This window comes from Peromyscus eremicus, chromosome 3, assembly GCF_949786415.1.
Source record: "Peromyscus eremicus chromosome 3, PerEre_H2_v1, whole genome shotgun sequence".
Taxonomy (NCBI): Eukaryota; Metazoa; Chordata; class Mammalia; order Rodentia; family Cricetidae; genus Peromyscus; species Peromyscus eremicus.
The window spans coordinates 129,350,638-129,421,818 of record NC_081418.1 but is presented as its reverse complement, the minus strand read 5'-3'; the positions used below and the strand labels follow the sequence as shown (position 1 = coordinate 129,421,818).

The 71,181-nt window shown below is 48.9% G+C and overlaps 1 protein-coding gene across 2 annotated transcripts; it reads left to right on the top strand.

The window, feature by feature from the left end:
* The first annotated feature begins 11,053 nt into the window (after nucleotides 1-11,053).
* On the top strand, nucleotides 11,054-55,294 carry Ret (ret proto-oncogene). 2 transcript variants are annotated; one of them, XM_059258459.1, is made up of 20 exons: nucleotides 11,054-11,309; nucleotides 24,927-25,190; nucleotides 26,926-27,213; nucleotides 28,787-29,028; nucleotides 29,731-29,926; nucleotides 30,558-30,757; nucleotides 32,490-32,748; nucleotides 33,092-33,217; nucleotides 33,847-33,960; nucleotides 34,813-34,932; nucleotides 35,510-35,766; nucleotides 38,220-38,367; nucleotides 40,085-40,192; nucleotides 41,126-41,340; nucleotides 41,446-41,568; nucleotides 43,205-43,275; nucleotides 44,427-44,564; nucleotides 46,542-46,641; nucleotides 52,041-52,188; nucleotides 53,511-55,294. In XM_059258459.1, exons 1-20 carry the CDS (start codon nucleotides 11,237-11,239, stop codon nucleotides 53,666-53,668), a joined length of 3,348 nt encoding a protein of 1,115 aa, XP_059114442.1. In that variant the 5' UTR covers nucleotides 11,054-11,236; the 3' UTR covers nucleotides 53,669-55,294. The 2 variants fall into 2 exon arrangements, with proteins under 2 accessions (XP_059114442.1, XP_059114443.1); XM_059258460.1 differs by lacking the exon at nucleotides 53,511-55,294 and having other exon boundaries at nucleotides 11,055-11,309; nucleotides 52,041-52,882.
* Nucleotides 55,295-71,181: the final 15,887 nt, after the last annotated feature.

Genomic DNA, 71,181 nt, shown 5'->3' with positions numbered 1-71,181 from the left:
CAAGGCCCGCAGAGAAAGAATGCCTGCTACTATGATTTGGATTTTAAGTGGTCCCCGTGAGCTCATGTGTTGAAAGTGTGGGCCCCTCACTGTGAGGGTCTGGTAGAAACTTTAGGAGGTAGGTCACTGGGGATGTGCCTTTGAAGGTGATACTGGGGCACCCACAGAGGTGAGCAGGCTCCTCTGTCACATGCCTGCTGCTATGATGTTCTTCCACACTATAGGTCTCAAAGCAGCTGGGCCAACCACCGACTGAAGCTTTGGGAACTGTGAACCCAAGTAAAACTTTTGTCCTTTCAGCTATTTCGGGTATTTGGCAGTAGCAGAGAAAACGACTAACACACCCAAGCGTGTGCCTCATCGACCTCACCCATCAAACAGAGATCCCGTCCCCATCTGGAGGTGCTGCCTCCCCACCGAGTCAGAGGCTCCGTACACTTTGTATGTACTCACCTCCCAGGCTGCTGCCTCTCCTAGAGGACATGACTCCCAAAGATTTACCTCTCAGAATGAGCTCACTTGACTCATCCAAAGTCAGGCATGTGTAATTAGACCCTGAGCCTTTAGGGTTTGGAGCATGTTGATAAATAACAAAAGTGAACAAGTAAGCAGACCACACTCCCTCCCCGAGGTTGTGTATCAGCTCCAGCACACCAATCTCTTCTCTCAATTCACACACGATGCCCGAAGGTCCAGAATATCCATGCATCCTTTGGGGGGCTGCTTCTTAACTTGTTGGAAACTGCTTCCAAGATACAACAGGGGTGGAGGTGTTGCTGTGAGTAGTGTCTGAAGAACCAGCTGCATCCATGGGTCTGAATCCTGCAAGGACGTCTATGATGAGGTGGAGTCAGTGAGGAAAGAGGCAGACCTGAGCATAGGGAGAGACAGGTCTGGTTCAGTTCCAGGCCTTCGGCATCCACTGCCTCATTGACTGCCCCAGAAAGCCAGATGGTGGGCCACACATGATCTCATTGATGAACAATCTCTGGACATCCTCAATGAGGAGGCGAAGACTGGGGCATAGTGAGGAACCTGAGGTAGCCTTAACTTAAGGGCTAGGCTGGGGATGGGGGTGGGGGACAGCAAAATATCCATAGAAATGGAAACCCTAAGACAGATTTTCTCAGTTCCAGCTTCTGGAGATGCTAAAAACATGGCTTCGGGTCTAACAGAACACACTTGACCAGGAGGTAAGCTTCGGGTCTAACAGAACACACTTGACCACGAGGTAAGCTTCGAGTCTGACAGAACACACTTGACCAGGAGGTAAGCTCCGTGAGGCTCCTCACTACCATCAACATGGAGCCCTCCTCCAGCCCCTAGGAAGGTGTCCCAGGAAATAGTAGAGAAACATTTTGCCTTCTCCCCTGATTCTCACCAATGACCTACTAAGAGCCCCCTTCCCCCACTCCCAACATATCCCTGGGCTTCCTCTCCTCTCCCATTCCTGTCTGTATGTTCTCTGCCAGCGAGATCCTGGGGCCATGGTGCCCCACCTCCTCCTGGACTCCATATGTATTCACTGTGTTGCAAAGACAAGCTTCTTAGGATCCTACCCTGGAAAGGGGCTATAGCACAAGCCACCTGGTGCATACTTCTTTGGTGCTTGATAAAAAACAATTTTGGATGCAACTCAAAAAGAGCACCTACCCCCTCATACATGGCCCCTGTCAGAGAGGGGGATTCAGAGGGCAGAGCAACTTGGGAAGGTATACTCAGCTCCACACATGTCTCACCTAAGCGGGGCAGAAGGCAGCTCAGGCCCTGACAGAGCCCAGGATGGGCAGGTAGAGGCCCATGTCTAAGCACAAGAGCAACTTCCAGACATGATTGCATCTGACCTTCTCCTTGAGTTTCCGGTCTCTGGCGCAGGGCCCATGGTGAGCTCAGCTCCTTCATACTTCTGGGCTTTGCTATAGAGAATTTTGTAAGGCGTCCAATCTACAGAAAATTGCCAACTTCTGGAATCATCGGGAGTACCCACATCCTCTGCCCAGAGCCCTTTTCATCCCTGATGCACTTGTCCAGCCTCCTCTCTGGGGATGCAGTAGACTGGGGAGGGGAGCCTCCTTGAGCCAGCAGGATACTTCCAGCCTTCTAACTCAGGTTTCCCAGAGACCTCCCAGCCTAGCCCTGCTGGCTTGAAGCACTGAGGCCTCCAGAACCTTCCTGAACATTCCTCAGTTGAGCAATCACAGCCCAAGCCAAATCCCAAAGGAACCTGGAGAGGGTAGGCCCCACCCCTCTCTGAGGTGGCTCGGAAAGTTTAAAGGGCCAAGGGAAAAGCATTCCTGAGCGTTTTAGAGTCTCCACAAAACACTTCCTGATGTTTGCCTGACACTAAAAACCTATTAAAGTCGTAAACTTCTCCTGCAGAACGCTTCTCAAAACTGTATTTATCTAAAGGGCATCTGTGTTTGGTCTCTAACACAAATGCTCCAAATGTCGGGCCCCAGGTGATTTATTTGGGGCGCTTTGCTCTCTCCCTGCTCAAGCCCTTTCAGCTTCAGACCCTGGTTGCTCTCCTTTGCTCCTTCTGCAGATGTTTATGGATGGCTCCAATCTACTCTGAGGGGAAGCGCAGAAGGAGAGGGGTACAGGGGAGCGTGTGAACTGCAGAGGGCGGGACAGGAGTTGCTGCTCCAGCGGATGCTCACAGAGCCTACCTGCCAGCATGGCCACATTCCCCCATGCCCCGACCTTGGCTAGCCTCTCTATCTAGAATGCCAGACATACTCAGATGTGGAACCATTAGCCATGAGTCCTTACTAGGTCCCCAACTACGTGAGATGCTGGACATTGGCCATCAACAAGCTACAGTCCCCACAACAGGCAAATATAGATAGGGGAGTGTGTACAGTAATTAATAATTGTGGCACATAAAACATTAAGAAGAGGCGCCCATGGTCATTCCAAGACTGCCGCCTGGGACTGTGGGTCAGCCCAGCACATTCAGACGAGGCTGCTCATGGGGTCTCATGCAGTCTCCACAGGGCATCTGAGCAGGGCCTGAGTGCTGAACAATGAACGGTTGGGTGTAGAGGGGTCCAAGAATAGACAAATGGGGGGGTCAGTGCTGGGGAGCCCCAGAAAGTCTATCCAATGGGAAGATAGGGGGCTTTCCTCAGAGGGGAGAAGTGCTAAGATCCCAGCTTTGGTGAGCAGGCCCTTAGGCCTCGGGCTGTAGCAGAGTCCCCTGACAATCCTTCATTACAGCATCTTAATATGCACGAACTCATCAGCTCCTTTGCAAAGAGGCCCTGGAGAGCAGGCCCTGCTGGGGCTGCTCTATGTTTGCTGGCAGTGGGAGAGATTTCAGAAGGCCGGGGAGGCTGAGGACTCTGTCTGGAGGAGAATATAGGTCTCCACGGGTGGGTGGATGCCCAGAGCGTACTCCCACAATGCTCTCCTTCTCTCTGGGGCCTTGGCATCTTTGAGCCTTCAGAAAGTGAATCCACGGAGCGGGAGCTGCTGGGGCAGTCTGTTGGAGACTTCACAGCACTCCCGGCACCATCCTGCTTCTCTGCCACTCCACGGGCAGAGATTAGGCCAGAAGCCGATCCTCCCCTCCAAGAATCTTAGGGGATAGGCTGAGAAGGTGTTTAGGGGGTTTTGTTTTGTTTTAGAGCCACACTGCCTGATAAATACACTAGCCACATGTGGCTATTTAACTTTATATTATTTTCAATTCTACACAATTAAGGATTCAGTTCTCCTTCCTCACCGCTACATTCCAAATGTTCAGAAAGCACAGAATGGAACATAACCAGCATGGCAGTGCCATGTTTCATTGGACAATGTTCTTTCAGGCTATGTGACAGGCTGGCCACTTCTGGTGATCAGGCAAGGGCAAGCAGCATCTGGTCTATGGGAGGAATCGGGGGCATGGCCAGAAGCCCAGAGCAGACCTCCCTGCAGAGGTGGAGCTGGTGCTGAGAGGAAAGCAGTGAACGGGAGCTCCCGAGCTGAGTGCAGAGGAACCTAGGGGTTCCTCAAGACAGCCGCTGGTCCTGCTTACACAGAGGGCTAAGAGTCACAGGGGGCATGAACAGCTTGGACTGTGCCCCCTTGCTGGGCACCTCTGACCAACCTGTAGCACTGCTGCCCCCAGCTCACGGCTGCTACCATGTGTGCAGTAAGCAGGCAGTGAGCATGTCCGTGTCTACAGACCTGAGCTGACCGTGGACAGCATGTCCCACACCTAGAACTGCAGCCCACAGAGATCCTGGGCGAGGGCAGCCTGAAGAGGCCATTACAGGGCATTAAGTCAATGGACTTCCTATTTGTCAGTGTGCCAAAAACAAAGCAGGTATTTTTGACTCTGAAGGCAGAAACTCTCTCAGAGGCCAAAAAGAATGCTGGAGACTCCAGAGAGTGGGGACAAAGGCTTCAGAGGGGAGGATTCAAGTGGCCGTGTCCTTTCCAGACGGTGTGGGAATTCCAAGCCATTGGTGTCACACTTCCCTGGTGTCTACAGGCAAACACTGTGAGCCCAGTTCCAGCCTCTTTGCCCAAAGTCAGCTAGCCCAGGTCCCCAGGCCTGACTGCCACCTTCTTGTGTCCATTCTTAGGTTACATGCCAATGAACACGTGTCTGCCAGCTCAGGGAATGTCCATGAGAAAGAGCATAAAGGGAGAATCTTCGTTTTCTTCACCATAGAGTCTCCATTTCTGGAAAATGGCACCTCAAATATTGTAAGCACCCAATAAATCAATGCATTTTTAAGGTGAAGTGGAATATACAGTCTCGCTATGTTGCACAGGCTGGAGTGCAGTGGCTATTCACAGGCGCGATTCCGCTACTGATCAGCACGGGAGTTTTGACCTGTTCCGTTTCCGACCTGGGCCGGTTCACCCCTCCTTAGGCAACCTGGTGGTCCCTCGCTCCTGGGAGGTCACCATATTGATGCCGAACTTAGTGCGCACACCCGATCGGCATAGCGCACTACAGCCCAGAACTCCTGGACTCAAGCAATCCTCCTGTCTCCCTTTTTTTTTTTAAAGATTTATTTATTTATTACGTATACAGTGTTCTATCTGCATGTATACCTGCAGACCAGAAGAGGGCAACAGAGCTCATTACAGGTAGTCATGAGCCACCATGTGGTTGCTGGGAATTGAACTCAGGACCTCTGGAAGAACAAGCCCCCTGGACCCCCACTGTGAGTGGCTGCCACCTTGCTTGCCGACCTTGACCAGATGTCCTCCCTATTCAGATTCCCTGCCGGTTTCCTTCTCACCTAACGATCAACCGGAGGTTCTTTGTTCCTGTATCCTACATGTGGTGTAAACAATTTAGATACAAAAAAATGTAGCGAACTTCTGCCCTCTGGGGATCCGCCATTGTGCTGTAAGTCTGTATTTAAGGTTTCTTCCCTCTTTCAATAAACGACATTTGGCATTCAGCCGTAGCGAATGACTTGCTGTCTTTGTCTCTATTTTTTAATCCGCAGCCCTCGCTCGGACATGGTGAACTGGTATCGGTAACGCAGGCGTTTACCGCTACAATACAGATTGGGTAAAATGTAGGTCCACACTGCCTGTGGGACGAACTGAGAGACCCCTGGCCCTGTCTACTTTGAGAGACCTAGCCAGTGTTTCCAGGTCTGAGCTATGCTCCTGGACTCGTGACCCCTGAAGACCTTGACGGTCAGGTTCCTGCTCCTGCACTGAGCTTTCTTGACATCTCAAGATGCTCCCACAACATCGTCTCAGAGCATCCCATAATACCAAGTCTCTTCTTTATCCCCAGTTTACCACTGCAGGGTCCATGATAGGATAAGGCAACAGTGAAGACATTAGCAACCGGGATGGAACAATAGGGTCACTGAATCCTAGTGAACAGCCTCTTCTTCTGCCTCAGCCTCCTGCCATAGAGTGAGCATCTCCGGGTCCCCTAGATGTCTTTGCCATCCTGCAAAACACTACTAGCCCCCCTTCTTCTCCCCCCTCCTCTTCTCCTCCTCCTTCTCCTCCTCCTCCTCCTCCTCCTCCTTCTCTCTCTCTCTCTCTCTCTCTCTCTCTCTCTCTCACACACACACACACACACACACACACACACACACACACACACACACATTGCCACTGCACTATAGACCAAATCTAGGAGCATCATCCATCCTACCTGAAGGTTTAGCTATTTTAGCCTGAAACTTGAGAAGTTGGAGATAGATTTTGTGATGAGAAAGGTAAGCTTAATTTTTCATTTCCCTCTAGCTAATAACGGACTGAAAATAGGCCCTCTTTTGCTTCCAGAAGCCAAGGGAAAGGAAAATGCTTCCTGGTGACAGGATAATTTGTCAGAAGTTATGAGTGAGTTCAGCAGAGCTGTATAGGAAGTGTATATTGAACAATATGACACACTGGCTTCTAATTGCTTCTGCCTTTCTGATCAATAATACATGTTTTCAAAAAGCCTTCTGTTTGCATTTACACAATGGACAGTAACTACTGCAAAGGATCCATTAAGACCTATTTTAAAAAGTGCATTCTTAAAAAAGTTGTCTAAATCTGCATTACAAGGCAGATTATGAAACTGCCTTGGGAGACGTTTTTCTAAAAGGCATCCAGGCCGTTTCTGCCGGACTTGCCAACTGTGCTCACTGCCCTCTCCATGGCTTGCCTGTGAGCCAGAAAGCTTTCTCTGCAGCTTCAGATGATACACTGAGACACAGTCAAGCCTGGGGCCTCCATAGCGGCCGGCTATGTCCTCCACCAGGACACAGAATGAGCAAACGCCCCAGGAGTCCAGGTAGGTGCAGTCATGAAACCACCTACCATTCTTGAAACTCAGCTGGAGTCTGAAGTGGCAAGGAGTGGGCTCCGGGGTTCTGGGGCTCTTTCCTTCCAACACACTGTGGGGCGGAAGGCCCGCAGCCAATGACCAAGGCAGGAGGGTGGGGGACAGGAGTTAGCTCAGGCAGGCAAGGCTTGCATTGGACACCATGGGTTCTTACCCTGGCAGGTGGGGAACCTGGAGCAGAGGGAAGTAGGCAGTTTGGAGGAGGGACCACCAGGCTTCATATGCTACCTTAGGAATAGCCTCTGATATCTGTGGCTTTCTACTTCTACAGCTGATGGGAACACTCATAATAACAAGGGTTACTCATCGGGACTGTGGTGGGCTGTGACTGAGGGCTCTCCCTCAGGCAACCTGGGGAGAAGGGACTGCTTCATGTGAGGCCCCAGACTTGAGACAGAGAAAAGCCTTAAAGATGGAGAAAAGCACCGCTGTCCACTGAACCCATCCATACACCATTGCTTAAGCTCAAAATAACACTGGTAGGCAGTTGTCTTGTTAGACCGGTGCTGAAGAACTCTGGATGATGCTGAGCGATGCAGTCAACCTGATTCTTATACTGGGTGAAAAGAATGGAATGGAATTCCTCCAGGGAAATGGAGAGGGGCTGAGGGAAGATGGGAGAGGCCGAGGGGAAAGGAAGAAACTTGAAAGACCCAGCAGGAGGAACATATGGAATGCTGGGGACAAGTAATGTGGAGGTAGACTCTATCCAGTCCCCAAGGGCCTCAGCTAGGCCCTGTTGCTTGAGGTAAGGGCTCAGGCCTCAAGTGTCTAGTCTGGCTCCAAGAAGGTATAAGAGGAATGTCTTCTCACAGACAGACTGAAGCCCCATCTATGAGTGTCTTCGGTGGGCACCAAGGCAGGCAGCCAGGCAGGATCTCCAGGGGCCAAAGTACACCTCTGGCTGTGCTATGCCAGCCAAGCCAGCTACCCTGTGACTATGTTGATGATACAGCATATCTGATGAGGTGCACCTACCTGCCTCCACTGTGGTGCCCTCAGAGTAGCTGTTGGGCATGCCTTTCTTCCTCAGCTTCCTGGAGGGCAGCCAACAGCAGGCAGGGAGGTAAACTATGGAGAAGCAATAGGCCCACCCCCACCCACCTCGACACCCCGCTGAGGTAGCAGAGTACCCTGGTAGGCAGGTGGAGAAAAGATGCTAAGTAGTCCCCCCAACAGGGTCACAGAATCAGAGCTGCCAACTCGTATGTCACACAGCCCGCAGGGGAAGTGTCCACATCCACTCTGAGGGACCTAGCCTGCCAGCCCGGGCTGTACTTGTGGACTTGTGACCCTGAGGGCCATATTCCTGTCCCTGCCTTGAGCTTTCTTGATAGTTCTGGATCCTACGCCATCCTACACCCCATACCTCCATATTCCTAAAGCACCCTTGCCCATTCTCCCATCCAAGAAGTAGCTCTTTTTGACTGGAGCGATCCCTGGGTCAGCTAGGATCTCTGTCCATGCTAAACCTGGCCTCCACCCTCTTGTCGTTGGGTTGTGTTTTAGGGACAGATTAAGGGGCTCCGAGTGGGCCTCACATACTCAGAAGCCATGTATGAACCTTACATTGCCAGTTTCTGCAAGGACACCAAGAGAGCTGCCTACCCATCCATTCCTCAGGGCCGTCAGTCAGCTCCCGCTGGGCAGATGACACAATGGACTCAGAGGGGCAGAGCTGCAGAAGAGCCAAGAGCCAAACTCAAATTAAATCACTCCAAAGCAGCAGCCTGCACTACAACCTCTGAGGAGACTTCACTTTAGAGTGTGGATGAGGAGTGGCTCAGCGGTAGAGCACTTGCCTAGCATACTTGAGGCTCTGGGTTCAATCCCCAGTATCTTTTTGTTTAGGAAGGAAGGAAGGAAGGAAGGAAGGAAGGAAGGAAGGAAGGAAGGAAGGAAAGAAAGAAAAGTGTTTCTGTGGGTAAAGTTTAGCACCTACCAAGCCATGCCCAATTCTAGCTCCTAGAGCACTGTGACCTTCCGTGGGGGAAGGGCAATGCCAAGGCCAGGTTCTAGGGGAACCTAGGCAAGACAACAGTTATGATTTGATGAGCATGTACTCAGTGTTGACACTGAGTTCCACCCACATACGTACTTCCTTTTTAAAACAGTAAGTCCTTTCTCTGAGAGGAAAATGTTTACAGTTGGGGAAACTGAGGCTCAGAGTAAACAGATTAGGAAGAGTTGAAAAAAAGGAAAGTAGAGCCTCCTGCAAACCCTCCCTTTCCCCAAAAGTCACAGGAAGGGAGCAAGGGGTGGGGTTCCTAGGTGAAATACAGGCGGTTCCCTTCTTCTGCGCTCAGATTCTCAATACTGAGTTAATGTCTTGAACCCAGATAGAGCTAAGTTGCACCTTCCATGTGGCTCTCAATGCCAGAAGGTCCAGGACTTCCCTCTGATCTAGATGCTGTTGCCTCCGGTGCTCAGCTTCCTGGTCATGCACACGGGAGGGTAAGATACACATTCAAGCATGTAGGTGTCCATATAGCCAAACACATTTACATACATGCATGCATTTGTGTGTTTGGAGTTCACACAAGATCTTCTGAGAAGGAATGTCCCCACCATGGTATCTGGACACTCAAGGATGCCAAGGCTTGAGGAACAGGCAGGAATGTATTCTTACACGGGTCCTTAAAATGGCCAGAGTTCATCCCAGTGTCAGTGAAGGAGGTATGAGGATGAGGCTGGTTGGAAGAATGGACCAGACCTCCCTTTTTTCTCTACATTCTATTGGAAAACAGTCACAGGAACCTGTTTATAGTCGAAAGGTACCTCTCTCCCACCCTCCTATTCAGGTACCTTCCTTAGGCTCAGGCCCAAGTGATAATTCCAGAGATCAGGTGTATTGGCACCCTGTGACTAACACCAGCTCCTTAAACCCAAGGGCCAGGGATCTCAGGGTACCTCTCCTGGGCTAGAAGGCTGGTGCTCTGGTCACCCACCCTCGAGCACACAAGCTCTGAATAACATCTCAGCTGGCCTGGTCCCAAGTCAGCCTATGTCTTGGCAGCTTCTGCTCCTGCCTGTGAGGGTGACTTCACTTTGACTTCATATCTGCAGAGTGATGTAGAGATTGCTTATTCACCCCTGAGCTCAGCCCGGCAGGAGGGTGGGGCTCTGTATACTGCAGGAGAGGAGCAGCTGAGCCCCCTCCCCAGGCTCAGGTTCTGGGGACCTGCTTGCTCACTCCCAAGATCCCACAGGAATCTGTTCTCCTTTCCTTCCACTACTAGGTTCAAGCCAGGCTTCAAAAAGCAGCTGGGAGTTGGGAGAGCCGGGCCTTCCCCACAGAGGTCTAGAGCCCATATCTCCACCTTCCATCTCCTGTCTAGAAAGCGCCCCTATCAAGGGTAAATACATTTAGGCATCATTTCTTTGTGTGTGGGGAGGGGAGAATAGATTCTTCTGGCAAACTTCTGTTTTCATCCTCCCAACACGCACCCCTGTACCAGCTGCCACAGTCTGTCAGATCATATCCTAAGAGCTCTTCCTTCTATTTGGTGGGGTAAGAGCATACAATTCCAAGCACTGCCTTAGACTACAGCAGCCGGTCTCTTTGAAAGGTGTGCTGTTAGCCAGTTTCTTGATCCTATTGGTTGTACTGGTCCGGGGAATCACAAACACCCCCAACAGGACCCCCACCCTCTCCACCACAGGATATATTGACCACTGGAAGCCGGCTCTCTGGTCCTCTTTCTCTTGGTCAAGGCTCCTCCCCTCTTCCCGCCTCTAGCCCCAGAAGAGGCTGCAGACTCCAAATGCACTTCCCACTCCCGCCCCCCTGATAAATGGCGGAGGATGCTCTCTGAGTCCAGAGACTGGAGGGACATCCGTCTAGTGTCTGGGTCTCTTTGAGAGTATAGGTAACCAGTCGGCCCAGACTCTGAATCTTCTGTGATGCTCTTTCTGGGAGGCGGGAAAGGACAAACGCAGAAACAGCAAGCAGGCGCACAGGGTGAGAAAGTGGCTGTGCCAGCAGATGATCATGGATCCAGGCTACCTTTAGTCGACCTGCAGCAGCACCACAACCCAAATGCACCCAGTTCCAACTGGCCTTCCGCTAGAAAGGAAATCGCAGTTCCCGCAGCAGTCGGGTGCCGCCCCACCTTGCCCCACGTAGTACCTGGAGCCCCGCCCCTACACACACACCCGCACCCCCTGGTCCCGCCCCTCCCGCTGCCCCTCCCTCTGCGCCCTGCCCTGCCCCAGTCCGCTCCCAGGGCGCAGGCAGCGCAGGTCTGCAACTGAGACCGTGCACGCAGCGGCAGAGAGCGGCTCCGAGTCCGCACCTGGGAGTCGCGCCCGGACGCAACGCGCCCGCAGTGCCCGCTGCGCCCGGGCTGGCATGGGGAGGCCCGGCTGAGCGCCGCACCCCACCGCCGAGACCCGCCCGCTCTTCCACGGCGGCTCGCGCGCGCACAGCCGATGGCGAAAGCGACGTCCGGCGCCCCGGGGCTGGGGCTGAAGCTGTTTTTGCTGCTGCCGCTGCTGGGCGAAGGTGAGTCCTACGGGCGGCTGGGACGGTAGCGACCGGGGCGAAGTTAGCGCTGCGCACCGAGCCGGGGAGCTGACGCGCGCAGAAGCGCGCTGACATTGGCTGGCATCGGCCGGCTGCACGGCTGGCGGCCTCCCGGCCTGGGAACCGGGTCCCTACGGCTGGCGGCTGCGCCCAGAGCGCTCCGGCCGCCGGCTGGGCGCGGCTCGGGTCGGTGCGGGTAGCTGGCCGGACGGCGTAGTGGGTGCTTCACCAAAGCTGCAGCTGCGCACCCTAGGCTGGTCGCGCCTCCAGCCGCGGCCGCGTGCCCGGGGGAAGCGGACAGAGCTTGTCGCCGTTGGGGAGCAGCCGCGAGCGGACGGGGTCCGCAACCCTGGGAAGCCCGCGACTTGCGCCAGCGCTTGAAGACTGCTGTGTCCAGGTTTTCTTGGCGCATTTCACTCCCGCACTTTCTATGGCTGTGCTCTTCTGGCTGAAGGGTGCTGAGGCTCTTTGGTAAAGGTTATTTTTCCCTGTGTGTTTTTGCCGCCCTGGTCTTAAAAAACGTAAAAGCCTGTGATTTCTGGCGTGTCTTCCCCCATGAGTCTGACACGGTCTAAGCCCTGCCCGGTATTCAGCTGGAGCACCTGAAAGTGTGGCGTTTGAAGGTGTAATAGGGTCCAGGACGGACATTTACCCAGCGCTTTGGGCCTGGCCACTCGGGAGTCGAGTGTGGTGATGTGCTCGGCATCAAACGCACATAGGAATCCTTTTATTAGGTGTGGCTTTCAAAGGCTGGTCACTGCCCTCATCCCTATACCCTGACCAAATAAACCCTAAGGATGCAAGATGTTGACCCCCGTGGCTGCACCTGTTAAGAGTTCTTCCAACCTACCCTAACTTGGTTCCCCCTGGAAAATATACATACCAAGTTTCTCTCTGATAGCAGAACGGAGCCCAGACCACCGTCCGCCCCTTCCTTACAAAGGGCGTTTTCTCTTTGCAGCCTTTGGAAACAGAGAAGGCCTTGATCACCTTGTCCCTAGCCCCATGTCTTGCCGGGACTGGGTTCACAGGGCAGTTCAAGGCTGCATTTGTGGGCCTCCTGGCACCACAGGGACGGATGCAGAGAGGGGAATAGAATAAAGACTTTATCGTCCCTGTGAAAGAAGTAGATTGGAGAGTGATGCTAGATCTTGGGGTGTTGGGGCACAGTGCTGCAGCCGGTGTGTAGGCAGGAGACTGCGTAAACAGTGTGGAGCGTTCCTGTGTCTTTGGGTTTAAACTTAATAGCTTCAGGTGTGTAGTCAGGAGTAAAGTAGCAAGACGTGCGGGGCAGCTTCCCCAAACCCGCCTAGCCCTGAATTTAGCAAGGTCTCCAGCAGTTGCAGCGACCCAGCTCAAGGGTCTGGCCTCTGGCATTCAGCAGGGATATTGGGGGCTTTCTGTGTGAGACCCTTGGCCCATAGAATCAGGTGGCCGCAGACAGTGTATAGAATCCAGTGACAATGACCCCTGTCTTATACTCACCCCTTTCTGGATGGCCAAGAACCCATGATAGTGGTACAGAGGGAAGGAGCGGCCTCCTATCCAGGCAGAAATAATTGGGCTTTTTGGAAGCCCTATAGCCTCGACTCTGGAGCAGCGGTTGTGACACTCAATGATTGCTCCAGACTGCCACTAGCGAGCTCGGGTGCGGTTCCTCACTGTATACAGGGAGCAGCTTGGCCTCCTGTGCCCTCTAGTGGACACAGTGTTCTAGTTGCTGGGCCTGTCCCCCAGGGTTTGGACTGGGTTTGTAGAGGAAAGGGAGTCTTGCTCAGCTCACAGGCACCCTCATGTCAGGTTATCAAGACATGCTCCCACCATTCCCATGAACTCACGCTCAAGAGACCGGTGGGCACATACGTACTCCCACAGCATGGCCTGGCTCCCTTCCCACCGTCCTCCAAAGACACCCCACCCCCACGTACACAGTATCGAGCCCCCTCCCCCATCTTCTCTTTGCTGTTGGGCCCAGTGTCCTGCCTGGAACTAGAGAGATGGCAGCCTCCTTCTCTAAGTTGTTAGAATTTTCTGGATTTTTTTCACTTCTCAGTACAGCTACAACTTGACTGTATGGACAAGGATACTAGATCACAGCTTCTCAGGCTCCCATACATGTCCCAGGGCACCTTGCTCCCCACTCCCACTCCGCCCCAGCTACTTGGCAAGACTCTTGTCCCTCATCTTCCTGGCCAGGCATCTTGCTTAACACCTCTAGCTGTCATAACGAAAGGCTCTGGCACCATGTCATGGGAGGGTCCCCTTCTGGACAGCCTTCTGTAAGTGTGAGGGACCCATCTCTGTATACACCAGCAACCTTGTGAATAAGGGGCTGGGGGCTGGGGCACACAGAGTCACTCTGTTTCTTTTTTCCTCCCTTCCCTTACTGAGCACAAGGGATCCGGGGGATTTGTCCTGATTGTCCCGGATCCAGGCTCACCTGGTCCCTTCCTCCTCTCTTGTCTCCAGCTGCCTCAGTGTCTATTCTCTGGGCTGGGCCAGCCAGGGAGCTCCTGAGGGTGGGGCCTGAGATCACACAGCAAGCAGGGAAGTTACTGAGCCCATTCACTAAATTGCCTTTATTTTGTAGAATTGCTTTAGGAATGGGCTTAAGTAAATCACTGTTTCCTTGGGGGTGTGAAGAAAATGGGATGCATTCACCTAATGGGGTACTAATGGCCTTTTAGCTAGGGGAGGGAAAAACTAATTAAAAATTATGGTATCTGTTGAAATGGAGCCTGGGATAGGAAGGGAAGGGGAAGCTGGAAGCTGCTACCTCCCTCGGGATCATCTCTGCAGATTGGCAGAGGACTCTTGTTGGTCCTATTTCCTGCTAACACCAGCAACAACTACCCCCGTCATCCCATTAACAACCCTATGAGGTTTGCTTTTGCCCATTTTACAGGTGAACAAACTGAGGATCTCCCAATCTCTAGACTCTAGAGCCCATGGAAAGCTAAGGATTCCCCAGATCCTGGTCTCTAGTTTTTAGCAAGTCCTATCTCTGGGCCGATGGAGCTTGGTTCCAGGAGTGGAGATGGAGAGGGACCTGGGAGAAGGAAGCGTCCCTGCTTTTCACACCTTGGCAAGTCACTCAGGTTTGTCAGAAGGTGCTGTAGAGAAAGACTAGACCAGATCTAGTCTACGTGACTACCATATCATATCTACGTGACATGTCACGTACAGCAACCCCCACAGACATGAGGCCCGAGCCTCTCTGGGTGTGAGCAGAGTTCTGAATGAGATGCTTGTTGCTTTTAACTGGCTGGCTGACTGTGGGAGTCCCATAGGCTAGGAATGAACAGTAGGCCTGGCTCTGTCAGAGCTGTCCTGGAAAGGGAACCTCTGTACTCCAGGCATGGCTAGAAGGTGCATGTGTATGTAGCCAGAGGGCTGGTGGGGACAAGCCACTCAAGGACAGTGTCTGCTGAGGCACCTGGTGCCTTGACCTCGGAGCTGTGCTAGGGGAGGGATGCAACCATGTGCCGTCATCCAGGTGGAATCTACCTCCCTAGGGCACTGGGAAAGATTGACGGAGGAAAACACCCATCGCATGCCCAGGAAACAAGGGCAGAGTTGCCTAGGAGTCCAGCCCCCACTCACTCGGTAGTTCTTTCCTTCCAGATGAGTGGCCGGAATTGTACTGTGGAGGGGTGTGTTGTGGGGGAGGGCATTGCTTCTGGGGTAAGGGCTGGGGCCTGCCTGGCTGCTGATCTCTTACCTCAATCTTCTCCCGTCAATGCTATACTTTCTAACTTTACCTCCTTCCCCGTTATTTTTCTGTGTGAATGACTTGATGGTATTAATCGAAAAGAGCCTTGAGTGGTGTTTTGCAAGGAGGAACTAACAGCAAAAGATACACCTGGTAGTTTGGGAGAGGGAGAGAGAGAATGTGTATAGTTCAGCTAGAGGTGAACAGCGACCAGCAAGAGCAGGGAGGCATGGGCCACAGAGGAGGTGATGGCAGCGGGGGCCCTGTCTCTCTGGTCTGTGAAGACTGTCTCTCCTCTGTGATCTTAAGGGGCGTTTCACCCTAGGAAGTTGTGGGGTTGGTACAGCTGCCTCTGAGCTGCGCCCCCCCCCCCCTTTGTTCATAGCAGCAGCCAGGGCTTTGTGTCCTGGGATTTAGGACGTAGAGCCTTTCCACACAGAGGCTCCAGGACCCTAAAGGGCTCTTGTGGACTGTGCCTCTACTTCCTCCTCCTTTCTTTCCCCAGCTGTTTCCTCCCCCATCACCCATCTCCCTGTTCTCTACGGCCATGGAGAAACCCCGAGCAGGCCTCACAGCTGTGTGATTTATTGTAGGGGGCTTCAGGGACCATCCCCCTCAGCCTGAGACTGGACTCTGTCCTGAGTCGGTAGATCCCTGAGCCATCTACTGTGAAACCCTGACCTTCTCGGGGTGAGAGGAGGGAGAGGGGAAGAGTGCCGTTGTGTTGTGGCAGCTCCTTCTCAGGCACACCGGTGCCCCTAGAAGGCTGTCTGGTGAGACCCTGCGGGCTGCTTCTGAGGCACCACCTGGGCTCTGAGGAGAGAGCAGGTGGGGCCAGCCACAAGCAAACACTTCTGTTTGCTTTTGCCTCATAGGTAGCTCCGCTAAGCAGAGCAGGCCAGATGCTACTGCAGGTTAACTGTGCACCTGGACAGGTGTGCACCTGCCTGGTGAGCTGACAGCGTAGTCTCTTCTCGGCAGCAGGAGGTGCCAGTGGCCCTGAGGCCCAGATCTTAGCAGATGGGAGCCCCTTCTTCAAAACTCGGGAGCATCAGACGCCCCTCATGGTGGTCCCAGGCCTTCCCTCTGTGACCTGGGGTGCTGGTGTCTGAATTCTTCAGGGCTGCCTGAGGGGCAGTGTGACCCTGGAGCAGGAGACAAGGGATGCTGGTCAGTGTTTATTGAAATTGATTCCACTCCCTCAGACGATCCTTAACATTTTCACACTAGAATTCCAGGAAGGAAAAGGGGGGGGGGTAACTTTAACATCTTGAAATTTAGGAAACCTGAAATGCTCTGAGTGCCATGCTCTGAGTGGGTGAGAGTCGAGTTGTGGGGCACACGGTGGGTGAATTTCTTAGACATTTTTGCCAGTGTGACAGGAACAGATGGGGCCTGATTCTGGGTGACTTGGGGGCTTTGTCTTCTCCAGTCTTCCTTTGTGGCCCTCTACCCTTACCTGGGACACATACTGCTTTGGGGAAGTCAGGAATCCATTTCTGCTCACCAGCAATCCAAGCAGCAAATGGTTCTAGGAACCACCCTCCTCCCAGGCAAGATGAGCTTAATGTGCTTCGCACATACTTTGCCCCCATGAGTGCCCTGCCTGGCTGTGACTCAGCACAGGTGGTCAGCTGGAGGTCACCTTTGCAGAAGATTGATCCAGCAAGTCCACAGCTGCCGACCCCTGGAAAGTCTAGATTGAGGTTCCCTAGTCACTCCAGCCTGTATCTACAGTACTAGGTAACAGGCACCCCACCTAGTCTCTGTGGCTTAGCATAGGTGCCCTACCTGTGTGACAGCTAGCATGCCCTCTCCATCCAGGAATAGCCTCTTCCATGAGAGCCGCACCCCAGAGCCTGTGCACCTGGCCATATGCACAGAAAGATCCAGAGCGTTGTGGAGCCCCAGAGCGTTGTGGAGCCCCAGAGCGTTGTGGAGCCGAGCTTAGAAGGGCCTCGGGTCACCTTGCCTGTGTTGTGAAGGTCAGAATCACACCACAGAGCCCCGTCTCAGTGCAGGGTGGACTGGGGGGTTCAGAGAGGAGTGAGTGGGGCCCCAGGATGGGGTGTCACTGTACGAATTCTGGGGATGAGAGGGGTCTCCAGACTTGGGACCCTTTTTAGTTTGGTTTCTGTTGTGATAAACACCATGACTAAAAGCAATGTGGTAAGCAATTTTATCTTCCAGCTTACAGCCCATCCTGAAGGGAAGTCAAGGCAGGAACTAAAGCAGAGACCATGGAAGAATGCTGCTCACTGCCTTGCTTTCCTGTGGCTCTGCCTGCACACACACACACACACACACACACACACACACACACACACACCAGGACCATCTCTCTCTCCAGAGATAGCACTGCCTACAGTGAAATGGACCCTCTCACGTCAAGAAAATTCCCTCACACACTTGTCTACAGGCCAGTCCAATGGTGGCATTTTCTTAGTTGGGTTTTTCTCTTCCCAGATGACTCTAACTTGTGCCAAGTTGATAAGCCAACCAAACAAGCCCTTACCCGGTTCACTGGCCTCTCCAAGTGGGCCCTGCTGCCTATTTTCCTGGGGGGCACAGCAGGGGCCTATGCTGGGCCCAACCTCTGTGGGTGAGGGAGGAGACAGTTTATTGGAATTGTCTTTTAAAACAACCTTTTAAATGAAGTGAACGTAGCATAAGGGTAGCCATTTTTAAGAGACTAGGGCAATGGCATTTAGGCTGTCCCAGTTTCCAGTGTCCCCTCGTAGTCCCATCACACCCTCATTATCCCCGAAGGATACCATATATGCACTAAACAGTTGTCCCCATTTGTCAACTTCTATCTCTAGATTTGCTGTTCTGGGCATGTTGTGTAAATGGTACAATGTTTGGGGTAGTTTCTATTAGTGTTTAACCTTCACTGTAACACGCATTAGTCTGCCGTCCTTTTGTTTGGATACGGCCGCTTATGTATCCATCTATGTATCCTCTTACGTATCTCTTGATCCGGGGAGGTGTGTATTCTGTTGTGAACGTCCTCTGGACCCTCTGTTTAAGACTTGTTTTCCGTTTTCCCAGGAGTAAAATTGCTTAAGGCTCTGGTGTTTGGTCTTTGAGCAGCTGCTGAACTGCCCTTCCCCCGGAGGGAACATCATTTTCCGCAAAGCTTACACTTCACCCACATCCTCTCCGACACTTACTAGTTCCTGCTGTTGTGCGGACACTCTAGCCTTCCCATGGCTCATGGGTATTTCGTTGTGCTTTTGGTTTGAGTTTCCCTAAAGATGAGTGATCTAGTCCTAAGACTAGATGAGCCTCTGTTTACACACTCACTGGCTGGTTGTGCATATTATTGGATAAGCGTCTCTCCAGATCCTTTGGCCATTGTTTTTGTTAAATTTTTCGCTGACAGTTTTATACATGTATGTAGTGCATTCTGTTTACTAATCCAGCATCCTCTCTTGTCTCCCACCCATCCCTGTCATCACAACACTCCACAGGTCCCTTCCCATATTTTTGTTTTGTTTGTTTGTTGTGCACTGACTTTAACCAGGACCTTCTGTGATGCCCTGGGTTTAAAACTATCCATTGGAGTCTGTGGGCTTACCACAGGAACTTTCCCTCCCTAAGAATCTAATAGGCTGGGCGGCAGTGGCACACGCCTTTAATCCCAGCACTCAGGAGGCAGAGGCAGGCAGATCTCTGAGAGTTCAAGGCCAGCCTGGTCTACAGAGCGAGATCCAGGACAGGAACCAAATCTACACAGAGAAACCCTGTCTTGAAACCCCCCACCCCCCAAAAAAGAGAAGAAGAATCTTACCAGAAGTTAGTAATTCAACAGGGAAGTCTAAGGCCCCTTGTGCCTGCTCCGTGATTGACTGTTGACACGTAGGCATGTGCAGCTGCGTTGTGTTTACAATGGCAATGTCATGCCCTAAGAATAGTATTTTGGGGTCATTGTCCCTATCTTATAGCCCTTACATTCTTTCTGTTCACTCTTCCTCAATGTTCCCTGAGCCTTAGAGCTCATGGTATAAAAAATACTTTATCCAGGGTTGAACACTTGGGGCCATTTTTTATTTGCGTGCCTTTGACCTGTCATCTCTGCCAGGCATGTCTGAGAAGCCACTTCATCCAGTAGCATCGCAGTCAGTTAGGAGAATTCTCTTGACATTGATGCCCTTGGATGGACATTGAGTCTCCACTGCCCACTGAGTGTCTGTGTTTCTCAGGAGACCAGGACTCTTGCGCCACGTTGAGCACAACTGTTCCAGAAACAGTGGCTTTACAGCTCGTTCAGGAGAAGCAGATGCCCTGGAGCCTCCCTGCGGAAGGGGAGGATGCTGGAAACCAGAGACCTGCCCCACATCCAATAAGAGAACTGGCAGCCTGGGAAGCCAGGGCTGCCCTCTCGGTCTGCCTCTATCTAGACTAAAAATAACTGGGCAGATTGGTCTAAGTTGATTACGGTAATTGCTGCTGTGATGTCATGCTGCTGGCCAGAGCTGTGTTGCAGGGACGGTGGCCTGTGCGGAGGCAGTGGCCTCTCCTCTGCATTCCCGCTCAGGGTTTGCAACCACAAGCTATGGATACCAGTGATGGGCCTTCAGTAATGGCCTGCCCTGCCATACCAGGGACCCCAGGTTTCCAGTGTGTTTGGCCTTAGGTCCTTGCAAAACAAGAAACCTCTCCTGTGAGGTCTCTGGCTTTTATCCTCCACTCTCTTCCAGAGCACAAGCTTGGGGCTTCTTTATCTGCCACCCCCTTCCCAAGAAGAGGCCCACTGCTTCTGCTCCAGAGACCAAAGCGGCCTCCTGCTGCTGCACCTCAGTCAGGACACACTGACCTGCCCAACGTTCCAGCTTCCCCCTCACCCAGAGCAGATCCCTGCAGTTTGGGCACATGGGGCCACACGCAGGATTATCACATGTGGGTACATCTTCCTCAGGAGCTGTGCCTCTGTACACGTGGTAGATTGTAGGCCTGATACCCACACAGAAGCAGAAATCGCTCTGTGTTGACTGCAGCATCCACCCTCTGACACGTTCAGGGACCTTTTGGCCATTAAAGGCTAGGACTCCGCAATATTCAGTCAGTTCTCCTGTGTCTAGTGAGTTGGGCATATGAAAGCCTAACATTGGGTTCTATACCTGTGGGTGCTTCTTCCGTGGAAGAACCTCTGGTGGGATGGCACCCTTGAGAAAACTCCACCTGGTCTCACATTCCTGAGCCCCCACTTTGTTAGGGGGGCTCCTGCTGTGACTCTCATCTCACTGAAGTACTACAGGAGCCAGCTTATAAGCACCAAAGAAACTTCAAGGGGCATCAGCCTTTTTGAGGAGAACCTGGGAAGACATGGATGAATCTCCACACAGTGGCATTTTCAGCCTCTTTCTGCGGGCATATAAATGGATGGCCCCGGGCCTGGATCTCTGTGACCCGGTTTCTCAAAAGCACTATATGAACAGCTGTCACTGAACAAAGGAGCCTGGGCCAGAGTGGCTAAGTCCTAAATCACTCTGTGTGGCCTGGGGCCATCCTCTGTCTTGGTTTATTGCTCGGTGAGATGGGAATCCTAATATCATTAGGTGTTTTGATGTGCTTAAAACGGCACTGTGGAAATCTCACTGGTGAATATTGAAGGTAGCACAAAGCGTGTTGGGATGGAGTGTTGAAAAGGATCATGAGTTGTATGTGGGGTGGCCACGCAGCATGTGGACATGTTCTGAGTCATGCTGTTCTGCTGGGTATGTGGGGGACAGCTGCACAGCCCAGAGTCCCCAGGGCCAAAGCTGGTAGTGCCTTGGCCTGGTTGCACCAGCAGTAGTTAAGGCCACAAAGTACTAGGGAGAGCCCTGGAGCTAAAGGGGCCTGGTCTCCCACACACGGCCATCTCTAGACCACTTGGGTGGCCAGGCCTTGCCCTAGGAAAGAAATTAATTGTAAGCTAATTGGCAGTTTCCTTTGTATAGAAGCCGGAAGAAACTGCCAGCAAGACCCACGATTAAGTCAGTAGCAGCTGGGAAATCACATTTGGGTGGGAGCATCCTTCATCTCAGTGAGGCCACTGCAGCTGGTCTGGGTGGGTATGGAAATGCAGGTGGTAGCCGCAGTGCCTACTGGATAAAGCCTGGTGCTCACGTTCCTTGAAGGAAGAAGGCTGGGTCTGTGTATAGAGGACAGCTCTGGGGTCTGGCTATCCCAGTAACCAATTAATCCCTAACCTCAGCGGTGTAGTAGACCCCTGCCCCACCTGCAGCAGGGAACGCTGACAATGTGAAGCTTTGGAGGGCTGAGCCCTGGGGGAGCAGGACCAACATGATCGGGAGAGATGATATCCTATAGCACCAGCTCAGGGGATGGGACATGTGAGGACCATACCTGGGTGTGCAGGGAGAGCAGGGACTCCCAAGCCAGGAGCAGCCCCACCCCCATACCAGGTAGCTTCTGTCCAGCTGCTACCAGCCACCCTCCTCTGGAAGCCTAGTAAGACAAGTGTTGACAGGGATGCTGCACACTGAGGCCCTCCGCTCTGTACTGGTGGGGGTTGCAGATTTAAAGGGATGATGTGGGGGGAGCTTTGGGAGCTGTACTGGGTGTGGACTCTGCAGACAGGTCTGGAAGGGATGCTGATAGTTGTAGAGAAGATGGGAATGATGGTTATGATCGTGCAGGTGTTTATGGTGCTGATGGTGGGTAATGGAGATAGAGGTGTGGGGATGGAGATGATTGGAATGGCAGCAGGCAGCAGCCGCTGTTCTTAGAACTTCACGTCCATCAACTCAGTTTTGCTCCCAACAACCCAGTGAAGAGGAAGGGCTTAATCTCCTGGAGAGCAGGGAGGAAACTAATAAGACACAGAATGTATAGCCCTTGCCCAAGTCAGTGCCCCAAGTCTACCAGACATGGTGCACTTTGTCACCCCAGATTTAGTCCACGGTCTTGTCTGGAATCCACAAGCTGATTCATTCAACCTGTAACTTCTGACAGGGCTCCTGAGGTCATGATCTCTTAGCCCTGAGAAGCTGGACTTCCTGTTAGTACCTGCCACTTGGAGCGCTCTCTTTCTTGAACTTACATCTTCTTTAGTCCTCTCCCCCGTCCAGGTCAGGCCACCACTGTCCTGGCTGACACTGTCTCCTGTCCCATGCTTCCTAGCAGAGTCCCACCTCCCTGGCCTCTATCTGTGACTCCAGCCAAGTGATTCAGAAGCAGCAGCTTAGGTCTGGATAGTTATTTTCTTGTTGCTCTAAGTGCCTGACAAGAAACAACTCTTTAACTCCTGAGCCATGTCTCCAACCCCTTGGGTGGATTTTGCAAATGGCATTTGTCCTAGTTAGGGTTACTATTGCTGAGATGAAACACTGCTCAAAAACAAGTTGGGGAAGAAGGTTTATTTGGCTGGCCCTTCCACATCATAGTCCATCATCGAAGGAAGTCAGGACAGGAACTCAAACAGGACAGGAACCTGGTGAAGGCGGGTTATGATGAAAAGGCCATAGAGGGGTGCTGCTTACTGGTTTGCTCCCCATGACTTACTTTAGCCTGCTTTCTTATAGAACCCAGGACCACCAGCCCAGGGGTGGCACCATGCACAGTGGGCTTTGCCCTCCTCCATCAGTCACTAATTAAGAAAATGCTCTATAGGCTTGCCCTACAGCTGGATCTTTCAGAGGCATTTTCTCAATTGAGATTTCCTCCTCTCAGATGACTCTAGCTTGTTCCAATTGACATAAAACTAGCCAGCACAGTATCAGAATACCTTTCATTTAAAATTAAGGCTGAATGATGTGTGTGCTGTACATTGCACATTCTCTGTGCCCATCCATAGGTGCATCCGCCTTTGGCAGTTGTGATTAATGGTGCCATGAGATGGATGTCTAACTCTCTGGGATTTTAAGTTCTTTGGAATGATACTCAGATGGAATTGCTGGATCCTACGGGGAGGCTATGTTAAGTAGTTTGGGGGACCCTACTGTGTTTTCTATAGCACCCATGCCATTTCAAATTCTGACCATCAGCGTGCACAAGGCTTCTAAGGAGCTCTTGCTATTTGAAAACACTATCCTGAAAGTTATTGGACGTAAACAAAATCAGCAGAACATCCCGAGCTGTAGCCAAGGCCAACATCCACAGCCCTCTCTGATTAGTACTTCAGTGAATCTTGCTTCACCTTGTAAGTTTCCATAGCTGTGACCAAAACAGTACGCAGAAACAACTTAGGAGATAAACATGTTTGGGCCCAGGTTTTGTAAAACCAAAACAGGAGCTAGGTTGTTAGGGAGCTACGTTGTTATACATTGTTACTAAGTCCCTGTAATTTACTAGAGTGTTTTCCTAAGCCTGATGTATCCTGCAAACTGTTTTTAAACTCAACACTGGAGCTTGTAGCCCCTGATGTATGCCCACCCCGTTGCCTTGCTAAACTCCTAAACCTGTGATAGACGATTGCCCTTTTGCCTTACAAAAAAAAAAAAAAAAGTGTCTTCCAAAATACCTTGATGATTCCCCTTCTGCGTGATGTATTCTTGCCCTTACCTACCCCACAGGCAACCTTGAGGCCCGAGTCCCTCACTCTTCTGTCCAGGTGCTAAGAACTAATTATCTCGACAGCTGTTTTCTATCAACCCTAACCAGTCCCCATAAAAGGGACCTCAAAAGCTAGTGAGGGGCTACTCTCTGAAATCCCGACTTTGGGAGAGGCCGCCAGCTGGCCAGTCCTAAATACAGTTTGCTTTAGTCAGACAGTCATGGACTCGGTCCCCCCCACCCCTCAGGTCTAACAGTTGAAGTTCATCTTGGCTGGAAGGGCATGATGGAGCAGAGCAGTTCACATCCTGGTGAGCAGGAAGCAGAAACAGATTCCTGGCTCTCTCTTTCTCCTGTTAGGCCATCCAGGCCCTCAGCCGTTGGAACAGTGCAGCCCGATTTCAGGGCCGATCCCCTCCTTAGTTGATCCTTTCTGGAGATGTCCCCACAGAAACACCCAGAGTGTATGTGTGCTTCACTAAGCTCTGAGGTGCTGGTTAGTCCAATCAAGTGGACAAGATTAGCCATCATAGATTGAAAGGCATGCATGTTAACTGTGCAGGGTTAGGAACTAGATTATGCCCACATGACCTGTCTCCTCATCAGGACATAAGATATTCACATTCCCCCCAAATTCTCCATCTGCCACTCCCACGCTGTCAACCCTGTACCCACCTAACAGCCCTAATAATCACGTGAAACCTGTTGCGATCCCAGCCATGAGTGTTCATTCTGCCTGGCTGCCTCAGCCGGACAGGATTAACAAGGTCCATCCCTTTTCATTACTGCCCTAGGATTCTATGGCATGGATGTACCAGTTTGCCTTTCTGAATACCCACTGAAGGGCATCTGTGTTTCCAGCTCTTGGTTGCCTGAAGTCATTTTGCCGTGTAGTATTAGAGTGCTTGACGGATGGGTGGTTTAAGTTCTGCTGGATAAATGGAGTGGACTTGCTGGGTCATATTTAAGAGCATATTTCAATAAAGATCAATCGCTTTCCTATACAGTGCCCTCTTGGTTTCTGGTGACTGATGCCTGGCCAGCTTGTCTGGCAGTGTCTCGTGTCATTGAAATGTCCTCTGGCTCCAGATGGCTTGTTGAGAAGCTTATTGAACTCCTGGATCATGTGTGATCTGGGGCTCATCACGCTGGGGTAGCTGAGGACTATTTTGCAACTGGTTTGTACTTTCTCCCCGCTTTTCCTTTTTCTTTCTTTGCTTTAATGTGTAATTTTCAGTCATGTTTGCCTATGTTCGTGTTCTTTGGACTAGAGGTGAAAAATTCTTGCTAAGATTCGAATTTAAAAATTAATCTTTTTGGGGGGGGCATGAAGAAGCTGTTTCTCCTCCCCCCCCCCCACTCACACTCTGGTTCTCCTGCAGCCCCACTAGGCCTCTACTTCTCAAAGGATACTTACTGGGAGAGGCTGTATGTGGACCAGCCACCTGGCACACCCCTGCTCTATGTCCATGCTCTACGGGATGCCCCTGAAGAAGTCCCTAGCTTCCGCCTGGGCCAGCATCTCTCTAGCGCCTTCCGCACACGGCTGCATGAGAATGATTGGATCCGCATCCATGAGGACACTGGCCTTCTCTACCTCAACCAGAGCCTGGACCACAGTTCCTGGGAACAGCTCAGCATTCGCAGTAAGGGAATGGCCTGGCACCCCATCCCCACTCCACCTTGGCCTAGCCCTCAAGCGACCCTCACCTCAGCTGCCAGTCTGTGGCTAGGGATGGCTTCCCTAAGGCTGCTGTGGGCAAGGGTGCAAGGTGTGGGGTGAAGGCAGCTGCTTTGTGTCCAGTCTAATGAGGGACCCACATGACTTTGGGAGCACTATACTCCTGGGCCTCCTGAGGATATTGGGAGTTGGGAGAACCATTCGAAATGACTTGGCATTCTCTCCATGTGGAGCAGAAGCTGTTTCCAGTGGGATGCTAAGGGTGTTCAGGTTGTGAGAGAGATTCTAAGGAGCTGGAAAACTCCCAGGGGTTTAATTTAGTGGGTGACCTGGAACTTGCTGAAGAATACCAGGTCCCAGGAAGCATGCCTCCCCATCTGCAACAGGTTGGCGCTGGCAGAGGTGTCCAGGACGGAAGCAGAGCAGATGGAAACCCAGACAGAACAAAAAACTGAGGCTGGAGCTGCAGTCAGGGCTGTATAGGATGCTAGCCCTGGAGGGGAGAGTGGGGGATCTGAGTGGCTTGTGTGGCATGAGGTGGTGATAGTATGAACTGGATAGCTCACACCTCCCAGCACTTTCTCTGAGGCATGGCCTCCCTGATCTTTAAGCTCCAGTCCACAAGTAAGAGGCAGGGTAGAATACTATGAATACAGAGTGAGCTGCATCACCCAGGGTGTGTAGAATAACTGACCTATTTGACAAGCACAGCCAGTATTGTAAGATGGGAGGGCACCCGGGATGGGCAGTTCCCTGCCAGCACAATCTGTACAACTGCATCTCAACCTGTAGGTCGCAACCAGGATTGCGTAGAGATGTTTACAATTCATAACAGTAGCAACACTGCATTAAGTAGTAACGAAACAGTTTCATGGTTGGGGGTCGCTGCAACATGAGGAACTGTATTAAAGGGTCGCAGCATTAGGAAGGTTGAGAACCACTGGTTTAGGACAGTTCCTGGAGGAAGTGCTCTGAGGTCTGCCTTGGTTTTCATATACCCTAGTTTCCTCCTCCTGAGCCATAGTGATAGACTGGAGAAGGAGAACCTCTTGGTGGAGGCCATGGTGGAATGTGCTGTGAGCCTGCAATTCCCTGAGGACCTACGCCAATCATCCTTGACAACTACCTTGTCTAGTCAGGAATGAAGCACTCAGCAGTCTGGACAGTTTGTGGGATCATAACAATGCAATATAGGTTAAGAGCAAGCAAAGAGAACCCTGGAGCCACTAGCCAGGTGGAAGGTCGAGACACCGGGAAATGCGTGCCTCAGCCAAGGCCTAGACCTCACTAAACTGGGATGTGGTGCCTCAGAGGTAGAGCTTAACTGGAAATTCTTCCTCTAGGTGTTAATGAAGTATGTCCACGGGATGCATCTGTGGAAAAAGTACTCGATGTTAGTGGCCAGGTAGTGCAGCTGGCCAGTACACACTACAGAAGCCTACACTGAGGTCACTCACCTGAAGGACCCAGGAAACATTAGCCCCAGGGCTTGAGCGCATCTCTCAGGAGGTGCCATTTGAACAGAAACCTGAATGACAAGAGAGGCAGATAAGAGGGCTAGTGATGCTTCAGGCCTCAGCACCCGCAGCAGAGGCGGGGAGGTAGCAGCTGAGGCTTGTGGACCACATTGAACCCCAGCATCCCTGCCCCTACCCTCCATCCCTCACCTGACAAGGGGCTGTCTTCTTTTCTCCCTGCAGACGGTGGCTTCCCCTTGCTCACCATCTTCCTCCAGGTCTTCCTGGGGTCCTCAACCCAGCGGGAGGGCGAATGTCATTGGCCAGGCTGTGCCCGGGTGTACTTCTCCTTCATCAATGACTCCTTCCCAGCGTGTAGCTCCCTCAAACCTCAGGACCTCTGCGTCCGGGAGACGGGCCTGTCCTTCCGCATCAGGGAGAACAGGCCCCCCGGCACCTTCTACCAGTTACACCTATTGCCTGTGCAGTTCCTGTGCCCCAACATCAGTGTGACCTACAGGCTCCTGGAAGGTGAGTGCCAGCCTTGGGCTGTTCCTTTGTCCTGCCGCACAGCAGGCATGGTGCTGTACGCCCTTAGGGTGAGTCACCTGTCACTTTTGCCACTGTTGAATGTTCCAGCAATATCTCATGAGTGTCTGTCATGAGCCTAATACTGTTGAAGGAGGTTAGGCTACACCCGGAAACAGACAGGCTGGCATCTTGCCTGCCTGCAGGCTCTAGCCCGGGGCTAGAGCCCATGCTGTGCCCAGGAAATTGGATGGTTTCTGGAAGGAGTGAGGAGGAAAGAAAAGCAGAGAGGACCGGGAGTGATGAAGACTACTCTTAATTGTGTGATCAGGGCAGGGGCCGCTAAACAAGGTGGGTTGGTGCTGAATTGACAACTCAGGCACCAGAGGGTGCTAAAGTGGGATCTTTTGTGGCTGGAGTTCAGTTAGCCACGAGAGGAGCAGAGGCCAACAGGGACAGGTTAGTTGTATCAGGGAACATTTCAGGGTTTGTTTCCCTGGAGCATGGGGAGCTATGAAGTGGGGGCGGGGGGATGAGAAGTCCCACTTACATTTGAAAGGTTTAGTCTGACTCGTACATTGGGTATGGTTCAAGGTCAGGGTGGTGTATGGTGGAATATGGAGAGAAGAGGTACCAGGACAGACCCCTGAGTTGGAAGGATGGGCTGGCATGAGGCTGGAATTAGCATGATAATTGGGGAGCTTCCTGGCATGCTCTTACAGAGACCCAGGTGGGTTCTTCCTGACCTAGATATGGGGTGTTGAGCCCAGTACCAAGGATTCTGCTGGTGTCAGCAAGCGCAGGAGACCTTGCTGGAGGGCTGACCCTTTGGCCAAAATGGACTTGCACCCTTCGACATCCTATCCGCTGTAGAAGAAATGAAGGCCCCGAGAGACCAATCTCAGGACACACACCCAGGAGATACACAGCAGGAATGCAAACCTCACATCAGAAATATCTGTTTTAATGTCCATCACGCCCCAGATGCCCACTATTTGTTTTCAAGTCATGGAACTGTGATGTTGTCTCACATTGTCTAAAATGAGCAAATACCACATCTGTGATTTTAAAAATGGCTGACATTGTTCTTACATAACCAGCTTGTACCCGGAGCTGGCTCTCTGTCTATCCTCTGCCCTCCCGGACCCCGCCACAGAGGTAGGGGGGTCATCAGAAGACACCTGACCCTCCCCACTCCCGGTCATCAGAAGACACCTGACCCTGTGTCTACACTTGTTTGCCCATCTGCGTGAGTGAGGGCTCCAGCCACAAAAAAAGATAGTGAACACACCAGCCACAAAAAAAGATAGTGAACACACCAGCCACAAAAAAAGGTAGTGAACACACCTCTCAAGCAGCCTATATTCAGAGTAGTGAGTGCCATCCCCACAGAGATAGAGAGGGACAGACGGCCATTAGGGTGCCAGAGTTCCCGCTGCTGAGTTCTTCTCCGTTGTCATCCGCTCTGGGTAGAACCATAAGGAAGGCAGTTCACACCCCATCCCAGTTCACACCCCATCACAGTTCACACCCCATCCCCCGTGGTCATGCGGGATTTCCTTCTGCTTGGTGACAGAGGAGAGTCTGCCCTTCAGTTGCAACCCAGACACCTTGGAGGTGAGCACCCGCTGGGCCCTGGACCGGGAGCTTCAGGAGAAGTATGTGCTGGAGGCCGAGTGCAGAGTGGGCACCGGTGCCAACGAAGAGAAGGTGACTGTGTCCCTCCCGGTGACCGTGTACGATGAGGACGACTCAGCACCCACCTTCTCCGGAGGTGTGGACACTGCCAGTGCTGTGGTGGAGTTTAAGCGGAAGGAGGTTTGTCCACAGTTGCATTTGCTTGTCGGTCTGTCCTATGCCTCCGTTGGCAGTGTGAACCTTGATCTGTGTAGCTGTTCCATTGGCCATCCAGCCATGTGGCTTTCTACTTGTCCCCTTTGTCTTATCTGTTTGGCTGACTGCCAGCCAGATAGCCAGCAGTGAACTGGACTCTTAACTGTGAGGCCCCAGGGAGAGCATCAGAGAGAACATTCTGGCTTGTCTGACCTGGCAGGAAGGGGAGGCTGCTCCCTTGTAGCAGCTGGGCATCCTGTCACAAGAGCACCTCTGAGGCAGGCCGGAGCCGAGGGGTGATTCTGAGACCATGTCCTTGTGCTGCTGCCCTGACCAGCCTAGGTGGTGTACTACTGCCACCTGCTGGGCATCATGCGACTCTGCAGCTGCTCCTGGGCTCAGTAGCAAGGGGGAAAGTTGCTTCTTGGGGGAACCAGATGCAAGTTTCCTAGGGAGTGAGAGCAGGTTTGGGGATGGGAGGGAATGTCTGTTGGACAACCTTAGGGTAACTCCAGTGGTTCTGTGGCTTTGCTCACAACTCTTACTGAGGCCCTGGGGACAGATTCAGTTCTGACCATCTGCCCCTGGGACTAGTTCTGCTAAACATACTTAGTAAATTCTGGGCTATGCTAGGTCATGTGGTCTTCTGGCTGTACTTGCTCTGACTGGCACTCTCTGCTCCTTCAGGGCACTGTGGTGGCCACTCTGCATGTGTTTGATGCAGATGTGGTGCCAGCATCTGGGGAGCTGGTGAGACGGTACACAAGCACACTACTCTCAGGGGACTCCTGGGCCCAGCAGAACTTCCGGGTGGAGCACTCACCCAACGAGACCTTGGCCCAGGCCAACAACAACTCTGTGCGGGCAACCATGCACGATTACAGTAAGGAGCCAATGGTGTGATGTCTTTCCAGAACTTCAGGACACTGTACATATCCCATGAAAACCGCATACACTGTACACACATACACACCAAAACAACAGAGCACACACCTCCAAAGCCACACACAGTCTGTATGTAAACACAGCACATGTTCTGTGTACACAAATACCTACACAAACCCATTTATACATGCTACTTCTGCACACACCACCGTTAAATAAACATGTCACTCACACATTCCATATCCACATAACGCACTACACTCACAAAAATATACACTTACTCTATATACATATCAAAACACAGGACATAATATACCCTATATATAAACACACACCACACACATACTATGTGTACCTTCTATCTCTGAAACACATGCATACGTGCACATGGTATGTGTGTACACACACACACACACACACACACACACACACATACACCAGAGATCTATCTCAGTAGAATGTCCAGCTTATAAATGCAAGGCTGCCCACCAGGCCTATTACCTGGGCACATAAGTGAAAGTAGCATGCGTGTGCAGGGTTGTATGTAGAAGTGAGAGTGTATGTGTGATACAGGGCATGATCTTTGAAGCATAGTAACTGGGTTTGTCTCATTGTGTCCTCCCCTACAGAGCTGGTTCTCAACCGGAGCCTCCCCATCTCAGAGAGCCGAGTCCTGCAGCTGGTGGTCCTGGTCAATGACTCAGACTTCCAGGGGCCTGGGACAGGTGTCCTCTTCCTCCATTTCAATGTGTCTGTGCTGCCTGTCACCCTGAACCTACCCAGTGCCTACTCGTTCCCAGTGAATAGAGGAGCTCACCTTTATGCCCAGGTGAGCCCATGGCCCACCATGTGACTTGAGATTAGGGGGTCTTAAGACTGCAGGCAGGACTGTGGGTGGATGGCACCTCTTCCCTAGCCAGAGTTAGCATAGGTGGAGCCATGGAAGCCTCCAAGGTAGATCCTTGAGCCTGTTTGTACCTTTTCACCGGAGAGGGCTCCTAGCTCCTTCTTGGCTCCTGGAGCGCACCCCCTCCATTTTTACCATCTCACTTCTTGGTGTCTTTAAAACATATTTTCACTAATACAAAAGTATAACCCTACATAAGCCTACTTGGAAAGATGTTCCTGGTGTACTGACCAGTGGTAAAAGTGGTTTGAGGGACCACTGGCCTCTGGTAACGCCATCAATGCAAAAGCAAATTTTTATTGGGGAGAATTGGAGCATGCAGCAGGGTAGTAGTGCCCTGTGGAGAGAAGGCAAAGGTCACGTCTGCTTTTGTAAGTTTATGTGCTAGAGAAACTACAATGAGATGTTTGTATTTGTGTTTGGAAAATTAATAATTGACATGGGAAAGTAAAAGACCAGGACCGTGATTCAGTGGTATAGAGCTTTCCTAGCACATACAAGGTTCTATCCTGAGCACCCCTAAAATAAACAAAAACTAAAAGAGTGGAAAATAAGCCATGAATGTTCTTTAAGGAAGATGGGGAAGGAGGTGGGCTTGTCCCTGTCTGCCCACAGCCGCCAGTGACGAGCATTTATGTCCTAGCTTGGTTTTTCTCAAGCACACTCTGGGTTTCTTTGCAGTTTGGGTGTGTATGGCTTAGCCAACTGCAGCAGGTTGGTTTGTCTTAGGACCGTCTCCAGTTGTCCCCCAGGCTTCCCAATTCCTACAGTCAGCTCCAGACTTGCTCCTGTCACCGGCACACAAGGGACTCACCTGTAGATGCATCCTTTGGCCCGTTCTTCAGCGTGTTAACATCAGGTCAGGGGTGGGGATGACAAACCTTGGGGCCTGAGGAGGAGTTAGAGGCATCAGTTGGAGGGAGATGCACCTACGTTTAACAGACTCCGAAGCCCTAGGCATTGTCCTTGTGACTTACTGTCCCCATCGTTTTTTAAAACCCCACTGAGCCCAGGGACCTTGGATGGTTTTAAGGACCGTCTGAGAAGGTGGAAGTGAACATTTCTTCATAGGGGAAACTGAATCGACCAGGAGGCTGGTTTGTTACGGTGTAAGTGTGGCTTAGAGGGCACCTGCCCCTGCTCCTGGCCTTACGACGCGGGCCCTGTTGTAGGCCTGTTCTGCACCTGTAGATAGGGCCTCACATCCAGAACCAGTGCTGCATCTCCTAGCAACCATGGCTCACTGGAGTGGCTAAGAGGTGAAGGCTCAGGGGCTGGCCCCAGAGCCAGGCATCCTCAGAAAGGGGTCTCTTTCCAGAATCCCTAAAGAGGCCTCTTGACCTCAAGTGGGACAGGTGACAACATTACAGTCACGTGACTAGGGAGCAGTGCTCTACCAGTTAGGAGAACTAGACAAGGATCGTGACCCTCTCACCTGATTCCCAGTGGTGTGGGTGTCTGGTGAGTCGGTATCCATAAGCAGAAAGTTGGCCAGGTAGGTGGGCCTGTAGCTTCAGAGGATGTAGAATACTGCACATTGAAGAAGGTCGCTGTCCTGGCTAAGTTGGGGACCATCCTGGCACTCAGTCTACCCAAGAACCTCTCCAGCTACTAGCTAAGGGGTACTGGTGCCATCCCCCTTCTCTTCCCCCAGATTGGGAAAGTCTGTGTGGAAAACTGCCAGGAGTTCAGTGGCATCTCCGTCCAGTACAAGCTACATCCCTCCAGCACCAACTGCAGCGTTCTAGGCGTGGTCACCTCAACTGAGGACACCTCGGGGACCCTCTTTGTAAATGACACAGAGGCCCTGCAGCGACCTGAATGTGCCGAGCATCAGTACACGGTGGTAGCCACTGACAAGCAGACCCGCCAGCAGGCCCAGGCTTCACTGCTCATCACAGTGGAGGGGACGTGTGAGTGATCCATGGAGGGTGGGGCATTGGGGACGATCACAGAGAGCCGGTGTTTGTAGTTTCTCTGAAACTCCGGTGTAACCAGTCATCCTGTGTGTCCTTTGCTGAGCCTGGTCACCCTCACATCCTTCCCGCCCTTATCTACTCCCCAGACCGGAGGATAACAAGTACCTGCCTCTGCCTCTGGCACCCCAGCCCCGTCCATCTGACCCTCTATTTACCCCGGAACCCATGGAGCCTCACTACAGAGGCAGGGTGGAACGGCTACACTCCGTCCGTGGGTGAGGTCTCGAGACTGGGTCCACATCAGCCCCTGTGACCTTGGCTTGTCTGCCACTCCCAGATGTTGCTGAAGAAGAGGACTGCCCCAAATCCTGTGCAGGCAACAAGAGACGGCCTGACTGTGAGGAGTGTGGTGGCCTGGGCTCTCCCACGGGCAGATGTGAGTGGCGTCAGGGAGATGGCAAAGGTAGGCCTGAGAGCTGGGGGAGGGCGGGAGGGCCTGCACTGCCTGTCACTGGGAGTGAGGATGGCCGCTTGATAAGGGTTCCTGCAGGGTCGGCCAGTCCCTGCAATGAACTCCCCCAACCCTTGTCTTCTGAGCCTTGTCCCTCGTATGGAACCAGTGCCAACAGAGAAGGCAGGGTATGGGGTCACGAGGGCTTTGCCACCTTGAAACCAGGAGTTCCTCAGTTGGATTCACTCTGGGATTAGAAGGGTCTAGATCAAAGCTGGGGTATACAGGGGCAGAGTGGTTCTTCCAGAAGGTCCCAGCCAGGCGGTGTTACCTGCCTCCCGTGAGTGGGCCTAGCACTATAAGGCTCCCACTGGCAGTATAGCTTTGACAGGTCTTTGCCTTTAAGTGGCCTCCTTAAAGGAAGGCTGTCTGCAGTCCTGGAACTCCCCAGTATTTCAGTCCTTGGGAGACCCCTCTGTCCCATCATTCCTCAGCTGATACCTGACGTGTATGTAGTTCTCACTCTGGGGGTTTCTCTGTCCCCCTAGAGAGGGGCAGGGTTCGTCGGGGGACTATGACAGAGTTAGACAATGATAGGAATGCCCATGTGAGGTGACAGCCTGCTCTGTGTTCCATCACAGGAATCACCAGGAACTTCTCTACCTGCTCCCCCAGCATCAGGACCTGCCCCGATGGCCACTGTGATGCTGTGGAGAGCCGGGATATCGACAACATTTGCCCCCAGGACTGTCTCCGTAAGCCTACGCTAGGCCCATGGTGATGCATTTCATCAGTGTACAGGGAAGGACAGAGGGAAGAGAGCCAGCAGCGGAGAGCTTGGAAACTCCAGCCCCCACCCGCACACAGTCTGAAGCCACGTTTATCTGTGATGCGTCAAGCTAGACTGGGGTATAGCACCATGGCTGTGTACCAGCTTAGCTTATGTAAGGCCCTGGGCTCATCCTCAGCACCGAAGAACAGAAGTGTGTAATAGTAGGTTCGCTGGGCGGCAGTGGCGCACGCCTTTGATCCCAGCACTCAGGAGGCAGAGCCAGGCGGATCTCTGTGAGTTCTAGGCCAGCCTGGTCTACAGAGCGAGATCCAGGACAGGCACCAAAACTACACAGAGAAACCTTGTCTTGAAAAATACTCCCCCCACCTCCAAAAAAATAGTAGGTTCAACCAGGCAGGATGTGTCAAACCATTCCTCCTACCATCTCATTTGAATGATTGCCGCTGTGTTCCCCAAGACTGGGCCTCTGTAGCCTGACCTGTCTATCCTTGGCTGACTCATGAGCTGTGGTCCACGTTCTGCTAGCTCAGGGCCCTTCCCTTTGGTCTGTTTCCTACATCTTTACCATTACTGGAGGATAGCCATGGATGATGCCTTCTGGGACCTCAACAATGACCTCTAAACAGTCTTGGTTCCCCTACTTCCATAGCCAGTGTAGGGGGACACTGTGTTGAACCCCCTGCCCAGGTGAAGGAGTTTCTGAGCTTTCGCTGGGCCTGAGCTACTGACCGCAAGTTGAGAAAGCTATCACAACCTGGGGACCGTGAAGTGTCAGGCCACACCAGGAGACTGAATCGGCTGCGTATGTCCTCAGGTGGCAGCATTGTTGGAGGACACGAGCCAGGGGAGCGCCGGGGGATTAAAGCTGGCTATGGTACCTGCTACTGCTTACCTGACGAGAAGAAGTGCTTCTGTGAGCCGGAGGACAGCCAGGGTAAGGAGTGCCCCACACAGGACTCCCTGGACCTCTCCAAACCCCAAAGAGAGTTTTGAGCAAACGTTTATGAGGTCCACCAAGGGAAGAGACTGGGGGGAGGCCCTTAGACCCCAGGAGGCTCCCTCCTCCCCTCTGGGCCTCAGTTACCCTTTGGTGCAGCTATGAATAGAGCCCCTATATAGCATCTTCTAGGCACAAGTTCTCAATGAAGGATGACCAGAAAAGCAGTTCTTCACAGTGACTTGGTCAGCGTCCTGTACAGGGTCTTGCTTGGCTTCTGGCACTGTGACACTCCGCTGGTATTAGAGTCACTCTAGGACTCTCTGTTCAGAGCCTTTGATATTTCTTCCTGTCTTCCTACCATCTTGCAATGACCATCCAGATTCGTGACAGGAAGACGGTACAGCTGGTGTGGCTGACACACTGCCTCTGCTGTCTGACCCGGGCAATATGCTCTGGCCCCGTGTTTGCTGTGAGAGGGTGAACAGTGGTCTGGGATAGCCAGCACGGCTGTACCTCTACCACAGCGCAGTCTCCGCCAGGCTGCTGAAACCCGTCCCTGTGCCCGCCACAGGCCCGCTGTGTGACGAGCTGTGCCGCACAGTGATCACAGCTGCCGTCCTCTTCTCCTTCATCATCTCGGTCCTGCTGTCCACTTTCTGCATCCACCGCTACCACAAGCATGCGCACAAGCCGCCCATTGCTTCCGCGGAAATGACCTTCTGCCGGCCAGCCCAGGGCTTCCCAATCAGCTATTCCTCCTCGGGGACCCGCCGGCCCTCACTGGATTCCATGGAGAACCAGGTGTCTGTGGACTCTTTCAAGATCCCGGTAAGGGGCCCCAAGAGGTAGGTGGACAGTGTTGGATACATGGCCACATGTGTAGCTAGAGTTTTCCTGCCTGGCTCACAGTCAGGACAAATCTCTCTCACCTGCCAGTCCCACAGCCGCTCAGGCCCGACCCGACCAAGTAAACACAGAGACTTAACATTGCTTATAAACTGTATGGCCGTGGCAGGCTTCTTGCTAACTGTTTACAGCTTAAATTAATCCATTTCCATTAATCTATACCTTGCCACATGGCTCGTGGCTTACCGGCATCTTCACATGCTGTTTGTCATCATGGCGACTGGCAGTGTCTCTCTGACTCAGCCTTCCACTTCCCAGCTTTATTCTCCTCCTTGTCCCGCCTATACTTCCTACCTAGCCAATGGCCAATCAGTGTTTTATTTGTTGATCAATCAGAGCAACACATTTGCTATACAGAACATCCCACAGCACACATGAGCTTTCTTTACTGCCTGAGGCACCCACGAATGGTTGATGTGGCATTGCCTATGTCTCCTGCCACATAGGACTAACAGCAGGGGGATCCCTGCCCTCCTACAGTCACCTTCCAGTGGGAAGCTAGGCTGTGAAGGCAGGCTTGTCTAGGAAGGATATGACAGGTACTGATTTAGATGGGCCTGGCTGGGACCTGAGATGTGGGCCGTGAGGTCTCAGGGAGTGTGGGCTTGGTCCTACCTAGCAGGAGAGGTGTGAGCAGAAGCTCCAAGGGATGAGAGCAATGAGTCCTGTGCTCACATAGACAGACAGACAGACAGACAGACACACACACACACACACACACACACAGAGTCAAGTGTTTTATCTTTAAGTAGGAACAGTGGAAGAGGCCACTTTCTGTAGCATTTCAACAGGCCACTCTATTGAGAAGTGGCGAAGGGGGGGGGCGAGGCAGAGAGTGTGGGGATCGTAATGAAGTGCAGGTCCAGAGTTCCAGGGAAGCAGCAGTGTGCAGGGTGAATACCCAGACATGGATGGAGGAGGCAGTGAGAACACAGTGAGTGGGGCAAAACTTAACTCTCTGGGGCCGGTGACAAAGGGGAAAACGCACGCACGCACGCACAGACATCTTTAGGGTCTTTCAATCATCTCTTTCTCCTTCCTTTTCTTACCTCTATCCGGATGTATCCCTTTTATATATTCTTAATTTTTTTCCCTTACAGCTTATATACCCCAGTAAAATCTTCCAAGCAGTATAAAAATTACAATGTGGTTACATTTTTTAAGTGAATGATTACAGTGAATAAAAGTAAAAAAATAAAAAATAAAAAACAGCGTGTTTTCCATATCCTTTAAATTGTTTAAGGTTTTTTTTTTTTTTTACCTCAAAGCCTTTAACAAAAACATCTTAACCTAACCTTAAGTCGTTATTTACCCTAACCTAAAGTCATAGCTAAAGGTTTGTTTTAGCTATGATGCATCAAAACCTATGAAGACATCTCCCAACATTAAGATTGAAAGAATTTGAGCTATTCTAGCTTCTGGGACTCAGTTGTTTTTCTTAATCATTAAACCTAAGCCACGTCTATATGGCTCCTCAAGAGAAACTTAGTCTCAGCTGCATGATACTTCCCTGTTCTTATTTTCTATCCTCTTCAGCGCCTGCTTTACCAGGGGTGAGGGCAACACTGTATCCTACCTTTACCTGTATTTTCCACTAAAATAACCTCTATCATAATCCCTTACTATATTTATTAAAAACCCTTAATAATCAAAGTTCTATTTAACACTATTGTATAAAATCATTGCTTCAGTTAAGCAGTACAGCTTAAGAGGAAATTGTCTTCATAATAATCCACAGTTAAAATGCCCAGTAGAACAGGATATTTCCATGAGATAATCACACTACATTAAAGACAGTGGGGCAACACACACACACACACACACACACACACACACACACACCATACCAAATACCAGAGAAAAATGGCAGCCGCAAACACGTAAAGGCACAGCAGTGGGAAGAGACATTCAGGAGCCCAAGCCCTCGGGGGCTTGCCTATCACCTGAAGCGGGGATATAGCAAAGTGGGGTTCATGGGACAGGCCGTGGGAGGAGCAGCTGCCTCACATTTCAGGTGGGAGTTTCCGTAGGGGCTCAGTGGTGCCTTTCTTTATCAGGCAGCCACACAAGGAGGATGAGAACTTGAGACTAACTGGTCCTGGGGTGTTCAGTGGAGTAAGGGTAGGGCGAGTTAAGATACTGAATGCAGGCCCTTCCCCTGGAGACTCACTCATGGCCTCCCTGGCCTGGCCATGGTGTCCTCAGTAGATGGAGTTGTGAAGTGATGGGTGTGACTCAGGTGATGACCAGCTCTCTGACTCTTGTCCAGGCAGGGTTAGGGGTTAGTATTTAATGGCCTTGCCTTCTTGCTCAGCTTTGCCCAGCATGCTTGTCTCCCTTCTCTGCTAATGGTCCCTGTCTCTACCCCAATATAGGAGGATCCAAAGTGGGAATTTCCTCGGAAGAACTTGGTTCTTGGGAAAACCCTGGGAGAAGGAGAGTTTGGAAAGGTGGTCAAGGCGACAGCCTTCCGTCTAAAAGGCCGAGCAGGATACACCACAGTGGCCGTGAAAATGCTCAAAGGTACCTATCCAGGAGCTGCATCTGTGGGGTGGCTGTGGCCCTCCTTCCTGAGACCCCCTGCAGAGCCCCCGTTGCCGTTCTGTGGCAGCTGCAGTCTGATCACCCTATGGGTATGTAGTCAGTGTTCTGAAGAGGCAAGGTGCGGACCTTGCTCTCGTGGAGGATGCTGTGGTACTGCACCTGCACCATGTCAGGAAGAGGCCAGCACTGACAACATTTTAAGGCCCTTTGGGGTTACACTGAGAGTTGCCAGCACCCCAATCTGCCCCATTTATTCTTCTCATCCAAGAGGCCACTGGGGTCTCAGTGAAGAGACCCTCTCTGTAATAACCAACCCCCTCCCAGCAACCCTATGGGTCTTCTCTGTTCCTGTAACCAGTCACGCCCTGGGTCTGGCTCTCAGTGTGCACACGTACCTTTCTTAGACACGGGGTGTGACTCTGACCAGAGGCTGTGGCTGCATGGGTGGGTAGCCCTCACTGTGGTCAGGTCTCCAGCTTGTGGACTGAGGGCCCTGTGGCAGTCAGACTGTGTGGTGAAGAACTCATGTAGCTGGTTCGTAGCTGAGTTCCAGTGCTATGGTCAGGGACTACACACAGAGCACCCTGTGTGTTTCCCTGGACACTCACACCAGGTTCAACCCTCAGATTCCTGACCTCCTAGGCCTGGCTCGGGCTCCTGGCACCCTGTCTCCCAGCTGTGTCTGTCCTTCATCCCAGACCATTCTGAATGCCACAGGCACCTGTGTGTTACTGGCTAGCCAACCAGAAGAGTTCTTGGGTTACATGTCCGACACTGTTTACCTCCGTATTCAAGTGCCTAGTGAGAATTAGAACCAACCCTGGCTGCCCTCAGGTCCTGTGTTTCATACGGTTTTGGTGAAACCTGATCATCTTCACAGTGTGCCAGATACAGTTAGGCACTCGAAGGAAGTATGGCACTCTAGCTCGTTGGGAAAATGCAAGGCCTGACAGGTGTGGTGTGCCACACAATGCTAATGCTGCCCTCCCTCGGGTGCATTCGCGCAGGATCGCACAGTAACGGAGCATAAGCTCCAAGCATACAGTAGAAGCTTTAGAGAGGGCCGCGGGACTCCCAGGCCAGTGCTGGGCGGACTGTAGAACGGGAGATCTGGGCTCGGTGCAGGGTCCTCCCCTTTCTCCAGCACCTGTGTCTCTAAGCAGGTGTGTGGGGACATAGGCAAGATGTCTCTCCTTCTGGGAAGACTGAAAAAAGGAAGGGAGTCCCAGCACTAGGGAGGCAGAGACAAGCAGATAGATCTCTGTGAGTTCGAGGCCAGCCTGGTCTACAGAGCAAGATCCAGGATAGTCACCAAAACTACATAGAAAAACCCAGTCTTGAAAAAATAAAAAAAAAATTAAAAATTTTTTTAAAAAAAGGAAGGGGAGTGTTCTCTGTAGGATTCTCTCTGCTGAAGCTGGCAGCCAAAGAGACATGCTGCCATGCACATAGGCAGTGTCCCTGGAGACTTTGGTGGGAAGGTCCTGCTAATGTGGATGTTAGCTCCATGGGCTCTTTTCCCAGGGGTATATGAAGCCGCTGTTGTCTGACACTGAGGACTGGGAGGAGCCCTAACCAGGTGCTGAGGGCCTCTGTAAATCCAGGCCGTGTGCCCATCTGTTCCATACTCAGCGTGGTCACGGGGGACCCCAAGGGCTGTATGTAGCAAGCCCGGTTTCTGTGTGCTGTGTTTCAGAAAACGCCTCCCAGAGTGAGTTACGAGACCTGCTGTCTGAGTTCAACCTCTTGAAGCAAGTCAACCACCCACATGTCATCAAGCTGTATGGGGCCTGCAGCCAGGACGGTAAGGCTGGTCGGATGATGGGGGGGGGGGGGGGCAACTGCCAACGGGGCTGGGACCTCTCTTCTGCCCCTTGCTGTACTTTACCCACTACTTCATTCTGCTTTCTGGAAGGCTGGGCGACTGGCTCCACTCCTGGTCTGGAGAGGATCTGTGTCTGCTGGCTGAGCAGGCACCTCTCCCAAAGTTCCTACTGTAGCACTCCTTGGGCCTGCTGAGGGCAGGTCTCCAGCATTGGCACCCATTCTAGGGAGTGCTAAGAGTGAACAGTGCATCCTGGTGGCCTACAGAATAACAAGTGTGCTGTTCCCCACAGGTGACCCTAACCCCAGCCCTGCAGGGAAGGATCATTGTCACCTTCTCAGAAAAGGACAAGTCTGCACCATCTGTTAGTTTTTCACGCCCATTCTTTTGCCAGAAGACTTGGTGCATGTGTGCACATGTGTGAACACACAGTGTGAGGAGGGCAAAGAACCAGACCTAGGCCTGACTGCACCCCAGTTGTTGAGTTTAGGCAGGAACAGGGAGACAGACGGGTGCAGAGCTAGCTGGGGCCTAGACTGAGCTGACAGATTTGCACAAGCCTTCCTGCTCCATTGATTTTCCCTCTCGAGCCTACAGGACCGAGGACGGAAAAAAGGATGAAGTTCTAATAGCAGGGCACGGTAGCTCCCAGGATAGGGTTAAGAATAGTACCCACCCACTCAGGCACCATGGGGACGGTCTTGACTGTACCGTGAAAGCAGCTGATGTCGACATGGTCAGTGTGGGCCCGGAGTGAGTTGGCCTTCCATAGATTCATGATCCATAGAGCCATAGGTCTGGGCCTGCCCACTTGCTGGTAGGGTAACAGAGCTTGCAGCCTTCCCCACCATACTCCTTGAAGCCTGAGGCTGACCTGACCCCATGCCCAGGGCTGCCTTTCTCCTTCCCCAGGGCCACTTCTTCTCATTGTGGAGTATGCCAAGTATGGCTCCCTGCGGGGATTCCTCCGTGACAGCCGCAAGATTGGGCCTGGCTACGTGGGCAGTGGAGGCAGCCGCAATTCCAGCTCCCTAGACCACCCGGATGAACGGGTACTGACCATGGGTGACCTCATCTCCTTTGCCTGGCAGATCTCAAGGGGTATGCAGTACTTGGCTGAGATGAAGGTGAGTGCCACAGACACTGTGCTACTCCTGGTGCCCATCCCAGCCCCTGCCTACCCTGGCCAACCTGAGGGGTCCTGCTGATTTGGTTTTTGTTGTTTTCTGCAGCTCGTACATCGGGACTTAGCTGCCAGGAACATCTTGGTAGCTGAAGGACGGAAGATGAAGATTTCTGACTTTGGGCTGTCCCGAGATGTTTACGAAGAAGATTCCTATGTGAAGAAAAGCAAGGTACCTGGCCATGCATGCACTAGCAAGTTTCTGGGTGGGGCAGTGGGCTCACAGCTGTACTGACAGGGTTGGTTGGCACCCTTAGAATGACGGGGGAAGTGGAAATCTATCCTGTCCCTGGTGCTTTTAGTTCTCGAGACTTCCCAATACTATAGAACTAGTCTCCTCTCTGCAGTTCCCCTGGTTCTGTGGAAGAAGAAGGCCCCTGTTGGCTCTGTAACTGCTCTTTTGCGCCTAGGAGAGTGAAATGGAACAGACAGGCCCACGATCAGCCTTGTTTTGTTGTTGTACATAGGCGTCTCACTGAGATCTCTGTGTAAAACTGGGTCCAGAAATGCACCTCAGGGGTCTTGAGAAATTCCTCCAAGTCCGAGCAGTATGTGGACATCTGTTCACTGACATCATCACGTTCCCATGGTAACTGCCTTGCGTTGTCACCGGGCATCTGCTCTCCCTAAGTTCCCATGTGACAACACGGGCGTGGAAAGTTCATGGGAGTGCTCAGGGTCCTAATGAGCAGGCATTTGAGGCAGCTCACACACAGCTTTATCTGCTGCTGTCTTGCTGTGAGCATCATGGGTTCTTCCTGTTACCGCGGGTTAGGAGGGCTGTGTTTGTTACGGGGTTTCTGTGGTGACGAGAGATCTCAAGACTGCATGGAGGAAGTAGAAGGGGCTGCTGTGCCACACAGCAGAGGGTGTGCCAGAGACTTCCTGTACATACACCCATGCACACGTACGTGCACACACGCATACATGTCTTCCAGGGAGGACTGTGGTCACAGTGGAGGTGCACAGGTGTGGCTTCCAGGGGCTTTAGCAGCCCCTAAGAGCACAGGCTGCAGACTCCGCAGACAGCACTGTCAGATGCACAGTCATACTTCATTAAGGGCATAACCACAGACATGTTCGAGCAGTAGAAATGATGGAGGATGTATGCTTTTTAAAATGATAAGTTCCTAAGACTTACTTATGGAGCCAGCCTGGGCAAATGGTGAGGATAAAGGACAAGGTGTGTCTGTTAAAGCCGTTCATTGTGTTTTTGAAAAGGATTTGTTCGGTCAGATGCCCACACTGCTGCTGGGAGTGGGGGTACGGAATGCTCATTCTGAGATGCAGGAAGGTCCCTAAGAGAAGGAAAATCCAGCTTTGGTACACAAACATTTTCTTCCCTCAAGGTTTCTCAGATGAGCTTTGGTGATGGCATACCAAGTCTACAGATGGAAACTGGGAGTTGGTTTCCCTAATGCGTGTGCTCTTGGGATACTAGAAAGGAATTTATCTTGCAAGACAAGCTCTTGGCTCTGTGCTGGGGAGCACTATTGTGCCCCACTCAGGGTTCCCCAGAGCTCTTGCAGCTCTGCTATAGGCGGATTTCTTGGGCTGCTTCTTCATAGGGCTGTGGCATGTGAAAAGTTGTCCTCTGTGACTGTGGATGGTTGTCTTCACTCCCAGTATCATTTCAATAAAGCCAAAGGTTCAGACTGGAGCCGTGGCCTCTTCAAGATTGTGCATAGTTGATCTGTCCCCAGGAACTGATACCCCGTGCTCCCTTCAGAGCTGGGGTAAAGGAACATGGCTGACTATCGTGGTTACAGAGCTCAGACCATGCTGATGCCTTCTTCCACTACCTCTAGGGCCGGATTCCTGTCAAATGGATGGCAATCGAGTCCCTTTTCGATCATATCTATACCACCCAAAGTGATGTGTAAGTGTGGAAGTTGCCGTTCTGGGGGGTGGGGGTTTTGGTCCATGATGCCTGTCTCTGCAGCTTGGCTAGGGGATTCTGCTGGTTCCAAAAACTCATCTGCAGTGTTGGCCCAGGCTAAGAGGTCATCAGCTATTCATTCAGCAAACGGCTGGGCCAGGCAGCAGCAGTTCTGCCAACCACAGTGGAATGCGTAGGAGTGGGGTGGGGTGGGGCAGTCATAGCCCTCTTCCCTCCCGTGACTTCCTCCACCCCTCCCTTCTCTCCTCGGGGTAGGGCCTGCAAACAGCTCCTCCCATTAGTGCTGGAAGGAATATGACTCGGACAGGGCATCCTGTGATGTTCACTGCCCCCAGGCAAAGGTTGGGGAGTCCACTGCAGGTAGTCTTGTATGAGTTTGTGGACTGGTGTATCCCGAACTGGTTAAATATGGGAGCCCATACTTGCTCTTGCATCAGATGACAAGACATGATATGTTTTTCTAAAGACAAAATACTTGTTTGTAAAAGACAAACAAACAAAACCCCCAAATCTTGATTCTATAGTGTTCTGCAATCTGCAGACATGCAGGCCTTGAATAGAGTGAGCTATGAAAATAGAGATCTTTTTTAAGCAATTTTAAACAGTAGTTTTCTGATAACATAATGTCGACTTAGAAGAACTGGAAAATTTAAAGAAAAATACAATAGGAGAGTAATAGCCTTGAGTCACAGTAGGCCCCTCCCTCCTGATGCCCTTCAGATAGCTTCTATGGTGTGCACATATATACTTTATTGCCAGGTGATACGTGTTTTGTGATATTTTTGTTCCCACCCCATAGTGTTTTCCTTACTACTAAATATTTTCTATAAAAGTTCTTCCAAGACTGTAAAAATTTCACAGCACACCCTGAGTCCTGTTGCTGGGATCTCACCCCTTTAAGTATCATTGCTCCAATGACAGCAGCATGGCAGGGACTTGAGCATCCCAGGGGCTGGTCTAGGTAGGCAGGTGGACCTTGCCCAGCTCTTGTTCTGTGCAGCCAGAACTAGGCTAAAATCCCAGTATATCATCCACTTAGGCCTTGGAGACTCAAGACACAAACATTTAGGGTTCACCAAGGAGGCTTCAGGGGCCAGGAAACTGCTTACTGGTTCTCTTGCTCACCACAGGTGGTCCTTTGGGGTACTCCTGTGGGAGATTGTGACCCTGGGGGGCAACCCCTACCCTGGAATTCCTCCTGAACGACTCTTCAACCTTCTGAAGACGGGCCACAGGATGGAGAGGCCGGACAACTGCAGTGAGGAAATGTGAGTAGACTTTTATTGACAGCCCCTCTCTGACACTCCTGCCCTGGGCCCTGGGTGGAAAGTGAAACAACCATTCATTCTCTTCTCCTTCCCACGAAGCCCGATGCCACTAGCCCTGAATAAGGTGGATGATGGGGAGTGAGGGGGCAGAGGTCAGACAGCCATCAATGGGTATGAGGTAGATGTTGGGGCCTCTGACCACATAAGGGCTGGTGGACTTCTTGGAATGTCAGAGAGCTGATGGACCAGGCAAGAGTCAAAGGTCTCCAGAAAAATGTGTGGGAGGGCATGTGTTAGGGAGATAAGGTACAGAGGTGGGCAGAGCCAGCCTCAGCCCAAGAATCCCAGAGCCATTATGCTGTATACCAGGCAGTGAAGTCCAGAGGGAAGAGTGGCATTAACTGGAGAAGATATTCTGGTACATTCATGCCAAAGCCAGTGCCTAGCTGAGAGCAAGGTTAGGCATGCCAGGGTGGGAAGATGCCTCCTTGAGCACCTGGGCTGACAGCTAGTCACCCAGCATAACACCTACATCACAGCTCCATAGAGCTCAGCCACGCCCAGCTCCTCAGGAAGCAGAGCTGTGGGACAGAGCTAAAACTGATAGCCAGAAACTTGGGTTTTTAAATTTTTAAATTCTTGAGAATTCCATAGAGGGGTATGTAATGCAGTATAATCACACCTACCCCTGTCCCCCTCCTCCAGCTGCCCCACATCTCTGCAACATGTCCCCTTTCCAATTTCATGTCTTATTTTTTGGATAACTCATGAAGACCAATTAGTGCAGCCCATATGTGCATGGGTATGGGGCCTCCACTGGAACATGGGAATCTTACCCATGGCCACACCCTCCCAAGGAGAAAGATTCTGCCTCTCAAAGAGACTCTCCACTGCCAATCTCTCAGTGAGAGAGAGGGCCTAGAGATCATCTACCCCCTCAATGTCAGAATTTTGGCTGGCTTGATCTTACACTGGTCGTGTGCGGGCCCCCACAGCCACTGTGAGTTCATGAGTGTGACAGTCATACCATGTCCAGAAGACAGCGTTCCATAGCGCTCCTCCCTGTTCTCTGGGCCTTACATCCTTTCTGTCTCCTCTTCTGTGATGTTCCCTGAGCCTTGCTTGGGAACAGTGGACATTGATACATAACGTCTTGATTGGGGCCAGCACTAAGGGAGCAGAGTTTTTTATTCTTGGCACCTTGACTAAGAATGCATGCCTCTGTTGACTGCTGCTCACTGCAAAATAAAAAGAAGCTTCCCTGACCAAGGCTGAGTCCAGGTCTATGGGGATAAATGTGAATATTTTGAAAGCAATTTGACAACATTACCATTTAGCAGAATAACAGCAGCAGGTTCTACCTTAGGGCCCAGGACCTCTCCAGTCATGGGCTTTTGACGAGGACTACAGAACCAGGCTTGAAATTCCCACCTGTGGAGCAAACCTCAAATCCAGTCAGAAAGTTGTGATAACCTGACATTTTTTATTTCCACTCCTAAGAGTCTTTAATTGGTTCTTCCTTTGTACAGGGTTTTTGTTTGTTTGTTTGTTTTGGTTTTGGTTTTTTGAGACAGGGTTTCTCCGTGTAGTTTTGGAGCCTGTCCTGGATCTCGCTCTGTAGACCAGGCTGACCTAGAACTCACAGAGATCTTCCTGGCTCTGCCTCCTGAGTGCTGGGATTAAAGGTGTACGCCACCACCTCCCGGCTCTTTGTGCAGGTTTTAAAGACTTGGCTTTCTACTCAGCCACCATAGTGAGTACAGGTTCAAACCCTGTTTATTCCTGCTGATGTAAGGAAAGAACGGTGAACCCCTCTGGAGAGAAGGCCACCGGAGGGCCGTGCCACATTGTCAGTGCCCTGCCCTTGGGCCCAGTGAAGCTCAGAGTTGCAAATGGTGCGGAAACAGCCTAGAGAGTGGAGACTCGGGCTGTGACGGCCCTGCCTGGGTGTCACCACCTGCCTGTGCTTCCCTCCAGGTACCGCCTGATGCTGCAGTGCTGGAAGCAGGAGCCAGACAAGAGGCCAGTATTTGCTGACATTAGCAAGGATCTGGAGAAGATGATGGTCAAGAGCAGAGTGAGTCCCAGAGTCACTGCCATAGGCTCACTGCGGGATGGTAGTTTGAGGCTCTCTGTCCCCACTATAAGGCCAGAGGAAGATGGCTGCGCTATCCCAGAGGGCAGGCAGCGGGTGAAAAACCTGCCCTTCAGGCCAGTCCTCTTGGGCCTTCCAGTAATGGTAACATCTTGATTTCTAGCTTGTCTTCGGGCAAGAGCTCTTCACAGGCAAGTACTGGAGACTATTTCAGAATTCTGGCACCCGGGAATGAGTGTCGCTTCAAGGGCATCTTCCTGTCACCACATGTGACCTACGGGAATAGGAGTCCAGGCATGCCAGGTCTTCTGGATTTGAAGAAGTTTATGTTGTCCCCCAGATTTTATTAACTGGTCATGTAGGTTTCCAAAGCCTGGTTATGAGCCAAACACAACATGTGGGAGTAGTCAGTCTCTGTGCTGTGGTGAGAAGGTTGATTGGTTTTTGCCTAATGTTTATTGAGCAACTGTTTGCACTGTTTCGTACTGGATGCTAGGGAGACAGGGAAACAAGAGCAAACAGCCGTCCTGCTCACACTACTTCCATAGACCTTGTCTTCATCTGTACTAAAAGTTATACTTCCTTCAAATTCCGAAAGCAGAAGTGCACAATCTAGGCTCCAAGGAGTAAAATTTAGCAGTTTGCGTTGCTGGAGAGACGGCTTAGCTGGGAGGAGCAGCTGCACAATTAGGAGGACCTGAGTTCAAATCCCAGCATCTATTTAAAAAAAAAAAAAAAAAAGGAGCCAAGTGTGGCCAGTGCTATGAAGGACAAGGACAGAAACGGGCGGATTTCTGGGACTTGCTGAGAACCAGCTCCAGATTCAGTGAAAGCCCATGTTTGGAAGGAGGGATTTGATGGAGACATCCCACTGAGGGCAGATGTGTTCAAGGTCTCTCATGCTCTGCATATTGTCTGGCTGTGGGTCTCTGTATTTATTCCCATCGACTGCAGGAGGAATCTCCTCTGGTGATGATTGAGCAAAGCACTCATCTATGAGTATAGCACAATGTCATTAGAGGTCATTTGATTGCTATGTTCCTTTAGTAGAATAGTAGTATTTAGTTTTCTCTTAGATCCCTGGGCTATCTGGTCTCAAGTTCTCGGTCACCCAAGCAGTGTTCGGCATGGGTTTCATCTTGTGGAGTGGGCCTTAAGTCACATCACTTATTGGTTGGTTGCTCCCACGAGCTGTGTGCCACCGTTGCACTAGCATAGCTTGTTGGGAGGACACCATTGCAGATGGAAGGGTTTGTAGCTGGGCTGCTGTTTACACTTCTCCGTTGGTAGTGAGCAGAGTACCTTCCAGTACCACAGGTTAAAGGCTTAGGCAGGCACCAGCTCAAGGTCTCCATGTTCAGTGAGTTGTGCAGGTGTTGTCTTCAGCAACAGAGCCCTGCTGACTCTTTGGGGAGACTAATCTATACTATAGCCTTGGCAACAACCTGGGTTGTTTGGAGGTTCCTGTTGGACCCCTTTGGTACTGGAGGCTTCATTTGGTGACAAGAGATAGCCAAATGGGGTTCTTTCTCCTCTATTATTTGGCAATTTCATTTATATTGCCTTCATATATATATAAAATATATAACATACACACACACATATATATATATACACACACATATATATACACACATACATTTGCATGTGTTTTAGGAAGTTTCTACTGTATTAGGTTTCCATACTTAGCCCTCTAATGGCCCTTAATTTTATCTATCCTCTCCTGTATTCTCTCCCCCATCTCCTCTATCCTCCCACTCTCTGTTTGATCATCCTATTCCAGCCCCCACCCCTGTCTATCCATAACTGTCATATTTTTCATCCTAGGGAGATCCTTCCCTCCCCCAGGCCACTTACTCTATACCAAAACTCTGTGGTTCTATGGATTATAGCTTGGTTATCATTGACTTAACAGCTAACATCCACGTATAAGCAATATGTACCATATTTGTCTTTCTGGGTCTAGGTTACCTAACTCAGGATGATTTTTTTTCTAGATCAATCAGTTTACCTGCAAATTTCATGGTTTAATTTTTTAATGGCTGAGTAATATTTCATTGTGCAAATACACCACATTTTCTTTATCCATCCATCTGCAAGGGACATCTGGATTGTTTTAAGATTTCTGGCTATTAGGAATAGAGCAGCAATGAACAAGGTTAAGCAAGTGTTTCTGCGGTAGGATGAAACATCCTTTGGGTGTATGCCCCAGGTAGATAGAGCTGGATCTTGGGGTGGATCAGTTCCAGCTTCCTGAGGAAACTGCCACACTGATTTCTATAGTGGCTATACAAGTTCGCATCCCCACCAACCATGGGTAAGTGTTCCCTTCCTGTACATCCTGACCAACATGAGTCTCATTTGTCACCTTAGCCGTTCTGACAGGTATAAGATGACATCTCAAAGTAGTTTTGATTTGCATTTCCCTGTTGACGAAGGATGTCGAACATTTTTTCTCTTAAGTGCTTCTCAGCCATTTGAGTGTCCTCTTTTGAAAATTCTCTATTTATATCTGTATCCCTTTTTCAAATTGGGTTATTTTGTTTTCTTGATATACAGGGTATTTTTAGTTATTTATATATTATGTTTACCTTTGCTCTTTATGAGATGTAGGGGTGTAAAAATCTTTCCCCATTCTATAGTCTGCCTCTTTGTCTGAATGATGGTGTCCTTTGCTCTTTATGAGATGTAGGGGTGTAAAAAATCTTTCCCTATTCTGTAGTCTGCCCCTTTGTCTGAATGATGGTGTCCTTTGCTCTGCAGAAGCTTCTCAGGTTCATGAGGTTCCATTTATTAATTGTTGATCTCAATACCTGTGCTAACAGTGTTCTGTTCAGGAATTATTTGCCAAATTAACTAAAAGAAGAGAGAGAATATCCAGATTAACAAAATTAGAGATGAAAAGTGGGATGTAACAACAGACACTGAGGAAACTAGAGAGTTATAAGGACAAATTTAAAAACCTGTACTCAATCAGTATGGAAAATCTAAAATAAATGGATAATTTTCTCAATATATACCACCTGCCAAAGTTAAACCAAGATCAGATAAGCAATTTAAACAGACCTATAGCCCCTAATGAAATAGAAGCAGTCATTAAAAGTCTCCCAACCAAAAACTATCCAGGGCCTGATGATTTTAGCACATAATTCTACCAGACTTTCAAAGAAGAGTTAATGCCAGTACTCTTCAAATTATTTCACGAAGTAGAAAAATAATGAAAATTGCCCAGTTCATTTTATGAGGCCACAATTACCCTGATACCTAAACCACATAAAGACCCAACAAGGAGAGAGAATTACAGGCAATTTCTCTTATAAATATAAGTGTAAAAATTCTCAATAAAATACTTTCAAACTGAATCCAAAAACACATCAAAAAGAATACCCACCATGATCAAGTAGGTTTCAACCCTGAAATCCAGGGATGGGTCAACATGGATAAATCAATAAATGTGTAATCCACCATATAACAAACTGAAAGACGAAAACCACATGATCATCTCATTAGACACAGAAAAGGCTTTTGACAAAAATCTAACATCTCTTCATGACAAGCCCTGCAGAGAGGAAAGATACAAAGGACATACCTCAGCATAATAAAGGCAGTCTAGAGCATGCCTATTGCCAACATCAACTTAAATAGAAACTCAAAGCATTTCACTAAAGTCAGGAACAAAAGTTCTCCATTCTCCCTATCTATTCAGTATAGTACTTGAAGTCTTAGCTAGAGCAATAAATAAGACAACTGAAGGAAATCAGAATGATACAAATAGGAAAGGAAGAAATCAAAGTATCTTTATTTGCAGATTATACGATAGTATACATAAGGGACCTGAAAAATTCCACTGAGAAACTCTTACAGCTGATAAACACTTTCAGTGAAGTGGCTGGACACAAAAATAACTCACAGAAATCAGTAGCTCTCCTATATACAAATGACAAGCAGACTGAGAAAGAAATCAGGGGGAAAAACACCTTTCATAATAGCCTCAAATAATATAAAATATCTTGGGGTAACTTTAGCCAAGCAAGTGAAAAACTTGTATGATAAAAACTTCAATAAAAAAAGAAATTGAAGCTGGGTGGTGGTGGTGGCACATGCCTTTAATCCCAGTACTCGGGAGGCAGGGGCATCTCTGGAAGTTTGAGACCAGCCTGGTCTACAGGGTGAGATCCAGAACAGGAACCAAAACTACACAGAGAAACCCTGTCTCAAAAAAAAAAAAAAGAAAGAAAGAAAGAAATTGAAGAAGATAATCAGAAGATGGAAAGAGCTCCCATACTCATGAATTGGTAGGATTAATATAGTAAAAATGGTCATGCTACCAAAATCAATCTACAGATTCAATGCAATCTCCACCAAAATTCCAACACAGATCTTCACAGACCTTGAAAGGATAACTTTCAGCTTCATATGGAAACATAAAAATCCATGATAATTAATCCTGATCAATAAAAGAACTGCGAGAGGTATCATCCCCTATTTCAAGTTGTACTAGAGAGCTATAGTAATGAAAACAGAATGGTATTGGCACAAAAACAGACAGGTTGATCAGTGGAATCAAGTTGAAGACGCAGACATAAGTCCACACACCTATGGACACCTGATTTTTTTATAAAGAAACCAGAAATACACAATGGGAAAAGGCAACATCTTCAACAAGTGGTGCTGGTCAAACCGGATGGCTGCCTATAGAAGAAACCAAACAGATCCATACTTACCACCCTGCCCAAAACTCCAAATGGATCAAAGACCTCAGCATAAAATCAATAGAAGAGAAAGTGGGAAACAGCCTTGAACTCATTCACACAGTTTTGTTGTTTCTTGAGAAAATCTTCAGATCTGTAGGTACAGGGTGGTTCTGAGCATGAGTAAAAATAGATACCCAAACCACAGTGTTGAGAAACCTCCAGGACAACATTGGAACTGTCTACATTGTTAAGCAGTACAACATAAGTAGCAAGTGCCTGGCACCCTTTGTTCATGGGAGCTGAAGCCTGTTTCTGTGCCCTGGCATAACACTCTGTAGAATGCAGAGGTCCTGGAGGGAAGCTGGAAAGGATCCATTGGATTGAATCTACCACTTGGCACACTGTGATTTTGCAGGAATAATGTGACCACAGCAATTGCTTTCAGACCTAAGAGTACAAAAAGAAGCCACTTCCCCAGTCCTCTGCTCTTGGCTGGATTAAGGAACCAAAGTGCTGTACCTCATGCCACCCTCCTGGGAAGAGGGCTGTGGTCTTACAGAGAGGCCAAAGTACAGGGTAGGGACACAGCCAGCGCCTCTGTTTCATGAGCATTATGGGACCCTGAGTATGTTTAAGAATGGTCCATGGTCAAAGATGAGTGGCTATCTCTCTTTCTCTCTCTTCCAGGACTACTTGGACCTGGCAGCATCCACCCCGTCTGACTCACTGCTTTACGATGACGGCCTCTCAGAAGAGGAGACGCCCCTGGTGGACTGTAACAGCGCTCCCCTCCCGCGCTCCCTCCCTTCCACATGGATTGAAAACAAACTCTATGGTAGAATTTCACATGCATTTACTAGATTCTAGCAACGCTGTCCCTTCTGCACCATCCCCAACTCTCTGTAATGCCTTTTAAGAGTGTTTCTGATCCTAACGAAACCAAAGCCTACTCTGCACCCTTTTCTTTGTAAATATCTGACTTTGCATCCAGTTTACATTCAGGCATTTTGCAGCTATGTCTTTCTAAAAGGATGTGGAAATCAGTGTCATTACCACGCAAGCCCAGCAACTTAAGATGACACAGGAGAAGCGGATTAGAGCAGAATTCTCAGGGGACATTGGGAAGCAACTCGGAGTACTTCTGACTTCGTTTACCTAGATTAATTTTCCTGATCTGGGGAGGGATTCAGTTTAGCAAGGGGAAGCTGGCATCCCCAGGTTGCAGTGGGGACATAGCTGGCGGGATCCCAGGCTGCTCCTGCGCTGACGAGTGCCTCACGAAAGCCTTCCACATTCCCGCTTTCAGCTACTCGTCCACCGCCATGCAGTGTGGGGCAGCGGGAAAACCACGTGGGCCCTGGGCAGACACCAGACTGTTGCTGTCACATCCTTGGCACCCTATCACCCCGTTACAATGTTGTCACTTAATGAAGCCAGTGCTAAACACTGAGCCAATGCTTTCTGAAAGAACATAGTCTGTGGTGCTGTGGCCTTGCAATGGACAGTAAATACGGTTCTTGCCAAAACTCCTTCTTTGTCTTGGATTAAATACTTGAAATTTTTTTCCGCTTCCTAACTTCATCCTTGTTCCTTTTTGAAGTCTTGGTGTTTCGAGCACTTTCAAGCTAAGGTAGGTTCTTTCCACATGCTTCCTGAGTCACGAGTCCTCACTGGCTTTGGGTGTAGTGGCCATAAGTACTGATGATGCTGCAGGGCAGCCTGTGTGCACCCTCCCTGGGAAAGGAAGCCTTCCTCCTCCATTTTAGCTGGGATGACAGATGAATAGCCTCCTTTACCTTAGAACATTTTCTACAGTGTTCCCACTACAGGAAGCTGTGTGGTCCAGCCATTTGCTGATGCTTTATAGTGTCCTAGGAAAACAGCTAGGCAATTCACCAGCTCTATTTCAGATTGGAGAGTCTAAACTCATAGACGTTGAGACTGGTAGAGTCTGCTAAATTACCTTTGCCAGGAGCGTGTGGTATTGCCCAAAGTAAAACAGTGTTCTGGAAACCTGGGATGCAGAACCACTCATGGAATTGGCACAGAGAGCGCAAGTTGGTTTAACCGTCAAGGGGAGTTTTGCCAAGGCCTTACTGTCTGCATCTGAAGTCTGAGTTCTTCAGTGCAGAACAAATTATCTGTTTTCATTTTTAGGCATGTCAGACCCGAACTGGCCTGGAGAGAGTCCTGTACCACTCACGAGAGCCGATGGCACTAGCACTGGGTTCCCAAGATATGCAAATGATAGTGTATATGCTAACTGGATGGTTTCACCCTCAGCGGCAAAATTAATGGACACACTTGATAGTTAACATTTCTTTGTGAACGGTAATGGACTCCCAAGGGGGAAGAAACATACCAAGAGCACCAAGTCCACCGGCCCCTTTGTGCCCATCACACTGGCCAAGACCAGCGCACGGTGGCAGACGTGTTTTCTGTAGTTGTTTTAGCTGTTTTCCAAAGTGGTTTCCCTTCAGTTTTACCAGCCGGTGGCCCTCCCTCCTGGCACACTTGCCCCACTGGGTGGGTGTTCAAGTCTCTGGTTTAGAGCCTCTTTCTCTTTAGTATCGGGAAGCACCTCTGTTGGTCTGTTCCTCAGTAGCCACCATGAGCTCTGTGTTCACCTGTGTGGGGTCTGCCCTTCACAACTTGTATGAGAAATTGTACCTGAACTGTATTTTCCTGGTTGATAAAAAACCCACTACGCAAAAAAAAAAGTTTCAACCTGAAGCACACATACAACATGGTTGAAAAAAGGCCAGAATGGCCTGTCCTTGTTCAGAATGAGAGCCCAGGAAGGGTCTGGGTGGCAGCATCCGAGCCCACCAGGGCTGGAGGGGAGAAGGGGCCTCAGGGCAGTCCTCGGCTCAGCATAGGACATCTTCAATATAGATTTTTTGTTGTGTTTTTTTTTTTAAACCATATAACCTTTTCTTAGGAAAACGTTTTGTTTCTGTCATGGTTAAGTGGCTCTTAGATTTAGCACAATGGAGAGATTTGGTGCTGCCCTTGCTAGGGACAAGGCAGCTTGAAAGAAGTGGCCCCCCAAGACGTATTTCCCCCGTTGAGCCCTCTACATCGTTCTCACACGTTCAGCACTGAGTGAGTGACTGCTGCCAGCTGACCAGAACAGGAGGAAGAAAGGGGGCATTTGGAGTGGAGTGTCCCGCAGGCCCAGAATTGCTGGCAGCAGAGGCCTCGAGCCACAAAGGCTGCCCCCCAGCACACCATCCTGCAGTACATCCCACCACCAAAGAGTGCACGCATCTTCTGCATCCGGGGCAGGTGGGTTTGTCTCATTGTGATGGGTGTCTTGTCAGCTCACGCCCAAAGGGAAGAACAGTTCAGCTAGCTGTATTAGAAGTTGCCCCGATAATGGCTGAGGTGAGAGAACAAGGTTTTGGCTCTTATAGAGCTTGTGTGAAAGGCACATGGGTCAGCTCTTCCTGTCTGTCGTTTATGCTGCTACGGCACGTGTTTTGGTTTCTTTGGTTCTGACCATGACTCACCTGTAAGGTTCTTAACTTTCTGTACTGATGGTTTGTAGCCACGGACACTCCACCCTCCTCTGGGGTGTCAGGGGTGCCTCTTAGAAGTCTCAGCAGCTCTTTCGGCTGTGTCTGGACTGTCACTTCCCAGGAAAAGGTCACATTACCAAAACACTGCCTGGTCTTCAGACTTAAAGCACTGTGATAGGACTTTAAGTAGTCATAGTAAAATACTATATTTTGTGGGCATTTCACAAACACAGTAAAATTTTGACATTTTATGTGGCTGAGAATGCTCAGATAAGTATACCAGATAGAGCCTTAGGAGTGTGTGATTTTTGTGTGCACACACAGCCAGGCCAGACAGAAAGATGAAAAAAATGCTTATTTAGGCATGTAATGTGGCTTTAGTTTGGGCCATCTTTTTTTCAGATACACTGTGATAAGTTTTTTTTTATATAAATATCTCTAGTCATGGGACCCTTTTTGTTTTTCAGATGTACTTAATGATAGTTTTATTAAATGCAAAAATAAGGATAAACTCCGATTATTCAACATGCCTACACAATAAGTACGAATTGCTACAGCAAGTTGGTTCTCACGGGCTGAGAGCTCCAAATCGAAATAGCTGGCCCATCTGTGAGGAGTTAACACTTAACTAATAACCACTTGTCTGTCTGTTCCTGAGATAGAAAAGTACCCATACTTGTTCAAGTACCCATACTTGTTAGCACTATCAGACAGATTTTTCATCTACATATATGCAGAAATTAACCACATACTAAATATTACTGAGTATTAAGTAGCAATCTGTCAGCTATTAAAGTTTGTAAGATCCATTTAAGAAAGGCTATTAAACCATGCCGTGTCAATTTGTTTTTGTAATCAAGGTGACTAAGGAAATTTCAGTTGTGTAAATAAAATGATGAATCACAAAATGTGTCAATTTTCTCTCTTTTTAACTTCCTGTTTGCAAAAAAAAGTCAGGTTGCTGATTTTAAAGTTTCTATGCATAATTAAAACGTCACAGAGAATCTCTTGGCATACCCAACAGGGATAAAGATGGTGGTGTTTGTAGTAAGCATGAGACCAACAGGGATGAAGGACAGGGTGTTTACTCATCTGTCTCCTACAATAGTCAAGTGGTAAGTCCCCTAACACTGCAATTCTAGGATTTCCTTCCTGCAGGCGACCTCCTTAAGAATGAGGCAGTGGCCAGTGGTGATACTGTGCTCTGGAGTTTTTAACTGCAAGTTTCCTGAAACTTCAGTCATCGTGCCTCAGTTATTAAAACTTAAAATCTGCATAGCCATGAACAGAAGTCACAGATGGTGAAGGGAAACTGTCAGCCACTTAGAAAGCCTAACATACCAGCTACTTCAGTTTGTTTTAGCCTTGATATTTGGGCTCCTCAAGTCCCATCAGCTCCGTCATCCAGGGCAAACACTCGTTAGTAACACCAGTCTCTCTTAACCGTGTTGGGTGCTAGGAACGTGAGTTGTTTCCAGTACACACACGTGTGTGCTCAACGGACTTAGCATGTATCACCCAGCAACAACCTTACCCTTCAAGGTCAGACTCCAGGCCACCCTGCCAACCTTTGCTTTCTCCTACTTCAGTCTGGACCGCAAAAGCTGGAAAGAAAGAAATTTAATGCTGAAGCTTCAGAGGTACCTCGGGCAATGTTTTACGTTAGTATGTTGGAAATGGTTTCTTTCCAACAGCATAAACTCCATGAGGGCCATGTGTCTGTGTATCTGTTATTTTCTTCCCTAGAAAACATACCAACTCCCATGAAGGATTCCTTCTTCTCATATCCTGCCATGTGGCCAGCTTATTTGGGTGGAGGACTAGCTAAATATGTCCAAGAGCAGGTCCTAGATAAATGTTTCCATATATAGAAGAATTGATGGGGAAGCATATTTCCCACTGTATACAGAGACGTTTCCCCTAGACAGAATGGAGGGCCACCGTCCTTCAAGCATGTTCACATAGCATATTAAGCTTCCCCAGCCTAGAGAGGGCTGGTCAAAAGGCCACTTTACCTCTCTGGTTGTAAGACATGTAAGCAAGGCTTCTGTGCCCCCCTCCTCAGTGTGCAGATTGGCTAATCTGGCGGCATCTCCTAGCCTGCACAGAAAGTCCCTCTTTGATGGCAGCACCTTAGCTGAGTTTCATAGGACTTCCCACTCCACTGGGGTGCTAGGACTCGGGATGGATCATCTTGGGTAAGAGCATTAGAAACCAGATTTTGTGTATAGGGAATGGTTCAATTTGGTCACATTGCCATGCTCCGTAACAAGGCAGATGACACTCTTGAGGGTAATTGGATAAGCTTCATTCACTTCCAGTGTTACAGAAACGTAAACATTAAAAAAAAAAGTTTATCCTTCTGACTCTGGCATTGTGTGTTGTGGCAAGTGACGAGATGTTTTTGTAGCTATGGGGACATGTTAAATTACAAGACCTGGCCAATGAGAGATCTCGGCTGAAGCCCAGATACAGAATTTCATCTACATGCCTCCTACAGCTAAAATACAGTATTCAGTTGGGGGTAGAAACATTTTTGATATTTCAGGGCAGATACCTTGCAAACTGTCAGCTTCATGAATAAAGATACTAAGGTTTCTTTTAAGTGTCTTTGAGTGTTTCATCCTTATCACTAGTCCAGATTTAGGACTGGACCAACTGTGTCTTTTATTGGCTATTTTCACCTCACCTGCACTCCAATCCTTTTGTGGGTTTAGAAGGTTTAGAAATGTCCAGTCCGTGTTTAGGTAATACATAAGGCTGCTTATGCTACCTGAGGCCAGAGATTGTAGTAGATGGATGGTGCTGCATCATACCCCGGTTGTGAGGCCTCCGTTCCCATCAAGGCTATGGCTTTCCCATATCTTGGGTCACCCCGGAAAGTTTTAAAGAACTTGGGAATTTTCCTGGTAACTCTGTGGTCATGGGGCCTGGTAGAGTAACATTCCTGAATTTCTGAAAACCATAGGGTAAAGAATCGAACTGAAGCTTGAGTGTAATCAGTTTACAGATAGAAATCACTCTCTAGAAGCCCACTTTTCTAAGAACAGGAATAAATACCCAGCAGGGGAGATACCAAAATCACAAAAAATAAGAGTACTCTCCACACTTGGGAGGCTGAAACAGGAAAGTCGCCACTACAGTGGGAGACTTTGCCTTAAAAAAAAAAAAACATTAAGGTTGGAAGGATTCTGGCAGTTGCATTTTTGGATTTATTACAGGAATCACCCACACTATGATTGCCTGTTATCTGCAACGGCTGTGTTTCCTAGCTGCTAAGGAGAAGAAACTCCCAAACTTTTGAACTGTCTGCACAGTGTGCAGAAAGTGCCAGGGCTGCAGCTCCCGTGAGTTGTTCACGCTGGCGTGGGCCTCTGCCGACACAGCTGCTCCCGAGTCAGACATGCTCCTCTAGCCCAGCGAAACCCATCGGGTCTCCAAGTCAGACCTTGGTGCTATCACTACTGATACTGATACTGGTTCCCTATCTGGGAGGCAGAGACATTGATTCATGTTGCTCAGGAATAGTGTCACACAACAGATGGGAATTCATTTGGCTGAATCTGTGAGGAATTTCATAGAGAAATTGACCTAACACCTACCTGAAATCATTTGGTGCTACCATGCCATACTCTTGGGAGCACCTGAGATTATCTAAGAAAGTTCTTAGATTTTCCCCAGTCTTCCTCCTCAGAGTCAAGAGTCTAAAAGTGTGTTTTATAATGTCTTCTTGAATTCCACCAGAGGTTCATCCTTTCACAGTTACTTGGTTCTAGCCATAGCTTTGGGTAAACCTCCTTGTTTAGCATAATAGTTTGCTGCAGCAGGTTTTTTCTTTTTTTAACTTCATCTTAACCCCTTTTGGCAGAGTCCCCTCTAAAACAGTCCTCTCTGGAAAATAGAGGTGTAAAAGTTAACTTGCTGGCCATTTGGGTGGCATTCTGTGTACAGAGTCATGAACGTCCAAAGCCATGTGCACTCCAAAAACATATTTCCTGTCTCTTCTCTGTGTTTGTCCCATGGGCTAGCTAGTTGACAAGTTGTATGTGTGATCAGACATGGAGACCGACGTGTCCCGGGGAGGACTGTGTTCTAAAGAAGAGCTTATATTGCTACAGTATGTCTCATTTGATAACTTCAATGTTAACATACGGTTCATCTGCCAATAAGTCTTAAGTCCGAGTTCTCATGAGGAGGATCTGATAGTTGGGAGTGAGGTCAGAGAGTAGACTAAGTGAAGTAGGACAGTCACCAGGTTCCTTTCCCTGAGGGGCTACAGGGAGGGGATTCTGTGCTGCAGTAGTGAAGGGTAACACAAGTGGGAGAGCAATCGAATCTCAGCAGATTAGCGGACCCAGAAGTGGGAAGGAGAGGAAAGGGTGTAATGAAGAAGGGCAGCTGTAGACAAACACAATGATGCATACAAATGAAAATTGAGCAATGAAACCCATTATTTTAAAAACAAAACTTCCCACCATCTTGGTTTCTTCAAGCGGAGTGGAGGTGCTATAAGTGCCAGCCATGAGACGTCCTTAAGATACACATTAGGGTTCTCTAGAGAAAGAATATGATGAAATATATTTAAAAATGGGGGATAGTAGATTGGCTTACATGGTGTCTTCGTTATGGTTTTTATTCCTGTGAAGAGACACAGTGACCATGGCAACTCTTATAAAAGAAGACATTTAATTGGGGTTTTTTTTACAGTTTCAGAGGTTCAGTCCATTATCGTCACAATTTGGGAGCATGGCAGTATGCAAGCTGAGTGCTCCATCTTGCAGGTAATAAGTTGACTGACAGTCACATTGAGGGAAGCTTGAGCAAAAGAGACCTCAAAAGCCCATCCCCACAGTGACACACTTCCTCCAACAAGGCCACACCTACTTCAACAAAGCCACACCTCCTAATAGTCCCACTCCCTTTGGGAGCCATTTTGTTTTCAAACCGCCACACATGGTAGGGGCTGTATAGTCCAACAATAGCTGTCTGCACATTGGAGAGGCTGAAAACCCAAAAGCTGTTCGGTCCCTGAGGCTAGATCTGACACTGAAGGCCTGGAGGGTTCCCAGAGAGATGCTGGTCTTCGTTTGATTTTGAAGGCCTAAAGAAGCTGAGTTCCTTGTCAGCAGAAGATGGCAGCAGTATCAATGCACTCACCGAGGAGCACAGGCAGACGGGTAACAGTGATCCTGATGCTCCCTTAGACTTCTCTGTACTGCTACTACCATGGGAAGGTGCCACCTGCTCTGGTAGAATGGCTTTCCCCTCTGCTAATCATCAGGAAGCACCCTCATGGGCCTGCCCAGAAGCTTAACTCTTAGTTGGTCACTGGTCAAATCAAGTTGAAAGCCAAGATTAATCATCGTAGGATGGAAGTGCAGGGTTGATAATTTTTCTAGTTCTGCTTTTAAGGCACGTTGGGCAAGCATGAGTAATGGTTTAGTGGAACCTACTAGAACTTTTCATTAGTTCTGCTCCTGTCATTTCCCCCTATGTCTGTGGAATCTTGATTCCTTAACTGGTATCTGCACAAAATGAGATGCAGAAAGCAAAGGTCCACACAGAGTGATGTCAACCGACCTGTGCATGAAGAAGCCCTCTGGAACCTCCCACAGGACCCAGAGGCTCTACAAGGACTTAACTATCACAGGTCCTTTTGAAGAGAAAGTTTCTTCTTATTAAGATTTCAAGACTGGGAGCTATCGCTCCGCAGCCAAGAGCATTTGCAATTCTTGCAGAGGATCCTGGTTCAGTTCTCAGTACCCAAATGGTCGTTCGAAACCACCCATAACTCCAACCCAGGGGAATCTGGCACCTTCTTCTAGCCTCTGCAGACACCAGGCATGCACATGGCACATAGACATTACATGCAGGCAAAACATTCATTCTCAAAATAAAAATAAATCTTTAAGAAGATTTTGAGGAGATAATCAAAATGTGGTACATATACACAATGGAATACTACTCAGCAGAGAAAAACAATGACATCATGAGGTTTGCAGGCAAATGGATGGATCTAGAAAAAATCATCCTGAGTGAAGTAACCCAGACTCAGAAAGACAAACATGGTATGTACTCACTCATAGGAGGATACTAGATGTGGAACAAGGATGACTGGACTGCTACTCACATCACCAGGGAGGCTACCTGGAAAACAGGACCCCAAGAAAGACACAGGGATTACCCAATGATGGAGAAATGGAAGAGATCTACATGAACAGCCTGGACATGAGTGGGGGTAATGAAGGGCGAGTGTCGAGGGAAAGAGAGCTTGGGGGAGCGGGAGATCCCAGCTGGATCAACAACAGAGAGAGAGAACAAGGAATAGGAGACCATGGTAAATGAAGACCACATGAGAATAGGAAGAAGCAAAGTGCTAAAGAGGCCCACAGAAATCCACAAAGATACCCCCACAACAGACTGCTGGCAGTGATCGAGATACAACCCGAACTGACCTACTCTGGTGATGGGATGGCCAAATACCCTAATTGTCATGCTAGAAACCCCATCCAACGACTGAGGGATCTGGATGCAGAGATCCATGGCTAGGCCCCGGGTGGATCTCTGGGAGTCCAATTAGCGAGAATGAGGAGGGTTTATATGAGTGAGAATTGTTGAGACCAAGGTTGGATGAAGCACAGGGACAAATAGCCAAACGAATGGAAACACATGAACTATGAACCAATGGCTGAGGGGTCACCAACTGGATCAGGCCCTCTGAATGGGTGAGACAGTTGATTGGTTTGATCTGTTTGGGAGGCATCCAGGCAGTGGGACCAGGTCCTGTGCTCATTGCATGAGTTGGCTGTTTGAAACCTGGGGCTTATGCAGGATCGCTTGGCTCAGCCTGGGAGGAGGGGACTGGACCTACCTGGACTGAGTCTACCAGGTTGATCTCAGTCTGCGGGGGAGGCTTTGCCCCGGAGGAGGTGGGAAATGGGGGGGTGGGCTGGGGGAAGGTGAGGGGGGCCGGAGGGGGGAGAACAAGGGAATCCGTGGCTGATATGTAGAACTGAATTGTATTGCAAAATAAAAATAAAAATTAAAAAAAGGAGGTTTTGAGGAGATTTCAGGGCTGATGTCACAGAGCAGGAAAGAAGGTTTTGCAGTAAAAAGCTCAATGCTTTCAGATGAAGGCTGGAAAACAGATAACATCCGTGGTGTGTTTGAAATGCTTGTTACCTGGGTTAAATGTTTACTCCAAGGAAGAGATGCAATAAGGAAGCAAGGTTTAAAGCAGAAAGAGCAGGGCTTGAATGTACCAGAGACCGGCAAGCTTGCTATCTGACGTGGGTAGAATTGTATTCCTCAGAAGATGCCTTTGAGTCCTCGTCCCAGAACTGTGAATTTGACAGTATTTGAAAGTAGGAGGCTTCATATTAGGGAAGCAAATGAAAATGAGGTTATACTGGATTAGGGCAGGCCTGACTCCAGTGACTGGTGGCAACGACGGAGAGGGATATGTGGCCAGAAAGAAGAGAGTGTGAACGGCACGTTGAAGACAAAGGTGTAATTGGAGTGTTATGATATTTTATTTGTGCTGAAATGTGATTTTATTTGTATGTTAATAAATAAAAGTGCCTGGGGGGTCAGAGCTAATAACAAGCCATTTAGCAGAAGTCTGGCAGTGGTAGCACATGCCCTTAATCCCAATCACATGACAGGCAGATCTCTGTGTGTTCAAGAACACCACCAGCATGGAGACCTTTAATCTCAATACCAACCATAGAGACCGGGAGATCTGCATAGACAGGCAGTGATAAGGAGGTCATGTGGTTGGGTTTGCAACCAATGAGAAAGCAGAACAGAAAGTCAATAAAAAGACAGACACACAGGAAGTGTGTGTCTTTCTGAGGGGAAGGACGACAGCAACAGTGAGGGGTAAGAAGGCGGTTTTGGTCTTAGCTCTTGGCTGCTGCTCTGACCTCTTGGGCTTTTAACTCTGCATTTGGCTCTGTGCTTCTTATTTAATAAAACCATTCAGAATTACATCTACAGAGTGTTCCAGATCCATGGCAGGCACCAAAACTACATGGAGAAACCCTGTCTTGAAAAACAAACAAAAAATCCACCAGTCCCTTCTGCCTCTTCAAAAGGGCTTTTTATAGCAATGCCAAGGGGTGGGGCAAAAGACCAAAGCACACCACACAGCCAAGTGTAAACTCTTCCAAACTCCTGGTAACCATGCCCATGGTCCAATCATCCTCTTACCCAGCCCTGCTGGGTAAAGCAAGCTCAGATTCTTGGACCCTGAGTAAGTTCTCACTAGGAAACTTCTGTGGGCCTCTACAGAAGTGAATGCTTTTCAGAGAGGGTGCAACAGCTGCGATTGTAAATACAGTGCCCATGCTCCTTCACTTAAAACAGGCTACATCCTGCTAAACTTAATGTAAACTGAAAATCCCAGATGTTGCCATGCATTTACTCCACCTTGCCAACCTAAGTCAAACCCAAGCAATATGACCTACTGTAGAGCCCTGGCTGTTCACTCTCAGGATTGTGTGGCTAACGAAGGGCTGTGACTCAGCATGAGAGCCCACTGTTGCAAATTACCAGTGAGGGAAATAGAAGAGGGGACAACCACAAGATGGGGAACCTGAATTGAATTTGTTTCCACCCCAGGAAGAGGAGCCCTGGGAGACAGCTGTGCAGAATGACAAGTGCAAGTGGCAGGAGTCTAGAGTCAGGCAATGAAGTGCTGACAGAAATGTCACCCCACATTTGCTTCTCGGGGGCAGATCTCATCCACTAAGATTAAGCCTGGTGATTGTAGTCTGGAACCAAAACTCAAGGACTGAGACCACCTCTGGCGCTGCCTATCTGCCACTCACTACTGTGAATCTTGATGACTGACTCTTCAGTGCTCTAGCTGACACTGAGCTGCATCCCTCCAGCAGGATGATTAATACTTAGGACATCTTACAAGTATGAGGACAAAGTGTCACCAGACACTAGATATCAGTGCTATGGTTGCTTCTGCTCCCCCAGCAACTGAGAGACACATCCTAGCTAAAACAGCCATGAAGACCCCGAAAGGCAAACCTGCCCAGCCCACAGATTGCCACGCCTAAGTGGGGCTGGAGTGGCCCCTGATACACAAGGAAGGTAATCTACTAAAAGGAAGGCAGGGCTGGCAGACATGGTATCGACCAATAGAGGCTCAAACCAGCTTAAAGCATAGGAAAGACAAGAGTCCAGGGAGTTCAGCTGAGCCTCCCCCATGCAGCCATGCAGTCTCCAATTTTCAAGGACCAGAATGCACCAAAACTTCATTCAAATGTATCCCTCCTTGTCCTTCAGCATTTTTGTTTCTTTTGATTATCATTTTAGCGGCAGTTTAATTTTTCCTTTTTTATTCATCTTTGTATATTCTTTGACTTTGTTTACACATCTTTTTCATTATTGTGCTACCTTTTTTCTTTCTTGTTCTTTTGTGCCCCATGTTTACCTTTTCCCCTCTGGCTTTTTGTTGTTTAAAAACAAAGACCCAGGGCCAGAGACATGGCTCAATGATTAAGAGTGCTGCCTGTTCTTTTAGAGAACCCAGGTTCGATTCCAGCTCCCACATGGCAGCTTACAACTGTCTGTAACTTAAAATAAAAGGACAGTGGAAAATGTCACCAATTGACTTGATTAATAAGAAGAAAGAACATCAAAGATGGAGGACAAATGTGAGGAACCACTACATTCAAACATCTATGAGGAAAAATATGTAAATAAGGGACTGGGGCAATGACCCTGTGGGTAAAGAGCCTGCTCTTGGGAGGCCTTGATGGTCAGAGGCTGCAGTCTATCATGGCCTAGCAGCTCTCTCCAAAGCTCAGCAACGTGAGGGACTTTCTGTCCAGCAAGACTTCCTGCTCTCTACCTGCCCTTATCTGGAGAATGTCCCTGGGCCCAGAGGACTGACCTTATCTGAAAACTGTCTCTAAGCCTGGATGCCTGATTTATCTCTAGGGTGACCCTGGGCACAGTTTCCTGCTGGAAGCCTTCCCCTGCTGCACATATGATAACTAAGACTTTTACTAGGAGCTTTGCTATAGGATCCTGCCGCCACATATGAAGCCTCATGATAGGAGTGTGCCACTAATGCAAATTAGGGCTTGTCCCCTGGCTTCCCAATCCTATATATTTCCTGTACTCTGGAATAAAGCTGAGCTGATTCACTGAGGTCATCTCCTAGAGGATTGTCTCCATCATTTTCACAGCCATTCGAACCCTGTTCCCCGCTTCCGTTCCCTCTACTCTCATAGATCAAGGCACCTATGTTCCCCGAGCAAGACACAGAGCCACCCACAGACTGCCATGCCATCATGAGGACCTGACTTCTGATCCCCATGTAAAAGTCAAGCTCAGCAATGTGCATCTGTAACCCTAGTGTCAGTGAGCAGAGATCGGCGGATCCCTGTAGCTTGCTATCCAGCCAGCCTAGTCACTCGGAGAGCTCCAGGTTCAGTGAGAGACCTTTTCTCAAAAATTAAGGTGGAAAACAATAGAGGGAGACACTTATCACCAAGATCTGGCTATACACATAAAAGGATGCACATGTGCACTCGCACACACACATATACACATATGCCACACACAAAATATTATAACACAAAGTAAGTAAATAATCATGACCACAGAATCCAATAACTCTGGGATATGAACAAGAGACCAAACTTAAGAATCCATGAGATAGAAGAAAAAACTAAGCTAGTGACTAAAAGCAAAGGGAAATCTTTTTAATGAAATTACAATGGAAAAATTTCCAAATCTAGTAAAATTATGTATATGATATATAATTTTATATATTTTATATATTATATTAAATATATTATATGTTAAATAATATATAATATAGTATATGTTAAAATAATATGTAATATTATATAAAATATAAATATATTATATATACATATATATACATATATATATGCAAGAGGCACTTAGAACCCAAACTGACAGTACCCTTCCATGGCACATTATAATGAATATGTTAAAAATACAAAGATAAGAAACAATAGGTGTAAGGGAAAAACACCAATGCACCTATAGTGGCAAACAGAATAATAACAGATCTATCGCCAGCAGCCCTAAAAATCAGAAAAGAATGGAACAATATATTTCAAGGCCTGAAAGTAAGTGCCAACCAACATTGCTATGTCCAGCAAAGCTATCTTTATATTATTATTATTATTATTATCATTATTATTATTTAATTAAAATATAATTATATCATTTTCCCCTCCTGTCCTCCCTCCAACCTCTCCCATACCCACACTACTCCCTTTCAAATACATGGCCTCTTATTCTTTAATTATGCCTGTTACATATACATTATATATAAGCAAATAAGCATATAAATTCAACCACGGAGTCTGTTTAGTATTCCTTGTATATTTTTAGAACTGACCATATGGGATTGGAAAACCATTTTTAGGATGTCTCTGGGGCAAACTCCTCCTCCCTGCTCAGCAGTTTGAGACCCCAGGAGATTTCCTCCATCCATGTTGGCATGGCAACCAGTGTTGTCATCACCCAGGTCTTGTTTAAGCAGCCATATTGTTGAGATCTAATGGGTCATATCTGGAAGACTCAATCTTACAGCAGAATCCTGGTCCTCAGGATCTTACAATCTTCCACCCCCTCTTCCACAATTTTCCCTGAACTTTAGAATGAGGGGATATGTTATAGATGCATCACCCCACAGTCAGTTCTCTGCATTTTGATTAATTAAAGCTTTCTGTAATGGTCTTTATCTGTTGCAAAACCAGCTTCTTTGGTTACAGATAAGAGATTCATGCATCTGTGAGTATAAGGGTAAGTAAACAGAATGCTGTTAGGAATTATACTAATTTAGGAATGTGGCGGTAGTAGGTTCTCCTATAAGATCTGTGATCTCACTAGCTACCAGTGGTTGGCAAGGTTTACAGTACCAGATATGACTTCTCTCCTGTTCAGTATGTCTTAAGTCCAATTAGGCAGCAGTGGTTACCACCCAGACATAAGTACCACTATTGCACTTTTAGGGATATTTTCCTGTGGTAGTTTGAATGTAATTGGCCCCCATAATCTCATCAGGAATGGCACGATTAGGAGGTGTGGCTTTGTTGGAGTGGGTATGGCCTTCTTGGAGGAAGTGTGTCACTGAGAGGACGGGCTTTGAGATTTCCTATGCTCAGAATACCAGCAATGTCTCAGTTGACTTCTTGTTGCTTGCAAGATGTAAGACTGTCAGCTATTCCTCTAGCACTACGTCTGCCTGCACAGACCATAATGCCTTGCTCCCCACCATAATGATAATGGGCTGAACCTCTGAAACTCTTAAGCGAACCACCCCAATTAAATGTTTTCCTTATAAGAGTTGCTGTGGTCGTGGTGTCTCTTCATAGCAACAGAAACCCTAACTAAGACACTTGCCATGCTGACCATTGTTGTGGTTCATAGGCATCACATCTCATTAAGACTGTTGAATGCTATCCTCCCTTGGCTTACATAGCACCTTCTGCTATGAGGAAAGCTAGTCATCAGGCCTTTGATTCAAATCCAGTTTCATTCTTCCAAGTCCTGTGTCTAAAATGTGTGGTGCCTTTAGCAATAGAACTTGCCTTCAACTTCTGAGAGATGACCAAGGGGAACAAAAATAGCCTGTATTGTTTGGGGATTCTCTTGGAATCTTTTGACCAACAACTCAAAAGGAGATTTCTTATGCCTTGTATTGGAACTGATCTCCCTCACCTTCCTCATTTAGAGCCCCTGTGGTGGTTTGAATGAAAATGGCCCCTAAAGGACCATAGGGAGTGGCACTATTAGGAGGTATGACCTTGTTACAGGAAGTGTGTCACTGAGGTGGGTTTTGAGGTTTCAGATGCTCAAGCCAGGCCCAGTATGACTGTCTCTTCCTGCTGCCTGCAGATCCAGATATAGAACTCCCAGCTACCTCTCCAGAACCATGACTGCCTGCCTGCTGCTGCGGTGCTTCCCACTACAACAATAATGAACTAAACCTCAGAACTGTAAGCTAGCCCCAGTTGAATGTTTTCCTTTATAAGAGCTGCTGTGGTCATAGTGTCTCTTCATAGAAATAAAACTCTGAAAATAAAACCCCTCCATTTTCCCATTTCTCTCTTCATTTCACTTCTATCCTGCTATTCTCTTCTCTGGTGTTCCTCCCCTTTCCTCCTCCCATAGTCCTTTTATTTTCCCAGTTTCTGCATGTACTCCATGTTGTATACTCATATCTGAGGATTTGGAGTCAAGAACTTCATGAGAGAGAACATGTAGCATTTGTCTTTCTAGTTCTGGATTACCTCACCCAGTATAATCTTTCCTAGTTCCATCAATTTACCTGAGAATTTTAGGATTTCATTTTTCTCTTCAGCTAAATAGTATTCCAGTGTGTGTGTGTGTGTGTGTGTGTGTGTGTGTGTGTGTGTGTGTGACATATTCTTTATTCATTTATCAGAATGACATTTATGTTGTTTCCATTTCTTAGCTATTGTGAATAGACTGGCAATAAATATTGATGATCAGGTATCTATGGAGTATGACATTGAATCCTTTGGGCATATGCCAAGAAGTGGTACAGATGAGTCACATGTTTAGTTTGGTTTAGTTTTAGTTTTTCAAGGGTTCTCTACACTGAATTCTGGAGTGGTTGTACCAGTTTGCAATCCCACAGTGAGTGAGGGATCCCCTTTTCTCACATCCTCATCAGTACCTGTTGTTAGTTGTTTTGTTGACCTTAGCCATTCTGGTTGGCATAAGATACATTGTGCTAGTTGCTAAGGGTGGTAAACATTTTTGAGATATTGCTTAGCTATTTTTATTATTTATATTGGGGACTCTAAGTTCAGATTTATAGCCCGTTTTTAATTAGATCATTTGTTTTCTTCACTCTTTTAGAAATTCTTTATAAATTCTGGATATTAATACTTTGTCAGATGTATAGCTGGCAAAGATTCTATCCTACTCTGTGGGTTTCCTCTTCCCTCAGTTGATTATTTCCTTGATATACAGAAGCTTTTCATTTTCCAGGTATCATTTGTCAATTGTTGGCCTTAAGTCTAGGGAAATGGAGTCTTACTCAGAAAGTCCTTTCCTATGTCCATATCCTGTAGGGTATTGCCTATGTTTTCATCTTGCAGTTTCAGTGTTTCAGGATTCACTTTGAGATCTTTGATATATTTGGGGTTAATTTTTTTATGGGGTGATAGACACAGATCTAATTTCCTTCTTCTACATGTAGGCATCCAGTTTTCCCAACACCATTTGTTGAAGATGCTATCTTTTTTTCCAGTGTATGCTTTTGGCATCTTCAACAAATATCATATTGTATGGAGCAGATCAATTCTCTAGTGAGTGTATTGTTGACATGAGCATGGCCATGTCAAGGATCCCAATATTTTAACCCATGGGACTGGCAAGGGCTCCTGGTCTGAGTATGGATGTTGACAGTGTGTGCAGAAAATATAACCAAGCTTCATCATCCCAAATGACTGCATCCTGAGATTGTGTCTCTACAGAAACCTCCTGCCAAGATTAGCTAACTCCCTCCTCATTCAGCTGTTTATAATAAACCCATATCCTCATTCAACTGTGTATAATAAACTCCCTCCTTATTCAGCTGTATATAATAAGCCCACCTCCATATTCAGTTGAATATAATAAACCCACCTCCTCATTCAGCTGAATATAATAAACACCCCGTTCAGCTGTATACAATAAACACGGTGAGTTTATGTGACACATAAACATGACAGGGTTCTATTCAGCTGCAAAGAAAGTTGAAATCATGACTTTGCAGGAAAGGAAATAAGCCAGAAATACCATATGTTTTCTCTCATATGCAGGCTCTAGACTTAAATTTATATTTGCGTAGATGTGTATGTATCTGTGAGTGTATGTATGTGCGGCAGGTGCATGTGTATGCATGTGTGCGTGCATGTGTGTACGTGTGTGTGTGTGTGTGTGTGTGTGTGTGTGTGTGTGTGTGTGTGTAGGTCTTGAAAGTAGAAGAGACTGTGATTTGGAGGAAGTTACCCTAAGGGAAGGAACCAGTCCTATCATGGTGTTGTGTGGCACTCCTCTTGAACAAATGTCTACTCACTCCAGAAAGGGAACTGACAACAGATCAGAGTAGTAAAGATACAACCAAAGCCCAACTTGGAGAACCAATGAGTTTGTTTTTTAAAGATTTATTTATTTATTATGTATACAGTATTCTGTTTGCATGTATCCCTGCAGGACAGAAGAGGGAGCCAGATCTCATTACAGATGGTTGTGAGCTACCATGTGGGTGCTGGGAATTGAACTCAGGACCTCTGGAAGAACAGCCAGTGTTCTTAACCTCTGAGCCATCTCTCCAGCCCCACCAATGAGTTTTATTGGAGTTATTTACCGCAGGAAAAATGACTCAATGACAGCTGCGTCACCAGAAGCCTGCCCCCAACATGGGTGACAGCTCATGAAAGCTGGAAACCTGGAGCTAACTGCACAACTTGAAGGCAGATCGATATATTGGAGATGATCTCTTTCAGGCTCAGGTTGTTTCCTCTTCCAGGCAGCCCAGTTTGTCCAGAGTGTCTTTCAGCAGTCTTTACTGATTATATCTGCTTAGGAAGAGAGGTAGATGATGTATCTAGTCAGTTTCAGGGACTTCCTGAAACTTTTGAGTTGTTTCCTGAGCTTAACTAGCTTCCCTGAAGGATGGACTGTTTCACCTTTAAAATATCCAGTGTCTTAAGGAGCCTCTCTTGAAGATGGAAGGTTTTATCTTGAAGGAAGTTGCTACTTAACACCTGTGTAGTGGTTCCTTTCTGTTGCTATGATAAAACACTGACCAAATTCGACTTGGAGAGGAAAGGCTTTGTTGACTTTCACTTCCACATCACAGTCCACCACTGAGGGAAGTCAGAGAAGTAACCCAGACAGGAACTTGGACTCCTGAATCGAAACTGAGGCCACAGAGGAAGCCGCTTAATGTGCTCTCTTTCCATGCTTGCTCAACTTACTTTCTTATACACCCCCAAACCACTTGTCCAAGGGTGGTACCACTCACAGTGCCCTGGGCATTCTCACATCAGTGATTAATTAAGAAAATACCCCCACAGATTTGCCCACAGGCCAATCTGATGGATGCAGCTCTTCAGCTGAGGTTCCCTCTTTGAGAATGACTCTTCTTTGAGAATGACTCTACTCTGTGTGTCAAGTTGATAAAAGATATCCAACACAACCTAGAGTATCTTCAGAATTTTCTTCTCTGTATTTCATTTTCTCTCTGGAAATGGATGAACCAAACCATGGTTTGGGAAGGATTCAAA

Bases quoted from the DNA above. Each gene is read 5' to 3' on its own strand.
- Ret (XM_059258459.1), top strand. From the start codon at position 11,237: ATGGCGAAAGCGACGTCCGGCGCCCCGGGGCTGGGGCTGAAGCTGTTT. The intron at 34,933-35,509 runs GTAAGGAGTGCC...TGCCCGCCACAG, and splicing joins TGAGCCGGAGGACAGCCAGG to GCCCGCTGTGTGACGAGCTG. The intron at 41,341-41,445 runs GTGAGTGCCACA...TGTTTTCTGCAG, and splicing joins AGTACTTGGCTGAGATGAAG to CTCGTACATCGGGACTTAGC.